The sequence below is a fragment of the Peromyscus eremicus genome, chromosome 5 (assembly GCF_949786415.1).
Source record: "Peromyscus eremicus chromosome 5, PerEre_H2_v1, whole genome shotgun sequence".
Lineage (NCBI taxonomy): Eukaryota > Metazoa > Chordata > Mammalia > Rodentia > Cricetidae > Peromyscus > Peromyscus eremicus.
This window is the reverse complement of record NC_081420.1, coordinates 9,923,628-9,995,444: the sequence shown is the minus strand read 5'-3', so window position 1 is coordinate 9,995,444 and position 71,817 is coordinate 9,923,628. Positions and strand designations below refer to the sequence as shown.

The following is a 71,817-nucleotide window of genomic DNA, read 5'->3' as shown; positions in this document are numbered from 1 at the left end:
CACATCTCCACCCTCAGTATCAACATCACCTTTAAGTAATGGTTGCTAACCTGGGGACACAGCAACACGTGTACAGCAGACGCTACAGTCTCCTAACCACCAAAGAACGGAGGTGGAGGGTGGAGAGTCAGGGGTATTTTTGTAGTAGTGATGATAAAAGACCTAGCATGGGTAGTGCACTGCTTTCAGTTATAAAGTATTTATGTCTGTAATATCAGGAAAGAACCCTAGTGGAAAGCATTGCTGTCTAATTCTACCATACCAGGCAGTACTGGGCTGGGCGGGCAGTCCCGGAAAAGCATTACCTCTAACGTCACAGTTAGGAAGGCTGTACAGCACACAGACACCAGAGACTGAAACTCAGAGTGAGGAGGCGATTTCTCAAGGTCACACTCAGATTAAGTGGATTCATGCCAGGGTCTGCTGGGTTCCAGAGCCAAGTGCTCCTAACTGCTGATACCAGAGAGAACCCGGCTGAGATCCTAAGAGTCTTGTCTTTGTGATGGAGATGAGGCTTGTTCCTAAAGAGCAAGAGAAACAGCAGACATGGACTTAATGCAGCTTCCTCACAAAAGACATACAGAGCAAATGATCGTATTCTTGGTGGCCAGTTCTCCTGAAATTGTCCCATTAATTTGTTGCAATGCCAATAAAGAACATTAGCACTTGGAAGAAGATCTTGACACAGCAATTAAAATTAAGTTGGGTGGAAAAAAAACTGTACAAAAGTAACCAGGAAAATGTCCAAGAAAGAAACATAGAAAGGGAGCTCACATTACCCATTCATCCTTTCAATGGCTATTTAAGCTCCCCTCTTCTGCAATGTGCTGCAGATGGGAAGGCTTAAATGGTGTGCTTCCAGGGTGAAGAAGACAGGGAAAAATGCTTCTCTGGAGACAGCAGCCCAAAGCATTGAAGTGGTTTGCATGTGTAACACCTTGCACTCCCCAGCACTCCAGACTCCAAACCCTGACAGCTCCATTCTACAGATTAGACATGAACCCACAAACATGATGTGGCCAGAAAGTGGAGGGGAAGGAGCCAAGTGTGTCCAACTTCAGTGTCACCATAAAGGTAATAGGGGGAAATAAAAAGTTAAAGTTTTTTTTAAGATTTTATTTATTTTATGTGCATATTTGTCTGCATGAATATATGTGCTCCATGTGTACAGTGCTTATAGAGGCCAGAAGAGGGCATCACATCTTCTGGAACTGGTGACTGAACCTGGGTCTTCCTCAAGAGTGGTGAATACTACCAGCCACTGAGCCATCTCCAGTAAAAAGTTTTATAATTTGGATTGAGAACAACTTTTCTCTGCATATTCAGAGGCTCAGTCATGATAAACAAAAAGTCCTTTCCTAACCAAGATTCTAAGTAGTATGAAAACGTGCTATACTATTAAAACACTGCAGCAGTTCGGCACATGCTCATTATGTGGATGCCACCATCACGGACACCGTTACTACCGTCAGCTGAAGCACTGTCCTCCTTATCATCACTGTCTTCTTTCATCTCATCATCATCACAACACGTACGGAAAAGGTTTTTTAAAAACTTAGAAGATACATATCAAAAGTTTAATTGTCAGTTATCTGAAAGAAGGGGCTGAGGGAAGAGATTGCATCATGACATTTGACTTCATACACACCTGTTTTTGTGATAGATACATTCTATATTAGAGTCCACATGGAAGTTCTGAGGATCCTAACTCTGAGTAAGGACAGTCAATAAGGACAGGAAACAGAGCAGAAGAGCTGATTGGAAGAAGTGAGGTCTCCTGGGTCCCCAGAGTGTTGACAATGAATGGGGTGACTTCCAGATGCTGAGATAGACACAAGGGAAAGCAACTCCTGGTTCAGGGAGTTGCTCCATCTTCTCCGGAAAAGCAATGGTTTTCATTTTAATACTTAGGCTGGTTCAAATGGATTCTTATGCTTGCGTCCTAACATAGATAAGCAGCTGATAATGCAAAACAATGTATTCAACCTTACTGAAACACAGTTGCAGACTAAAGCACAGAGACACCAGCTATCACCTATCACACTGAAAAAATATTGGTCAGATGATTAAACGCTCAGTATTAGTGTGTAGTGGGGAGTCCATATTCACGGTGCTGTTGAGCTCATACATCTGTTATACCTTTGACATAATGCTTGGTACTGAATCAGTTTGCCTTAGAATGAGAAATTCAACTTTCAGGTATTTTCCCAAGAAAATCTTGAGCCCATTCCCGAAGGTACAATTGCCAGGATGATGACATTTACACTGATGTGAAAACTATCAACAGCCTGAGTGTTCACCTGCAAAAGAATGAACAAGTGGGACACCATGACAGACACTACGGCAGACGGTGGTCCCTTTGTTGCAGAATATTATTCTAAGATGTGTTACATTTGTTTATGCTGTGGAACATTTGTTTAATGATGCAAAGATGTGTTGCATTCTTTTATGTTGCATTTGTTTAACTCTGTGAAGCTGTGATAATTTGCCTGTCTAAAACACCTGATGGTCTAACAAAGAGCTGAACGGCTAATACTGAGGCAGGAAAGGCTAGGCGGGGCTGGCAGGCAGAGAGAATAAATGGAAGGAGAAATCTGGGAGGAGAGATCAAGGATAGAGAAAAGAAGGGGTCAGACACTCAGCCAGACATGGAATAAGAAGGAAAGAAAAGAAATAGAGAAATAGAGAAAGGTAAAAGCCCAGAGAAAAAAGGTAGATGGGATAATTGAAGAAAAGCTGGCTAGCAACAAGCCAAGCTAAGGCCAGGCATTCATAAGAAAGAATAAGCCTTCATGTGTGATTTATTTGGGAGCTGGGTGGTTGGCTCCCAAAAGACCAAAGAGTAAAAGAATAAAGAGTTAAAAAAAAAAAAGCAACAACACCCCATGGTCCCTAGTTCCTAGTGATTAGACTTCCTGTCAAACAATTACTTTGAATGTGGGCAGGACCCATAACTTGCTTCTAACCAATAGGATGTCTCAACATAAGTGAATATCACTTGTGTGAGTTGACGACAAACAACTGTAACTTCTATCTTGCTAACAGATTCTCTGCTTTGCTGGCTTTGGTGAAGCAAGCTGCCATATTGAGAAAGGCTACATGGAAAAGATCTGAGGCCAGTTCCTCTGCCCGTCTGTGGTGATATTGTGTTCCCCCAAATCTTGTGCACCCTAATAAACTTATCTGGGGTCAGAGAACAGAACAGCCACTAGATACAGAGGCCAGAAAATGGTGGCAATACACCTTTAATCCTAGCATTCCAGAGGCAGAGATCCATCTGGATCTCTGTGAGTTCAAAGCCACACAGGAAATAGCCAGGCGTGGTAACAAGATTCTTTAATCCTAGGAAGTGATGGCAGGAAGCAGAAAGGTATTTAAGGCATGAGGACAAGGAACTAGAGCCTGGTTAAGCTTTTAGGCTTTTAGCAGCAGTTCAGCTGAGACCCATTTAGATGAGGACCCAGAGGCTTCCAGTCTGAGGAAACAGGATCAGCTGAGGAATTGCCAAGGTGAGGTGGCTGTGGCTTATTCTGCTCCTCTGATCCAGCACTCACCCCAATACCTGGCTCTGAGTTTGTTTTTATTAATAAGACCTTTTAAGATTCATGCTACACCTGTCTCAGCGCAGTATTCCAAACATAACTGAATTTTATCAATAGCTATGTAAGTAAGCCAGGAAGATCTGGCCCTGTGAAGCTCTCAGAAGAGGATCCAATCCTGCCAGACATTTTCATTACAGCTGAATAAGAGGACCAGAAATGGAGACCCCCAACTAAGTCATGAGCAGATTCCTGACCCACAGAAATTGTGAGGTAATAAAAGGCCACTAACTGTGGCAATTTGTTACACAGCAATAGTTAACTGATACAAAAACCATTCTATTACTTTAAAAAGCAAAGTTGTATCTATTTGTATAAAATACCAGAAAATGTCATTCTTACCTTAAAGCAGAATGTAGAATATATAATATGACTCCATTTTTATAAATAAATGACTAAAATGTTTAATGTATAAGATGAAATTCTGGAATTTGTTCAACAGTTCATAAGACCTCTGAAGAGTTCAAGAGATTCATTTTGTAGTACCTATGTTTTAATTGTTTACAAGCTTATTGCCTTTAAAAAGTAAGTACTTCTACTTAAAAAGTAATACTATAGCTTTAAGAAATGAAATGTCAAAAGGTTGGGGGCGGGAAAGATGGCTCAGTGGTTAAAACGGCTTTCTGGGCAGCCATGTGGACTAGTTCAGATCCCAGCACACATGTAAGAAGCCAGACATCCACGCACATCTATGAGCCCAGCTCTAGGAGAGCAGAGATAAGTGCATTGCCGGGCTCTCTGACTTCCAGTCTGAGAAGATAGGAGCCCCAGGTTCAGGGAGAGACCCTGCCTCAAAGGAGTATGAGTGACAGAAGAGAGCACTTGACCCTTTCTTCGGTCCCCCGAGCACAGGTACAGTTTGTACATCATGTGCATACGCTCACACTGACATATGTGCACTCTCACACAGACACACGATGGGAAAGTGAATAACTATTTTTTTAATCTAAGAATTCAGGATCAGGAAATAAAGGCATTTGTCACTAAGCCTATGACCTAGTCCAGTCCCTGGGACCCACATGGTAGAAGAAGAGAATTGATTTCTGAAAGTTGTCCTCTGACCTCCACCTATGTGTATACACACACACACACACACACACACACACACACACACATATACAGAGAGAGAGAGAGAGAGAGAGAGAGAGAGAGAGAGAGAGAGAGAGAGAGAACTTTTTAATCAAATAACTCAATAAAATATTCCAACCTTTGTGTCAAAAGGAACACTTCCATCCCTGGCTTTCTTCTCTATTCTCCTTACAAAGGCTGGCAAGGTGACTTGTCCCTTTGTGAGCCTTCCTTCAAGCTAGGCATAGCCTTGTGTTAGGCCTGGGCCCTGACACACAAGTGGAAGTATACTGAGAGAGACTGACTTGCTGCCTCCTCCTTTCTTCTTGACCTCTCAGAACATACATCATGTGGGCAAGTTGCCCTGACAAAACCATGGGACATGTGCTTTAAAAGCAAATGTCCACAGCTAGGGGAGCTCAGAGGAGGGCATGTGATCTGGCCTGCAACCCTGACCTTGACATTCAAGCAAGGCACTATTTAAGCCTGGTAGGAGATCAGGCAGAAGATGGAACCGAAGAAAATCTTAACAGGAGAACCGAGTCACCATACTTTAGACTAGGCGTTGACTTGAGGGTGGAGCCACACTTTCCACATAGTCATGTATTCTGGAGTTGGGATATGTTCACTTGTAAGTAACAGAAGCAGACTCACAATGCCTTAACCAGGAGTCATTTCATCAGCCCGCAGGCAAAATGTTGCAAAGTAGCTACTCCCAAGTGGTGCTGACTTTTCTTGGGAAGATACAAAAAAAACCCAGATTGGGAAGCAGACCAATTAAATAAATAAAAAAGAGCCAACGTTCAGGTCCAGTTTGGTAACCAGTGAGTTTACTGAGTTACTTACGGGAACATGGCTGGTTAAGAAGCAGCTAATCCACCAGGAAGTTCCCGGCTTAGCTTACCTTGATGTTGAACCACTGAAGAGTCCCGCTCTCCACCCCTCTATATACTAGACTTGCTCATCTAAGGCTGAGGGGCATCGGGACTGCTGTGTCCTGGGGCAATCTGTCCCCACTTCTGCTATGAAGGAAAGTTAACAACATCATTACAGTCACATAGACCCACCCTACATTCTGCTTGCTTTATTGCTATGACCACTGACTAAGGTATCCTGCAGAGAACCACACAACCGCCTGATGGCAGATGATTGTGTTGCACAGGAGGAAAGACTCCAGTAAAACACCAAGGCTTGTTTTTGAGCCCTATGACATCTGGGTTCTGCGTCCATTTCTCCTCAGTTCTTAGGGTCTTTCCCTCTGAGTCAAACCCGGCTGCCTCCATGGTGGTTTCGAAGGAGATGATGGGACAGGCAGCCAAGGTGACGGAAGAAGGTATTCCTTCTGTCTGACTTTCCTACGCTGAGAAGGAGTCCCCCACCCTTTACCTCATTAACCAGAGTGGGTCACATGACAATTGACAGCTGCAGTGTAGACTGGGGAAGCTATTACCAGATTTTTCAGGAATTAAGATGAATGGAGGACAAAGTAAGGAGGGTTGGAAGTCCGTGTGGTACACGCCGTTGCCCTCAGTACCTGGACCAGACATAAGCTCCAAGTGTCCTCTGGCTGGGCCTTGTTCCCATCTCCTGACCTCATCCCAGACTCTTTGCCTCACTGGACTTAATTAATAACCCAGTCAGGCTCCCAGAGGCTCAGCCCAGGATAATTCCCACACCTGCTCTGCCGTATTCTGAGCTCATGAGTCTGCAGGCCTGGGCAGACAGTGGGAGTTGCCCCTCCTCTGCCCAACACTAAATGTTCTCGGCCCGTGCTCGGCTTAGGAGATGGTGAATAGCTCCCTTCTGCTGTGAGTCTGTGCTCTCCAGAGAAATGGAGCCAAGAGGGGATGTAGGTGTGTGGGTGTGTCTCTGTAAGTGTGTCTCTGCGTGTGTGTCTGTGTGTGTGTCTATGTATATATGTGTGTCTATGTGTGTGTATCTGTGCAAATATGTGTGTCTATGTGTGTGTAGTAGAGACAGATTTCTCATCGTTATCATTTAACTTTTATTTGTGTGTATGTGAGTATGTGCATGTGTGTGTCTTACTATGTGTGTCTGTACGTGTGTGTATGTCTGCGTTGTATGTCTCTGTGTGTGTATCTGTATTTGTATGTGTATGTTTGTATAGTAGGAAGAGACAGAGATTTCTGATATCATCATTATTATTATCATTTAACATTTATTTATGTGTTTGTGTTTGTCTGTGTAGGTGTATGCCATGTGTACAGGGGTACCTACAGTGACCAGAAGAAGGCATCAGATCCCTGGGACTGGACTGGAATTACAGATAGTTGTGAGCAACCTGATGTGGAGTGCTGGGAATCAAACTCAAGTCCTCTGGAAAATCAGCAAGTGCTCCTAACCACTGAGCCATCTCTTCAGCCCCCAGAGGTTGATTTGAAGAAATCAGTGCACAGAAGTCTGGAGGCTGATAACTCTGACACCCAGGGCCCTGGGCTGAGGCCCCAGGTAGGCTTAGGCTGCAGTTTGACTCCATCTTTGGTTAGTAGAATTCCTTCTTGCTTAGAGATCAGCCCTTCTCAACTCACTCAGGTTTTCAACTGATCAGCTAGACGCACCCACAATGTGGAAGGCAACCTGCTTTCCTCAAATGATTTAACTCAGATCTCACCCCAAAAACCCTCACAGAAACATCCAGAAGAATATCCACACAAACACCTTGGTCTGCGGCCAGTCTGCACATTCTGCCAATTCCGTATTCTGAACCTGGGCTGGTCACGCCCTCCCCATGGCAGCCCTTGCTTCGTGTGGCTACGACACATTGCAGGTGCCTCCCTGGCAGCTGTCACAGTGCCACTTCCTTCCCTTGGTCTTGGGGCTTCAAAGCCACTTTCCTCAGATAGTTTTGTCCTTGGGTTTGAATAGTTAAGAGACTAGAATTAACGTCATGTAGCATCAAAGCCCAAGCAGAGACGCCATGAAAGTGAAAATTCTGGAGGACCAGGAACCAGAGGAACGTGTCTTCTGAAGGAGGAAAAGATGGCAGCTGGGAGATGCAGAAATGAGATGCAGAAGTTGCCCAAAGATCATAACTCTGTGGTTCCTGTAGCACCAGGCCCAGGCAATTTCTTCTCATCTCCTCACTTCCCATGCTCAGCCTGCATTCTTGAACCAGTTCAGAGCATTTTTGTTCCTTATGATCAGAAGATGCCTTAGTCTCTTTCTTCTCCCACTTGCCGTCTCTCAGGGATGTCTTCTCTTTGGCCACCAGGACAAAGCGCAAACTCTCGGCATAATTTTCAAGCACTTTTTGGGTCTTAGACCAATGCACCTTCTCAGCCCCCCTCAGCAATCCCACTGTCCCTGCATTCTACATCCGTGTTCTAGCCAAACTCCTCCCTCCCTCCCTCTCTCTCCATCCCTCCCTCTCTCTCCCTCCCTCCCTCTCTCTCCCTCCCTCTTCCCTCCCTCTCTCTCCCTCCCTTCCTCTCTCTCCCTCCCTCCCCCTCTCTCCCTCCCTCTTCCCCTTCTCTCTCTCCTTCCCTCCTCCCTCCCTCTCTCTCCTTCCCTCTTCCCTCTCCCTGTACATATATGTAGCATGTGCTCTCTTTCTAACACACACACACACACATACATACACACACACACGTGCTTGCATGCTAGGGTTTGAACTCACGGCTCTCTGCTTCAACATAGGGCTGTTAGAGACAAGAGACTTGGTTGCCAGTTCTCTCTGTGCCTGGCTTTGGGAAAGACCTCAAGGCAGACTAGGCAGGGGCATGGGCCAGAGACAGAGATCACCATTACCAACAGGAAGTAGGATGAGACTCAGATCCCAGAATCCCTTCAGAGGGCCACTCCCAACTAGTCTAAGGACTTCTCACTAGGTCTTAGCTCTTAAAGATCCCACCACCTCCCACATCACACAATGGGATCAAGTCTTAGAAGAAAAACAACATAGCACTTTGAGCTATTTTTTGGAATAGCCCTCCCACCCAATCCATGAGCTGACCTGCTCTAAAAAGTCACCTCCTGGCTCCCTCTCCACTCCAAACTGAATCACTCTCTACCCTGACTTTTCACAGAACAGTCTGATTCACCAAGAGAGACAGTGAGCTAGGACAGCCTCTGACCTAACAGTAGGGATATGTCTGGATGCATCTCTAGTTAAAGAAATGAGACGTGGGGAGACCTTTGTAGCTTCCATTTTCTCATCTGCCGCCTGGAGGGAATAATAATACTTACCTTACAGGGCTCCGACGAGAATTAATCAAGATGATATGTGCAAAGAACCCAGCATAGTATGCAAACCCTTTACACATGGCGCTCCCTCCTGTCTTGTGAGCCAGAACTGAGCACTGTGAAAATGTAGAGATGCTAGGAAACGGCCAGGTCTGGACCCCACAGCAGCTTGCAGGGTTAGGAATTGGCTCTACTCCTCCAGGACACCCAGAGCTGAGATCCTCACCATATCTCAAGACTCTCAGGGCATAATGACCAGCAAATCCTGCCCACTCCCAACCACACTCTTAGTCCTGCACAAACCCCAAACCACCCCAGGAAATAACCAGTGGCAAAACCCAGCTGGTTCTCAGTGGAATTTTCCACAGGCTACTCCATTAAGTGTTATCAACCATACTGTGTTATTCAATATTTTAATTGTTGTGTTTGTTTGTTTGTTTTTCTCCCTCCCCTTCTCTCTCTCTCTCTCTCTCTCTCTCTCTCTCTCTCTCTCTCTCTCTCTCTCTCTGTCTCTCTCTCAATTTCTAGCAGTCAGACTCAGCAGAGATTATGTATTCCAAAGAAAAAAACTTTTTTTTCCTTTCTATTTTTGTCAACAGTGGTTTGGGTTTCCTTAGAATGAAAGGCTTCTTCCGGTGCCCTTTGCCGGAAGAAGATGGTGTTTACACACTCAGATGAAGGGGGACTTGGGGACGGCAGCCTCCACAGCCCCTGTAAAGTGGGAACGTGGTTCTTGTTAGCGAGGAGGCCTATACTGACAGGCTTAGCCACTTCCAAAGGTCTCCCCACACGGGATGGAGCTGAGGAGCTTCAGAACTGGAAGAAAATGCAGTTGGGTGGCTAGTTGAAGGTTGTAACCAGCTTCCCAGCGCAGGCAGCTTCACCCTCCTACCACCCTCCAGTGATCCTGCTCCCGTGCAGGATAACTCTATTCACCCAACTTACTAACCCCATTTCTGACCAGCACCCCTGTCCCGCACACCACGGTCAGCCATGCCAGTCTTTTTCCCATCCCCTCAACAAGGCCACGCTTCCTACCTCAGGGTACTTGCTGCTCTTCCCATGTAGACGCTGTTCTACTCTCTCTTACTGTGCTCAGCTAAGTTCCAATGCCAAACACGCCAGGCATGGTAAACACAGTTGTCCCAGATATTCTCAGTCCTGTTTCCTGTTTAAATTCCCTTTAGTGGAACTACCTGGTATGTCCGTCTCTGTGTGGTGTAGTAGACCCTTGTCTGTCTCTTGCAACGCTGTATCCTGGCACAGAATTACTGCCCAACAGGCATCAGTAGACATGTGTTGAGTAAATAAATGAATTTAATACTCCATTTACTTATTTATTTATTCATTTATTTATTTATTTTTGATACAGGATTTCATGTCATTCGGGCTGGCCTTGAACTCTCTCTGGAGCCAAGGACAACCTTGAACTCCTGCTCTCCCAGCCTCCCAAGTGCTGGGATCGCAGGTCTGAACACCACACCTGATTTTCTCTTCCCTTTCTTCTCTTTTTTTTTTTCCTTTTTTTTCCTTTCTTCTCTTTTTTTTTTTTTTTGTTTGTTTGTTTGTTTTTGTTTTTCGAGACAGGGTTTCTCTGTGTAGCTTTGCGCCTTTCCTGGAACTCACTTGGTAGTCCAGGCTGGCCTCGAACTCACAGAGATCCGCCTGGCTCTGCCTCCCGAGTGCTGGGATTAAAGGCATGCGCCACCACCGCCCGGCTCCTTTCTTCTCTTAATCTGAGCCTCACCCAAGCTCTTTGCAGCCGACGATGGTGCCGCTTTTACAGGCTCACAAAGGGCCACAGAGACAGGAACTGATCCCCTCCGGCTGCCGGTCATTCCTTGCTGTATAACAAAGCACAGCACTGCACACTTGCCCAAAACAAGGAACTGTTCTTTCTGTGGGTTGGTGTGGTTCTTATGACACTCTTGCGTGAGTTTGCTCTGCCTTCACCTGACAGTTCTAGGCCAGCTGAGCACCACTCTCCCCTCACTCTGTCATCCACACATCTGCACAGTGCTGTGGCTGGAACACCGCTCTCCCCTCACTCTGTCATCCACACATCTGCACAGTGCCGTGGCTGGAACACCGCTCTCCCCTCACTCTGTCATCCACACATCTGCACAGTGCCGTGGCTGGAGCACCGCTCTCCCCTCACTCTGTCATCCACACATCTGCACAGTGCCGTGGCTGGAGCACCGCTCTCCCCTCACTCTGTCATCCACACATCTGCACAGTGCCGAGGCTGGAGCACCGCTCTCCCCTCAGTCTGTCATCCACACATCTGCACAGTGCCGTGGCTGGAGCACTGCTCTTCCCTCACTCTGTCTGGCACACATCTGCACAGTGCCGTGGCTGGAGCACCGCTCTCCCCTCACTGTGTCTGGCACACGTCTGCACAGTGCCGTGGCTGGAGCACCACAGGGGTTGTGGAGGAAGAACTCAAACTGCAAAGCTCCTTGATCCAGATTCCTAGAGCAGGGTAGATGCTCCACCCCCCCACCCTCCTACCCCAACCCCCACCCTACCCCCCATTGCCCAGGAGCCTGGCCCAAACTGTCATGGTCATTTTGAAACATCCATCCTTCCTAGCCACCAGGTGCTAGAGCCAGCCTGACTGTGCCTATGGCTCTGTAAGTACTGAAGGGACTATGACCATCCAACAAGATCAGATGTCCTGGGTCTAAAGAATTGACTCAGCGGTTAAGAGCACTGGCTGTTCTTCCTGGAGACCTGAGTTTGAGTCCTACCACCCACACGGTGGCTCACAACCATCTGTAACTCCGGTTCCAGGCTATCTAATACCCTCTTCTGGTCTCCATGGACATCAGGGACACACATGATATAAAGACATACATCCAGGTAGAACATTCATACATATAAAAATAAAAATTAACAACTTTAAAAAAAAAAAAAGAAGTCAGATGACCTCAGAAATTATAAGGGCTTTCAACAGGCTGAGCTCTTGTTAATAGTGCTTGTTCCCTGGGCACTCAGATAAGGAAACAGCCTCTTTAGAACACTCCTCTAATGGCATCCTACAGAAGACAGAAAAGAGACAGGGCAGGTTCTAGCCAAAGCCATTTCCACCAACACATTAGTGCCCATACAAGTTACAGGCCATCACGGTATTGCTGAGTGGGAGTCTAAATGTGTGTGGACAGTGGCCTCACTCATCATGGAGAGGCAAGTCTGAAGATCACTGGGAACAGGAGAAGCCTGGATTTGAATGTGACTACAGAGGGAAGTGTGGGCAGGTTGGAAGCCCGGCAGTAGAGACACGTGATCCAACTTGCACTTTTTACAGATGAAGTGGACAAGCCAACAAGAGAAGCATCCAGAACACCACTTTGGAGATAGGTTGTTTGGCACAAGAGGACTTGGAAATATACCCCTAGTGAGCAGAAGATCTACAAAACTTACCCTACTTACCTTTCACTGCCCTGGCCAAGACTTTCTCCTTTGTTGCCCACGCCTCTCTGAGGTGAGTGGGACCCCTTAGGGTCACAGAGAAGGAAGTGGCCTTACAAATGGAGACACTTGCCCAATGCTTACCACGGGACCTCAGTAGAGGGATGCAGGCTGGCAGGATGGCTGTACTAGGCCCCGGGGCAGCAGCCTAGCAGAGGAAGGCAGGGGTCAGCTGAGCCGCCCCTGGATGTTTTGGGATCTGCGGTGTAAGGGAGTTTTCTACAGAAGTTTTGCAAAGGGAAGTAAGAGGTTCGGGTCTGCATGATTTCAGACGCGTTCTACTGCCAGATGTCCACCTTAGGCTGCACTGGCTCCACATCTGGGAGATGGGACTTCCGGTCTGGACAGGCTTTATTTGCCCACCCTGAAAGCTCCACTCCCTCCCTACTCATTCCACCAGAACCCTGGGCTGACTGAGCTCTACCCATTTCAGTTCTCAGACCTCTGCCTTTCCAGGTCCCAGGATCCTCCAGGATTTTCTCCCGAAATTGCTTCTTCTCTCACACTTTGCAAGCTTGGAGTGGGCAGGTCCTGGGAACTCAGGTGAAGGATTAGTCTGATTTCTGCCTTAGAGTTCTCAAGCCAGAGTGGGCCATAGCTGGCCATCCCCTCTCACACCATCAGGGTGCACAGAGATGGGCTGGAGGAAGCCAGTGTGTGTGTGTGTGTGTGTGTGTGTGTGTGTGTGTGTGTGTGTGTGTGTGTGTTGCTGAAGGGGGGAGGGGCTGATAGGTGACACTGTGAAAAGAAGGACAGAGAGAAGGGAGAAAGTGTCCAGAGACGGAAAGGGGGCAGAGAGAGAGAAAGGGAAGGAGGGAGAGAGGGGGAGGGGGAGAGAGAGCAAAAGAGGGAGAGAGGGAGAAGGGAGAGGGGAGGAAAAAGAGGGGAGAGGAGGGGGATGAATGTGGGAGAAAACGCTGAGGGAAGGAGCGGCTTTCAGAACAAGGAGGAGCGAGCTGGGGGCGGGGACGAGGAAGTGGGTGTTAGGCGCACGCCACCAGCTCCATCCTGCCCTAGCCAGTGCAGGCGCGCGGACCTGAGCCACCCGGTGCTGGCAGCGCACGGCAGCAGCACCAGGTAAGGTAAGGTTTCCGCCGCCTCCCGGGAGACGTCTCCTCGGGATGGGGACGCGGGTGGGTGGTGCGATGACCAGGCTGTGGCGTGGCCGCTTTGGCTGCCTGCTCCAGAATTCTCGGGGTGCATTGTGACCCCGTGCCCAGTTCGACTTCAGGCTGCGCTGCAAACAGCACCTGACCTTGAGCTGGCGCCTCTACCTCAGTTTTCTCCCGGTAACCCTCAAGGGTCATACCCACCACAAAGGGGCATTAAGAGCTCCATTTGCCGTCCTATCCTGCCGAGCAAAGGGTGTCGGGGCAACCTCACACACCCCCTACCCTCTAGGGTGGATTTGAAAGTCTACTAGCACCTAAAGGCTTGCTTTGTCCCTCGGTCTGGGCGGTTGCGTTGCTCCCCTGATGTATGTGTGGGAGCTTGGAGAGACTTTCGGATCACCGAGCACCAATGGAGAGTCTGGAGCCAACAGGAAGGAGGCTCTTTAGTTTCCCAAGAACAGGCCGCCTTACCTACATCCTCCTGGATGCTGCCCTATAAAGGGTACCGAGGTGCCTCCCCTGCTCTAGACTGGGAGGAACTCCTCCATCCAGGACATCTGGTAGCTGTTGTCTGGTAGGGGAAGTGACCTCGACTCTGGCCTTGGCCCCCTGAGCAACACTCGTTCTGCCTACAGGGTGATGCTGCTGGTACTATGCTGGCCTTGACTGTAAAATATGACCATGAAATGCATGGCACGGGGCCTGGCATCCAGCATGTGCCCACCTGATCAGCTATGGTTCCCTGCTTGTTCCGTGTGTAGTGGGAAGAGTAGCTCCACACACACTTGCGGGAGGTGACTGATGACTGTGAGAGTCCCTTACCAAGCATTGCCTTTAGGGGCCAGGAAGGAAGAAAGGTCAGTACTCAGAGTCCCACAGAAAGCTGAAACCAGGCTGACTGGCCTGTGCAGCTGGCTCCTTTCCACGCTGTATCACCCTGTTCCAGTCAACCTCCTCCCCTTTAGTGTCAGCCTAGATGGCTCCCCTGGGTTCTGAAGTAGACACAGTCCCTCTGTCCTGGACTAATTTGCACTAACTGAGTTAACTCAGATCTGTATTATCCAGCTGACATGAAATGAAGGATACATCAGAATTGGAGGGACAAGACAGAAGACAGAAATCTGGTGACAGATTCAATCTGGCAAACACTCCTTTTAGAGGCACTATCTCCAGAAGATCCGGAGCCCTCCCAGCTGTCATGTCCACGGGGAAAGCAAACCCAGCTGTGGTCCACCAACGCCCCAAGGAAGTAGAAGCAGGATTAAGCTGCAATTTGAAGGATTTAGCTCATCCTTTGGGGGAGGGGGGAAAATCTCTACTAATGGGGTAAGGGTCTTGGCAGGCCAAAAAGGTTCCTTGCCGGAAATGTTTTAAAACAAGAGTACATCCACATGAAGTGATGGGGATGAGAACAAAGATTCTATCAATCCTCAAGATAATCATCAAAAATCAGAGTGTCTAAATGTCTGAGAATAGGAGCTGACATGTTCTACTAAAAACAGAGAGTTTTGAGTGGATGAAAAGAGCCATTGCAGATAAGGTATGGCATGGCCCCAGATTTGGACAAAAGCTTAGGTGAAGAGGGCGAGGGAATCAAAAGACAGTTAACAATGTTTGCCCAGGGTGGCAGGGTTGGGGTGGGTTGTTCCTTGGGCTTTTCTGATTGTGTGCAAGGAGCACCCACTTCAGGAATCAGCACACAGACCTCTGTGGCTCCCTGGTCCTCTGTAGACGGTGTCCCTAAAGCAGAGTTTGCCAGATTGAGTTGTCGCCATCTTTTTGTTTCCTATCTTCTGTCTGACCCCAACCCATCCCCAGTTCTCATATACCCTCTATCTCACTGTGAGTTAGATAATACAGATCTAAGAATGTCACCTCCCTGCTCAAAAATAGGTCCAAAGTCCTTAGACTGGCGTGTGCGGTTCTTCTGTGCTCCATATTTATGGGTGTGCACCTCCCCAGGGACCCCTGAAGATGGAGACTATGGAACCTACCTACCCTGCCTTTTCTCGCCAGTCTCTGCACAAAGTTAGTAGGAATGTTTCTTGTCAGTGACAGAAGGAACTGTAATTACTAATGCCAACAGCACTTGATACTCTGTATGCTCTCCAATACCTAAGTAACCATCCCATAGCCCTGTGAGAAGCAATGCCCTGGCCCACACAGGTTATAAAATGGCTCCTGAGTGACCACAAGTAATAAGCTCTGTGCTGGATTCCAGAGACCCAACATAAGGCACCTTCTCTACAGGGAATGCACAGACAGAATGAGAACAGTATCCTGGGAGCCTAGGCTGGGAAACTTGGGAAACTGGGGACCTCAGGGTGAGATACTCAAATGATTCTGCAAGAGTCACCAGCAAGGAAGGTAGTGCTTGACTGAGGACAATTTTGCATTCCAAGGGACCTTTTCAGCAACTGCAAGTCTTTGAATATCACTATGTCAGAAGGGATGCTCTGGCATGTAGCTGTAGAGACCAGGGACACTGCTGAATAATCCACAATGCATCCCCAGCCCTTCAGCAAAGGATGACCCTGCCCCAAATGTGGATGGTGCTGGGCTTCACAAACCCCGGGGTGGAAGCAATCTCTCCTAAACAAGGATCAGCATGTTCAAGATGTCTGCAGATAGACACTAAGTGCCCCTTGCGTACTGGCCTCTCCTATCCAGTGTCTGCCTGGCTCCCACGCTTCCACTCCATGCCTCCAGAAACCAGGGTGGTCTTTTTTCTTTAACTCTAAAATTTTATACTATCAAATTTACCCATTTAAACAGTACAAGTCAAAGACAATATACCCACTGAGTTTCTAAAGCAAGTACTCTAAACCCCACCCATACCTATCATATAGATTACTAGTATTGGTATATCCACAGTTATCAAATTTTAAAAACACTTTCATCATCACTAAAATAAACCTGTACACCTCAGCAGTCACTATCCCCTCCACTCTTCACCCACTCCCCACCCAGACCCAGCCACTAATCTACTTTCTCTCTATATATAGACCTTTCTGTTCTGGACATCTCAGATAAATACTCTCACAACATGTGACCTTTTGTGACTGGCTTCTTCTACCTTGTGAAATGTTCTCGTGGTCCATCCTGTTGGAACACGCATCAGTACTGCATGCCTTTTTAGAGCTGACTAATATTCCATTGTACGGGTGCCACCTTCTGTTTACCAGTTGATGAGAAGATGGGTTGCTTCCACTGTAAGGCTGTTTTGAACAGTGTTGCTGTGAGCACTTGGGGACGGGCCTTTGGGAAAACACATACTTTCTGTGGGGTGTGTATGTGGGTGCAAAAGTGTGCATTGATTTGAGTTTCCCCGAATCCGTTTGTGCCTGTCATTCAGTATCGGTCCAAACATTCAGATAAACCTTCTCACATCACTTTTTCTTAGACCGCACTGCAAACTCCACAGATGTCTGTCCACCAGGCAGCCCGTGACCTTGCCTGTATCTCCCCTCTCTCTACCAGCCTCAAAACAAGCTCACCCTCCAATCTTTTCATGTTTCCTCTTTCTGCTTGCCCTTTGTCCATGTTCCTCTAACCATGTTGCTCCAGGGCTAGCCCCGTAGAGGCCATCCCTGGCGCCTCAACCTCCAGGCTAGCCCAGACTCCCTAGCACATCTCAAACTTTCCTCTGATCATTCTTTCCTACCTGATAAAATCTTGACGAACTGCTTCAGGTGTGAACACTCATTTCCTCCCTCTCTGTGATCCCGGGCAAGTAGATTTTCCTCTCTGGGTCTCACGTGACTAATCTGAAAAAAAAAAAAAAAAAAAAAAACCAACCCACAGGGGCCTGTCACTGCTGATCTCAGAGGGGTTTTCCAACTCAACCCTTATTTGACAGTGTAGTGAGGAAGGTGTGGGCCTGGCCACAAGGAGGGAAGGCCAGCTAGGCCCACGTTGGTCATGGATTGGAGCAAGCAGAATGGCAAATTGTTACCAGACTCATGGAAGCATTCTCCTGGAGCATATTTTGGGACCTTTGGCCTGGTTTCCAGCCTCAAAAAAAGCAGCAGGGGTGATCATACGGACTTCTAGCTCCAGAAAAAGTTGAATGCCATGGTCACTGGTAACCCTAAAATTGCCCACTCTTCCTGATAGAATGGCCTCCAAACATCCAACCCCCCTCTGAGCATCAGCGCTAGCCGTTCTTTCATTGAGGCATTCAGGAAACTCTCCAAGGTTGCCATGTGTCCAACCCTGCGCACTTCACAGAAGACAGAGACAGTGAGTGTGGCACCTGCCCAAGGATGCCTGTTTAGCAGGGAAGACGATGATGGTGATGCCAGGGGACAGTGCAGCCCGGCCATGTGCGGCACTCACCCTTGGAGACTCAAACACCCACTCTTCAGAGGAAGTCATCTCCAAAGACTTCCAAAACTGCCTTGAGGTGATGGGAGTGCAAAGAATGCTGGGTATTCCAGGTGGAAACAGAGAAGGTCCAGGGACACAGGGCTGCAGAGCTTCCGGGCATTCTTAGGGCAGTTAGAACAGCTAGGCTTCATTTGATGTCCACAGGGGGTAGAGTGGGAAGGGTTGAACAGAAGTCCACAGGGCTTAGACCCCTCACTGCCGAGGAGGCTGTGGGAGCCACATGGGGTCTAGGTTCCCACAGATGTAATCAGGTTAGCATTTTCCAAAATGCCATTCCTCCAGGCAGCAAAGAGGAAGGTGGACTGGAGGAGGGCACAGGCCTGGTACCCACTGAGGATGCCCTGGCCCTAGACCTTTACCTTGAGCAGTGATGAGGGCCAGACACCACAGCCAGAGAAGGAAATGGATTCAGAAGCTACTCAGGAGGTGAAATCACCATGGGGGGATGGGTAAAAGGAAAGGAAGGAATGGGGATAGAGAGCAACAGCAGCGGGAACAGGCCAGGCTCCCGGGGTCTCTGCTGCTGAGGAGGAGGCCTAGACTGATGGGAGCTGGCATCTGAACACAACATTCCAGAGTTTTGGAGATGGAGTGTGAAGGGAGCCAGACAGGGTAGTTCGGACCCAGGCATCTGGACGACAGAGAAACAGGAAGGAGAATGCAGAGAACAAAGGATGAAAGCCTTCTGGGAACCTGAAGAACAGACACTGTGGTGGGAAGGTGCGGGGGAAACTGAGGCCTCATCACAGCCAAGAGCAGGAGGCTCAGCTGCAGAGCTACTATGGGTTGTTTCCAGAAGCAAAAATACTCATTACCCAGGAGAAAGCCCATGGCTGGAGTCAGGCATCTCTCGCCTCAGCTCCCACGCCCAGAGAGAAACATATGCTATCTTGCTACTCTAGTAGAGGAAAACGTCAGTCTGCCCCAAACTACTGCCAATGAATCTGGTCCCAATCCAAAGCGAAACTCTCGAGCAATCATGACCTCTGAAAGGGCATTTAGAAAAGGGACGTGTCAGCCAGGGAGCCTTCCAGACTCTGCAGGACACAGGAGGACGTGCAGAGATCACATGTCCAGGGGACTTTCACACAGCCCACAGGATGTTTGTTTGTTTGAATGAGCCAAATGTTTCGTGTTTTACTAGCAGATATTAATTATGCATAACAATGGGTTTTATTATGATTTTTCCATGCATGTGCACGCTGTATTTCAATTATAGTCACACACCGGTTCCCCCCTCTCTGGTCCCTTTCCCACTCTCGCTAATCCCTTCCCTCTTTCTGATTAGGCCTTCTTCTGCTTTCACATTCGTGTTTTTGTGTGTGTGCATGCATGCCTGTGCATATATATATATATATATATATATATATATATATATATATATATATATATATATCCCAGTGGTTTTCACTGGGGTTATTTATAGGAGTATGGGTAAGGGTTTGTTTACGTGGGAAGCTTAGCAGTGGCTATACCACTGAAGAAACTGTTCCTTCCTACCGAGTGACATTAACTGTGTGTGGATTCTGGAGATGTGGAGTCCTGTGAGCCCCTTCCCTGACAGACTGTCGATGGGCGTAGTCTTGTATCGATAAGCACATCTGCTGTGAGTTCAAGAGCGCAATGACCATGCCTGGCTCAGTGCCCCACACCCCTCCCACTCTTCCCGCCCCCTTCCTTGGGCTCTTGCATCCTTTCGACCCTCTCTTCCGAGAGGTACCCTGAGCCTTGGGGTGGTATAAACATTTCCTCGACGGTTGGACATTTATCAGTTGTTTATCCTCAGTATTTTGATGTTATGAGTCCCTGCAGTCACTGTCAGTCACTGCAAAAAGAAACTTCTCTGACCAAAGCTGACAGCAGTACTTGCCATATGGGCATGAACACGGCCGTGCAGAGGCATTTGGATGGGCACATAATGTCCGTTTAGCAAGATAAAGCAATTGCTTCTTCATTGGGGCCTCTGCCTGCCCCAGACACAGGGTTTATAGTAACAGAAGTGAATTGCCTCCAGCAGGGTAGGCATCTAATCTAATCAAGAGTCTGTTAGTTACCCTCATAACACTCCTGCCTCAACTGCACCAGCAAACCCTCAGCTCGCCTGGCTGGTTATGTTGTTGTGCAAAGGGTCCACAGCTGAAAGGATGTTGATGACAACCCTCCCTCTGTGGCCTGCACAGTCCCTTCCAACACTGAGGGCTAGCACAGCGGGGAGGAAGCTTCCAGAGTAATTCCAGCTTGATTTCTCTGTGCCCTGCAGTCGAGGCGTGTGAGCCAACATTTTTAAAGGAGAATTCACTGGAAATCAAGGCATCTTGTTTTAAAGCCGAAAGATTTGAATTCACATCCAGCATTCTAGCTTCTTTTGAAAAATGTGATGAGGGCTCCGGGACCAGAGTGACCCACAGCTGTTTAGTGGCCACCCCGCTGGACATGGCGCTACCTGTTCCAGCACACACAGCAGATGTTAAGGTACACGGCCCACACACAGCCTCTGTGGACTCTACAAAAGGATTAGAATTGCTCCTGAGCAGGACTGATGAGGTTTCATCATAAAACTCAGAACATCATGTCATTTTTCTGTTGTTTGGTTTTGAGACAAACTCGCTAATCCAGCGTGGCCTCAAACTTGCAATTCTCCTGCCCATGGCCTCCAAATCCTGGGATTATAGGTGTACACCACCATCCCTGAAATGACGGCAACCCAAAACCTAAGAATTGTTTACTTCTTGGATTTCTCTTTAATATTTCCAGGCTGTGGATGATCACAGAGGAGAAAACACTACAGATAAAAGGATTCACTGTATTTTATTTAAATTTTTATTATATTTTATATATATATTTATATTTTTATCCCAAAGGGAACATGTATATGGTATCCTATATTACACGCATTTGTTTTTATTTGCTAGCATTAACTCTTAATGGAGAAAGAAGGTAATAATTGGAATCAATAACCACCCCCCAAAAAAGTTATTACAATCTTATCTTTCTAAGCATTAGTATTTGGTGGTGTTCTCTCCTGCTTCACATTGATAGGATAGAAGTTCATAGAATCATTACCCATTATTTGAATCCTGATGAGTTTTTTAAAATCTAACTACAAGCATTTCCGCCTTGTTATTTATAGTTTCCAATATGTGACAGTAGTAGGTATAGCATTGCTGATGCACCATGATTGACTCAATTGCTCTTCAAGTTCTGAGCATCAAAAGTCGATTTCAACATTCGAGCCATTGTCAAGCACACAGAACACTCTATAACTGTGTGGGCGCGTCCAGAAAGTCAGGCATCAAAGCCAGAAGCATGCTTTCTGGCCCTCTGGGGCAGGAACTGGGGAGACCAGGAGTGGGAGGGATAAGAGCTGCTAAGTGAGAGGACAGGATGAGATCCCAGAGCAGAAGCAACAACAAAACATACAGGCAGGAAGTTAGGAGAAAGGCAGGCACTCATCTGGGCCAGCAATTGGGCTTGTATGTCAGCAACCCATAGCATTGGCGCACTGGTGTGAGCTCGGAGATACTGGGGCTTGAGATACAGTTGCCCCTGACCCCTCACAAGTCAGATGATGTGGTGGTTTGAATAAGAATGGCCCGCATAGGCTCATCTATTTGAATGCTTAGTCATCAGAGAATGGTACTATTTGATAAGGATTAGGAGGTGTGGTCATGCTAGAGTAGGTGTGGCCTTGTTGGAGGAAGTGTGTCACTGGAGGCAGGTTTTGAGGTTTCTAAAGCCTAAGCCAGGCCCTGTAGTTTTCTCTTCCTGCTGCCTGCAGATCCAAATGTAGAATGTGCAGCTACTTCTCCAGCACAATGTCTGTCTACATACTGCCATGGTCTGTGCTGTGCTCCCCACCATGTTCCCACCATGCTCCCCACCATGTTCCCACCGTGATCCCCACCATGTTCCCACTGTGCTCCCCACCATGTTCCCACCATGCTCCCCACCATGTTCCCACCGTGCTCCCCACCATGATAATAATGAAGTAAACCTCTGAAACTGTAAGCAAGCCCCAGTTAAACGCTTTCTCTTATAAGAATTGACGTAGTGATGATGTCTCCTCACAGCAATAGAACACTGACTAGGACAGATGATGTTGCACACGGACAACTTATATTCTTCTGGGTGACAGGTGTGAGGTAGGGAGAGCTGAGAGGCCAGAGAGAAGGTGCAGGTGCAGGGCAGTCTTGCTCTTAACCCTTAACCAAGAAACCTAACACCTTCTGAGGTCAGGATGACCTCATCACTTTCCAGGAGGGGAAATGGAAGCGGAAACAAAGCCACTGCCCCCAAAATTGCCCACACCTGGTCTACCCAGATCCCGCCCAAGAGGCCCAGAGAGCATGATTCTGTCCTAGACACCTGACTTCCTGGGCACTCTTAGCTCTGTGACTGGAGCCTCCAGCAACTGCCAGAAAGATATTATCTGCATCTGGGGCCTGAGGCTCACTGAGAATGAGAGAGAGTGGGAAGAAGGTGTGGTCCAGCTGGTTAAAGCTGAGGCTACTGAAGCGGAGTACACATGTAGTGTGTCCCAGATGGGCTAGGAAGGAGGCAACAAGGCTGTGGGCAGAGTCTTCTACAGGGGAATGGGGAAGCAGAGGAGATGAGCTTTCTCCAGTAAGGGAAACTGAGGCTGGACTCGCCCCCGGGCTGTCTGTATAGCCTTCCCCAGGGAGGCTGCACCATGCCCGCCTTCTTATTGCACACATTTGAGAGACACACACGCAGAGAGGCACAGAGAGCCTGTCACCCCTTCTCAGATGCTGCAGTGTTCGCTGCCGTCCACGTGGCATCCAAGTCACGAGCCTCGTTTGCTCATCTGAGTATTTTAAAATAAAACAAATCAGGGGCCAGTGTAGAGAAGTTCAAAGAAGAGTTCTTGTCAAGTATTCCTGAGGGCTTATGTTCCATCCCTGGCACCACTTTATCAGAATGATTTCCTACTAATGAATTCGGGCTTTATTTCTATTCCATGAGCACGTTACCTTTCCATTGCTACAGCCAATAGAATTACAGAAGGAGCTTAATTTCTTGTTAGAATAACCAACCTACCTCCAAGTTTTCCAGACTGACTGACTCCTCTGCTTCAGAGCCATGACTGTGTTCAAACAAGACCCAAGCATCCCTAACAGAACCCTCTTAACATTTCCAAAAAGCATTAGGACTCCACCAGGGGAATCGGTCTTTTCTGTTCTTGGCCAGAGCTGCAGAACCTTGAAGAGTCATGATTATCTAATTGGGTGGAGACTTTCTAAGCAGCCTCATTTTCACAAACTAAGGGAGCTGTTACCTCAAAATGGCAAACTCCAGCCTCTCAGAGACCAGGCAGCTGACATCCCTGCCTGGTAGATCTGCTCCAAGTGACCACAGCATGAGGACAGACCCAAAGCTGGCCAGTAGGGATGTGGCCCTGGAATGTTTTCCAGAGGCACCAGCCATCCTTCCTCTCTGACAACTGGAAATGCAGTTAGTACTTCTAACCTAGGGAATATCACGGAAGAGCCCAGCCTCCCGTGGACATGCTCAGAACGCTTCCCTCATCTTCCAGCTGGGCAGATAGCATCCAGCACAAAGCCTGTCTTAACAAGTGAGGCCCACCTCATGAGATTTCTTGAGGTCTGTTCTAAAAGTCTGTGTTTTTGGTCCTTGCAAACTAAAAAAAATTACAAAGCCAAGCCACAGCAAGTCAGAAACTAACTCGAACTAGAAATCTAGATTTTCCATTATATCTCCTGATTATGAAAGTGGGCATTTAAAAAATTATAAAATTGTTTAAGCCCAATAACAGTCTTGAGTAGACTAAAATCTGTGTAGCTGCTAGCTTACTTTTTGCACACAAACATTAGTAAACTGAGAGAAATCATGTCACTGAAGGGGCTGGGGGCAGTAGTACTGTCTTTGGAGGTAATCAAGGAAAGGTAGTCTGTCTGTCCATATGGATTCCTGCACACTCAGTGATACTGGGCTATTTCCTGTCCTCTGTCTGGAATTAAATGATGCACAGATCCCATGAGCCTTGCCCTTACCTCTGGCAACTTCTTCTCCCTCACCCCATGACTTACCTGAGACCACAGGGACTCTTTGAGAGTCTATACTGTTCACAAAGGAGGTCAGTTCCCAGTGTGCCACTGGCCAAAGACCTGCCACATGAGGGCTACAAAAGTCTTGTCCAGGCTTGCTTTGCCAAACCCTGTCCAGGCACAGGCCTGTCACAATGTTTCTGATTTCATCTGTGACTGAAAGTTGGTGTGACCGGAGGCCTCCGAGAACATGGAATCATTTTCAGAAGAACCACCAAGGGCTTATCAGGCTTATGAGCCCTGTGTGGGTTTGATCTCCCCAGTAGAGTGGAATCTTACAAATCTCCCTTGGCCTGGTGTCTCGGAAACTTCCCTCCATGTATTATGCATTCAGAATTTGACTATACCTCGCCTCCAGGATGGATTTCTTGCTCTGTAATGGTCTCCCCTTCCCACTTGGCCTTACCCCTCTCCCTCACTGTTAATGCCACCATTAGGGGGCTGTCACTAAATGAACTGAGTACCAAAGTGACCCCTTCCAGCACGGGCTCCCCTTCCTCTCTGATCTCTCCCCTTCACAGCCATTCTCTACCACCCAATCCAAGTATGGGCCCATGCAGCCTGCCCTGGCCCGGTTCCCAGTCCACAGGCTGTTTTAGATGGATTTGTTTTAGTCGCGCTCTGCCTCTCTCCATCTGGTGACCTTGGCTGCCTTCACTCTCAGACAAGGTGGGACTTCAAATAAGCTTCTGTAAGAGAGAACCAGACAGTAACCATGAGGCGTGCCATCTGTGGGGGAGCCTCAGTGTTCCTTACACAGCCCTGGCTTCCATATTCTTCCCCTCAGCAGTGTGCTGTGATACACTACTTACAGATGGAAACACAGCCTCAGAGAGATCAACAATTTCCCCAGCAACACAATGGAGACATTGCTACGCCAATATCTGACACAGGTCAGGCCTTCCCACTACATAGTGTTGGCTCTCTGGTGCAGAGCCGGCAGCCCTGGGGGCTCACCCAAGATAGATTCGGGTCATCAGTGACATATGTACAGCAAATGCCCAGATGTCTTGTAAACCTTCCTCTGAACATGGAGAGAACACCTGTCACGTGCTACCATCCCCACTCTCCACCGCCTTTCAAAGGCAGACCAGTTACCCTCTGGACTGGCCTCTGAGGCTTCAACAACATTGGCTGTGCTTTGCATTTATTGTTAGGGTGACCTACATGTGGGAGAGTGAGCCTATCCATGTAGATAATAATCAGAAAATTTCTCTTGCAAAAATTCAACCCATTCAAGGGGAAATGGCAGATTAAAAAATATATACATGATATTTTGTAAATTTTGCAAAGATTATGATGGGGTGAGTGAGGCTTGGGAAATGGAGAGGAGATGGGTGAAATCTAAGGAGTTGAATTCCAAGAGGGCAGGCTCTTGATAGCTATAACCATCTGTATGGCCAACATCAAGGTACCCAGTTTCTCTGTGTCACATTGCAAATTGGGGGTGACACTGGTATCCCTGTCCACAGTCCACAGTTCTCCTACAGGTTGAAGTAATGGGTGTGGAGAGGCTGGGGGGAAGGCTAAGATAACCAGCAGGGTGAATGTTCTTGGCAAGGGTTAGCTGTTTGCTTCTGATACCTCTAAAATGACCCAGCTGACTACAAGGATTTTTCCTATACCACTAATCTGTACCCTGCTGGAAGGGCAAAACCTTCAAGGAATGAGCTTGGGGCAGAGAACAGAGCAGGAGAGACGTGGTCCCTGGGTCCATGGTGGTAGAGGCGAGCGTGGTAATGGTTAGGGTGGTGGTGATGCCTGAGATGATGGAGATGATGGAGGGGCTGAGAGTGATGCATCCATGGGGCAGACCTGAAGGCTGTTTGGAAGAGAGATGTAAAGACCAGAAAGACAGAGCTCTGTAGAGCTGCCTATAAAGGAGGGCCTACAAAAAAAAACGTTTACAAACTCACATTCATGCACACGAAGTTCCAGATCAAAAATACAAGAGAGGAAACCACAAACTGCAAGTGACAGCTTATAACCAGACATCAGCCATCTGGACACATCCACATCATCCTTTCTGTGGGATGTGCATGAAGTGCAATGCTTCCTCCCCCTGCCCCGGGAATATGGTTTTCAACAGGAAGTGTGTAAGGTCCTGACCATGTCACTAAATGACTTACTGGAAGAAGTTTTATAAGAAAGCTCTCATCAGTGGAAGTATGTAAGGAGACCAAGGTAGCTGGCTCTTGGGGGTGTTGTAAAAGGAAGGGCCTTCCTGGATGCTAGGGGATGGCTGTGTTTGCATTCTACCCGGATCTCTCCTAGTTTGTTATTTGGAAGACACATAATTCCTTCCTTCCTTCCTTCTTTCCTTCCTTCCTCTCTCCCTCCCTCTTTCCCTCCCTCCCTCTCTCCCTCCCTCCCTCCCTCCCTCCCTTCCTTCCTTCCCTCTCTTGCATATAGAGTATGGAGAAACTCAAGTTGTGCTAAGCCTGTCTACTCATTTTTCTGCCAAAAAACCTGAGGGTATGAAACTTGTTGGATATAACCCAGAAAATCAGAGTCACACCAGGACTTAGCCTGGGAATCCAAATTTGTACTAGCTTACCCTCCTCACCCCAGCTCCTGCCCCGAAGCTTTTGTCCCCAGGGTGGCAGGGGTTTGGGCTTCTCTGCCAAAGCAGGGAGTCCTCAGCTTTACTTCCTTGGGAACCAAGGCAGAAGTTTGCCTTGGCTCCATCTAGCCCCGTTGATACATTCTTTCATTGGGCCTTCCCCACACCTGCATGCCAACCTGTGCCCATGGTATACTTTGACCAAGATGCTGCAGGGCCTCGTTTATAAAATAGATATGAGCAGGAGCTATGGAGCTGCCAAGGAGATTAAATGAGACGGCGTGTGTAAAAGGAGCTAGAATGCTGCCTAGCACTTCAAAGTGCCGATAATGGAGTATTACTGTGTGATGATGGTCATTCAGATTATATTTGGCCACTCCAGAGAACAGTCCTTGATCTCCTATTGCCTGTCAGGGAGCAAGATAAAGGGGCTCTTAGATCTTACACTAGTCAGAGCTCACACTCCAACAGGGAGTGGCAACAAGTAGGGGAATAGGCAGGAGGCTGAGGCAGGAGAATCAAGAATTCAAGGTCATTCTCCCCTACACAGTGAGTTCAAGGTCAGCTTGGCCATGAGATTGTGTCTCAAAAAAATTTTTAAGGAATGAAAAATGTGCTGTGCAAAAGGCTAGGCGGGGTGGTCGTGACAGCAGTGGAGGGTCGGGTGGCCCCTCTTCAGAACTGATGCTGTGCTGAGGTAAGGCATCTGTACCTGCAGAGTAATGCGGAGTTGATGGCATTGGTAACAGCAGAGAGAGAAGAGAAGAAAGGATATGGATGTTGGGGGCAGGACATAAGGGCAGTAGTTGGGTGCTGGTGATGAAGGAAGGGTGGGGAATTAAGGGTAACATCAAAGCACTTCCCCGAGCAGTTCTCTGAACAGTGAGGTGTTTGAAGGCTGGGCAAGAGCAGAATGGAACAAACACTCAGGGACCCACTTGGCCATACACAGAGCAGACAAGTCTATCGACAGAAACTAGACCAGTGGTCACTAGGGGCCGAGGAGGGGACCACCAGGACAGGAAGCCAGTCAAGGAGAAAGTTGTACAGTATGATAAAGGTCCTGAAAGCTGCTGGGCTGGGCTCCGAAACAGTGACTTATACAAATTTCAGCCCAAGTGGGAAAAAAAAGCGAAGCAGAAATAGTAGCTTTCTCAGACAAACAAAAGCTAAGGGAACTCGTCCCCAGGTATGGCTTGGCCACCTCCATGCACTACTGTCAGATGCCAAGCAGATGTCACTGAAAAGGAGACGTGGTGGCTGAGCTGCCCACGGATGCACTTGGGAGGCCATGGAGGCTCAGACTCTGACCTAAACCTTGTTCAAAGCTCTGCCAGTCGCCTCACCAGCTGTGTGCCTTTAGACAAGTGACTTGCTCTCTCTGAGCCTCAGTGTCACTACCCATCAGGTGGCACTAACATTCATCCCAGCTGTAGATGTGTTACCACCTGTATGTGTCTGGCCTGTGGTAGCCAACTGGCACAGGGGAATGGTCACCGTCTAGACTTCGACTCCAAATCACCTTCTCTCTCTATGATCCATCCATCATACTAGAGAGGCCTCTGTGACCCCAGCACCCAGCTCTGGGTTGATGGGAACCTGGCTGAGAGGCAGCAAGGATCTTACCTACCTGGGCCAAGAACAAAACTGCAGACCTTTGCCCCAGATTCCAGGTGACATTCAGATACGCTCACCTTTCAGCCAGTTTGGGGAGGGGGCACAATGTTTGGAGCAAGGTGGCGTGAGAACAAGCAAAAGCCCGCTCTGGTTTTAGGCTCTTGTGGCCAGAAGAAACAGAAGGGGAGAGAAAGCTCCCGTAAGGCGAGGCCTTCCCACTAAGCAACAGCCCCCACCAGATGTCTTCCTGCAGCGAAGGCTATGACCAAATGTCCCACCCACTACGTATGAGGAAGCCGCGGCCGATCTCACCACCAAAGACATGAAAGACTCCTGTGGCCATTATTTTCAGGAAGGAAGAAGCCTGAGATGCAAACAGAGACAGTCAGGCCAAGCGGCCTTTGTCTGCTGAAAAGCTAAATGCAGAGTAGCTAAGAATAGGGGCTGTGGAGGCAGACAGAACTGGGCTCAAATCCTGACTTTTCCTCTTCCCGGTTTTGAGACTCTGGGCAAGTGCCACAACTCCTGAGCTCTGCTTTCTGCCTTTGTAAAGTGAGGAGAATAAAAATCCCTCACCTGACAAAATAATGCAAAGATTAAATATAACAGTGCGTAGCCCCAGGCCAGGCATGAGGTAAACACTCTGGTCTAAAATAGTTCCCAGAGGACAAGCCTCACTGACTGCTCAGGGAGACCTGGCATTCTGTGTGTTATCCGCTCCCTGGATGACCTTGAACTTATTCAGTGAACTGTCAAAGGCACCATGTTGCCGTTAGAGGTCTAAACATCTGAGCGCTCCATCCTCAGCTGCATTTTCCTCCTGATGATCAGCTGGGAAGACTGGCAGGAGCTGAATCTCGAAAGCAAGGCAGGCAGTGTTGTTTCTACTCGAACGAAAGAGGAACCTTTGGGGAGCATGGCACAATCACACACATGACCTCTGAGTCTGTGAACCTCATGGAGGGAAAGATGGCGGCCTCGGGGCTTAGGAGCTCGGAGGCAGCGGACTTCTTACAAAGTAGCCCTCTCCCTAACCTAGAGCCCTTTCCAACTCTGCCTCCCTTCCTTAATGCGACCTGGTCACCTACTTCCGTTCTGACATGCTGTCCCTTCTACCTGGCATGCCCCGCCCCTTCCCTTTTCATCATGACAAATCATGTGTCTACTGGGTTTTGAGTAGACGACATGCAGGATGAGAAGTCTGGGAAGGTCCTCAAAAGGGTGGTGAAAGGGAATCTCCCACCCCTGATGTGGCTACCCATCCCCTCCATGGAGGCATGGGTACCCTTCTCTGACCTGGAGGCTCCCCACGTTGGCCCAGGGGCTCTAAGCTAGTCTCATTGATTGATGGCTCCTCCACAGTCTCCTCATGTGAGTGTGTGTGTGTGTGTGTGTGTGTGTGTGTGTGTGTGTGTGTGTGTGTGTGTTTCGAGACAGGGTGTCTCTGTGTAACAGCCCTGGCATTCCTGGAACTCACTCTGTAGACCAGGCTGACCTCAAACCCACAGAGCTCCACCTGCCTCTGCCTCCTGAGTGCTGGGATCAAAGGCGTGCACCACCACTACACCCGGCTTCTTGTGCGCACTTTTATGCTCTTTCTAGACTCTGCTAGCACACGCAGTGTTGGGGAAACCCCAGAACCAACCTGCAGAAGCACAGCTGCTGGGCCAGCAGTGGGAGGGTTTTAATGTGGCTCTCACTGGTGATCCCAGCCACTCAGCCTCTCTAGCCAGAGCATAGCCTGTGCCATCAGTTCAGAGATAGCCTGGACAATGGAGGGAGAGTCCCATCTCAAAATAAATGAGTAAATAATTAATAATTATGATAGTGATGATGATGGGTGTTTCTAGACCCAAGAAAATGCTGCCTTTCTCAAACTGTGTCTTCTGCGTGCATGCTTGAAAATCACACAATTTTCTGTATACTTACTCATACCCTCATATACACACTCTAATATACAGACACTCACACTAATTCACATACACCCTCAACACACGTACATATACTTACACACGTACACGCTCTCACATATATAAAGTCTCACATACACATTCTCATTCTGATGCATGATCACACATACGTACACTCTCACACACATACACATACTCTGACACACACACTAACATACATGCTCTCACACACTTTCACATACACACAAACACACTCGGAGCTGCCCCCACTCCGGGGCCAGTTCCTCTGAGTCTCCTTCCCTCTCTCTTCTTACTGCCTGCCTCTCGCCTGTGCTGAGTTCCTGGAGAACTGCGACCTGCCATGTCATTTCCATTTGTGTTCCTGGCCCTTCTCTCAGTCTTCTGCACATGAAGCTAAGTCCCAAGTCCCAGCTCAAGATAGACCTCATGCCAGCATTTCCCAACAGCCCCAAGAGGGCAGAGAGCATCCCTGAGAAGGTGGCATCATTTCAGCCATGACCCTCTAAGCCCCAAGTCACCTTGCCAGTCACCATATGAGGTGGCTGCTCTGAGGCCTGGAAGGCTCTATACTTCCATATAAAATGAAAGCCATGGTGTTTCAGTAGCTACCGGGCTGCTTCTTAGGAGTGAGTTTTGGGGTGCTCCTAACCCTCTCCACCCCAGGTACATGGAACACTGAAGTAAATGGGCTGCCCTCTGGAGACCCAGTGACATCAGTGTCTGACCACCTATGCTGATAGCTAGGGACATTCCTCAGTGCCTGTTCATCCAGACCCATCAGGGTCCCCTAATGGGCAGCAGGAAAACAAGGCCCAGGAATCCTGCACCTGCCTTCACAATTGTAGCATCCCCTACTCACTGACCCTCCCCTGCTAGAAGTTTCCCATACATCCTGGGTTAAAGAACGCCGTCTCCCACCTCAAGATCTTTGGGAGGGTCTGCTCTCCATGTGAGGTCTGCTTGCTCCCTGTTACCTAATTTCCGTCTTCCGTGGCTCTCTCCACTTCCTCTGAAGGAGAACTTGGTACAACTACAATTAAATAAGCAAGTCTACCACAGCTTCTCCATTTCATCCCTAGCCCATACCCTGGACTCCATGTCTGCTGTGCTTGTTGCCATGTCCCAAGACCACAGCACAGGGGCTGCACCTGGGAGGCTCTCTGGAAATGTATGGCATAGCATGTGTGGCTGTCGGGCCCTAATCAAAATGCCATTTGGTGTGTGGGACTCAGAGGGCTTCAGTTCCTTTACGCTCATCATTCTCACAGCCACCAAGTGAAGAAGGAAGTACTGTCACTCTGGGACACCTTTGTCACTCTGCATGCCTCTGTTTCCCAGAGTGCTTTTCTAGAATGAGAGTCAGACCGCTTACATCACAGGAAGGATGCCCAGTGAACCTCATGTTCTTTTCCTACTGTAAGTTGGTGCTGCAAACATGCACACTGACCTTTAACTGACCCCCCCCCCCAAGTCTATAGCTGTCTATACACCAAGCCTGGCTCCCCACATGGTCATGTTGGCGGTGAAAACACATGTTTCACAGAAGGGAAACCTCACTTACCCCTGAAGACAAAGCGCTGAGCCCAGCTTCATCCCATGGGACTGGTCCTGCTTGTCCCCAGCCCATCAGCTTTCCTCCCATTGTCCCTGCTGGCATTTTTCCTGGGTTAGAAGCAGTGAGGTAGAAGTTGGGCATCAGACCAACCTAGATTTGCCCCCCACCCTCCCCCAGTCTCCAGACATAATGAAATGATGTTCCAGACATCACCTCAATTCAATTCCTGAGGAGACAGTTCAGACAGTGAATTACCCCAGACTGCCCCAGGAGGAAAGTTCTCACAAGGTCCTGAAAACTCAGAACTCTGAACAGAGAGCATTAGCTAGAAGCAGATAAGTAACATGAGGGGTTTGGAGGATGGAAAAACCACCTCCAAGGACCAGGAGGTGACAGGAGGCCAGGGCTTGGAAGAAGACTAAGAACATATTGGACAAGAAAGAGCTGGAGGGCATGCCGGGCAGTGGGAACAGCACATGCAGAGGCATGGGGTCAGAATGGTCCTGGCACTTTTTAGAAGCAGGAAAAAGTGAATCCTGCCACGGCTGTGTTCCTCAGAATGCTGGGAGGCACAACTGGCATTCAGCGGGCAGGAGCTGACATTGAAGGCAGGAGATGGATCAGATCACAAAGAGTCTTGAGTGCCCAGCCAAGAGCTATACTAAGACACAACCAAGACAGGTCACGGGAGCTGACCAGAGCAGAGCTCCTCACATGGAGCCCAGCAAAGCTGAGTGGGTGTAACAGATACCCAAGAGATGCACTGAGGCCCCAGTCTATGGTGCTTCTGAGTGCTGCTTATGGGGGCCACCTGGGATGAGAGGCACACAGTGAGTTTGTTAACAAGGTGGCAGTGGCTGGGGACACCTGTGTGTGTGTGTTGGGACTGAACTCTGCAAGGGTTAATTCAGGAAGCACCTCTTTCAAATGTGTTAACGAAATTGGGAGGAGCTGTTGAAAGGAAATATGTAAAAACACAACTGAAATATTTGTGGGCAACCTGTGAGATGGTAAAGGAAATGGCTGAGTGAATAGCAAATCTTTCTCACATGTACAGATAGAGTCAAACTTTTCAAATCTGTATCAAAGATAAACAAGATGTCATGCATATTCTTTTTTAACTTTACACAACTGCCTGGAAATACTCAATATAAAATAAACACATTCTCACCTGTCCATTCAGACAGTTACAGAGCCCAGTGAGCCCCAAAGATGAACATTAAGGTGGGAAACAACATGTAAACACTCCACTCTGTACACACTTCTCCCTTTATATGAGCAACTGGAAAGGATGGATGGGTGGATGGATTGATGGGTGGATGGATGGAGGGATGAATGGATGGAGGGATGGAGGGATGGAAGGATGGATGGATGGTGAGATCCAATTGGCAAGATAAGCTGAAATCTAATCAAAGAATGAGCATTAAGGGGAAGCCCAAGGAGCTTGAACTGTGTATATTAGCCAGCTTCCCACACTCTGACAACATACTCGAGGTAAACAAGGAACTAAGGTTTATCGGGGCTCATAACTCCAGAGGGTTAAGTCCATGGTCTCTTGACCCCATGGCGTTGGGCTTGTGGCAGCATTGCACATCATGGCAGGGAGTGCATGGCAGAGACATCTGCTCACCTCATGGCAGCCGGGAAGCAAAAATGGAGACAGGAAGGGATCAAAGCCCCAATAACCCCATCAAGCCTTCATTGGCTTATCCTAATGACCTGACTTCCCATGTTCTAAAGCTTCCACCACCTCTAATAACACCACAAGCTGGTAGCCAAGCCTTTGACATTCGGGCCTTTGGAGGCCACTTATCCGAACTGTAGCACTGAGTTTGAATCAAGGCCCTGCCAATTATCAGAAGAGTGACATCACTTGGTTCTTTGTCCACACACTCCTTAAAGTTAAATGGAGACAATCTCTCATTGCTAGGGCTGGTCTGAGGATTCGATGATGTTTTATCTGCTATGAGCAAATCACACAGGTCAGGCCTGTTGCACAGTGCAGGCTGACTGTAGTTCACTGACCTATCAACCTCTTCATTGTGGCAGCTCATGTTGTCCCCATATTTTTGTCACTCACAAGCCTGCCAACACAGATACCATTGTCCATGCATCTGCAGTTACGTTGTCTCGTGTGTGTGTGTGTGTGTGTGTGTGTGTGTGTGTGTGTAGCTGTGTCCTGCCTCTATGCACACAGAGGGACACGGGAACTGTGGAAGGGTCCCCTCAAACCAAATGTCACAGCATTTACTTCCTGGGTGTGGGCTAGGCTGTATGGCAGCTCAGAGAGTTGATGCCTCCTGGATGCACCTGGGATGCTGGCTTACTGCAGTTATGAGCACTTTGGCAGTTTGAAGGTTTAAGGGAGTGTCTTTTACATCAGCAGCTGGGGTGACAATGAGGATTCTATGGACAAAGGACTCACTGGGAGTTGGCCCACAAGTAGATGATATGGTCCTTTCCAGTGGATCATTCCACTCACAGGACATAGGGTGGGATGGAATTAACACCACACAAACTCCCCTGCCTTTAAAATGCTCACTGAAAACTCTAGGAAGCCTCACACTGACCAGGAAGACAGCAAAGTGAATCCTGGGAAAACTCACAAAGGAAGAATCATAGCTGGTCACCTGTGCATTCCTGGCACCTGGAACATTCCAGCACACCCAAAGTCCCCAGAGGAGTGACTGTTGAAGAAAACAGGAGGAGAGGGAGGGAGGGAGGGAGGGAGGGAGGGAGGGAGGGAGGGGGATTTCTAATTATATTAAGAGCTGATTCACTCGGATTTGAAGACTCTCCCAAACATTAACTTGAATACCAGCCCAATGCCAAAATGCCTACAGCCAGCTGTCAAGGAAATGCAGAGAAAATTATTATCAGAAATAGGGAGTCTCAAAAAAAATGTCTGTCCTTATTGCTACCCCTCCAAAGTTAATTAAGTGTGGTGGTAAGACCCGTGCTGTTTGGGCTCTTCATGTAATAAAAAGCTCTTCCAGAAATAATACCCAGAGGCTCAGCTCACAGGGCTGAGAGGTTGAGGCAGCTGGAGCAGCAGAGGGTGCTGGGAACCCTGATCCCTGCTCCAGCACAGTCATTATAATCAGAGGGTGCATCTGTATTCAGATTGCAGAGCACCTCCAGGCAAGAGCACAGAAGAGGCAGAATTTATGTCCCTCGGCAATCTGCTTGCTTCCAAGAGGGTTCCGCTGTCATTTAGATTTCCACAGTCTCCATCCTCAGGAGAGCATGCTGGCTGCTCTCAGAAAAACCAGGAGGGGCTTGTGTAAAAGGGGCCAGCCATGAAACAAGGACTGACCTTGTTTCTCATCAACTGGAAACGTAGGCTGTCACCACTGGAAGGCACTTGTGAAGGTGATCTGGTATCCGAGCATTGTGTGTACAGCTATTGATTGAGTAGTATTAGGAAAGCAATATGAAATCCACAGCTCCTTGTCCATCACAAAGCTTGACTGGAGCACAGCCCATGTGTTCTTCTGTACACGGTCCTATGTGACTGCTTTTATGCTACAATGGCAGAGTTGTTAGTTCAGCAGACACCCTGCAGGCTGCAAAGAAAAGAATACAGGCTGCCTGGTTCTTTCTCTTAAAAAGTTTCCGGTCCCCAGTTTAGGTGTTCCCATACTTAATAAGAGTAAATTGAATGCATTTCTTTATCCACTCATTCAATGTATCATTTAACCAACAGATAATAAATGCCTACTGGTGGGGTCAGGCACCAGCAGCCAGCTGGGGGCAGTGAAAGCAATCTTCTCCTAGACCCACCCTTTCATTTATTTTTTTTTCATCATAGTATTCTAGCCCTTACATCATGGTACCCTTCACCATCCCATCATGTGCCCTGACCATCTTGATCTTTCCTAAGGAAGGGTACCTAGAAGAGTCCCTAGGCCCCCTAGTTTCTTGCCAGGTGATGGAAGTCTAGAAAGACTCACCTTGGAACAGGGCATGCTGTTGGTCTAATTATGAAGTGCTAAACACTCAGTCTTTGCATTTTCAGCTCCTGTGACTCCAGAGAGGGCAGCTAACAGTCCTCTATTCTTTGCCATGGATGGAAGCAGGCACCAGCCATGGAGAAGGACATGACAGCCTATGTGTATGATCTCTGGCACATAAAACCAAAACCACCTCAAGACACAGCCACCAGTGCCTCAGTCTCCATGAGGAGCCCAGAGGGTAGATACATACATACTACAGACCTGGAAGGAATGTGACTTGGAAGACCAGCTGAGGACTGGGGTTTGAGCCTTGAAGGCCCTGTCTTACGTTATTCTTGTTTACGTCCTGCGCTTCACAAGGAACAGCTTGCTCTATCCTACAACAGCGCTAGGCCAGTCACTAGACCCTCCCCAGCCCTCCTTTGGCCTGGTTGGGAACCTGAAGCCCAGTGATTGAAGCTGGAAGACAAGTGGCCAAGGCCAAGGGTGAGTGTGGAAGCTACAGGGCCCCAGAATGGAGGCCAATGGCACCGTTCATTCCTGTTGCTTAGACTCCACTGTATTGAAAGTCACCATCAGTTTGGTCCTCACCACCCTCATCCTCATCACCGTTGCTGGCAATGTGGTCGTCTGCCTGGCTGTCAGCTTGAACCGTCAGCTCCGCAGTCTCACCAACTGCTTCATTGTGTCCTTGGCAGTTACTGACCTGCTTCTCGGCCTCCTGGTGCTGCCCTTCTCTGCCATTTACCAGCTCTCTTTCAAGTGGAGCTTTGGCCAGGTCTTCTGCAACATCTACACCAGCCTGGATGTGATGCTGTGCACAGCCTCCATCCTCAACCTCTTCATGATCAGCTTGGACCGCTACTGCGCTGTCACGGACCCATTGAGGTACCCTGTGCTGGTCACCCCAGTTCGCGTTGCCATTTCTTTGATCTTCATTTGGGTCATTTCCATCACCCTGTCCTTCCTGTCCATTCACCTGGGGTGGAACAGCAGAAACGAGACCAGAGGGGGCAACGACACCTTCAAGTGCAAAGTGCAGGTCAATGAGGTGTACGGGCTGGTGGATGGGCTGGTCACCTTCTACCTGCCTCTTCTCATCATGTGTGTCACCTACTACAGAATCTTTAAGATCGCCAGGGAGCAGGCCAAAAGGATCAATCACATCAGCTCCTGGAAGGCAGCCACCATCAGAGAGCACAAGGCCACGGTGACACTGGCGGCAGTCATGGGGGCTTTCATCATCTGCTGGTTTCCCTACTTCACCACGTTTGTTTATCGTGGGCTGAGAGGGGATGATGCCATCAATGAGGTGGTTGAAGGCATCGTTCTGTGGCTAGGCTACGCCAACTCCGCCCTGAACCCTATCCTGTACGCTGCCTTCAACAGAGACTTCCGCATGGCTTACCAACAGCTCTTCCGCGGCACGCTTGGCAGCCACGACTCCCACAACACTTCCCTGAGGCTGAACAACTCTCTGCTGTCCAGGAGCCAAAGCCGAGAAGGCAGGTGGCAGGAGGAGAAGCCCCTGAAGCTCCAAGTGTGGAGTGGGACAGAAGTCACACCCCCCCGAGGAACCCCAGACAGGTAAACATTTGTGTGGGTTGGAGGTGCTGGGAGACATCCCACTCTCTGTGTGGGTGGTGCTGAGACCATTTCACGAGCATTTCACAGAAATCATCTCTCATCTTCAAATGGCTCTCTTAGGTAGGACGTTGACCTTCATTTTTAAAAGGCCACATTAAAGGTAACAGAGATCTTATCCAGGGCCACTGAGCTGGGACCTGGACAAAATGCTGCTCACTCAAGAGCGCAGATGCCCTTCTTTCTAACTAAACTGCCTTTCCACTCGGGTGGCCTAAGTATAAGGCCCAACTCTGCCACTTAGGAGTGGTGAGTGGTCAGTTACACCCGCAGAGGAGCACTCAAAAGCCATGTGCAAATCGGCTCTTTTTTAGGGGAGTGTTCGAGTTAGTAGGGATGAAAATGGCAGAGGCCAGATGCTGGGGCCTCAGTGGAAACAAAAGTAGGGGCCTTGTGTGTGGAGCTTGGGAAAGACAGACACAGGGGCTAGGGGCAGGCTTTGGAAAGAAGGGCGTGGTTAGCAGATCTGGGCCTTGGACAGAAGGCTGCCATGGCCCCTTCGATGTGGGCCAGGAGAGTGAGTCTGTGGATGTGTAAGAAGGAAGTTGCATTAACCCATGGGTGTGGGGAGAAAGAACAGCAAAATCTTGTAGGCTACTTAAAAAAACAAAAAGCCTGTAGAACACTGGGTACACCAAGTGCAAGTAACAGTGGGGACGGGCACAGGGACAAGATTCCACCTTGAAGAGGTGTCCAAGCCGGGAAGAGAAACAGAATCAAAATGAGATTTCAATAAACTCACTGAGGACAAAGTCACTGCAGGGTGTTCAGGGAGCCCATGGCACTGTCCTGGGAGGCGCTGAGGAAGCCCCCTGTGCAAGAGCCCCGTGGCACTGTCCTGGGACATAATGAGCAAGCTCTCTGTGTGCAGAGCCCCGTGGCACTGTCCCCTGGGATGCACTGAGGATGCTCACTGTACGCAAAGCCAGCTCCTGCTTGAGTCATGAGCAGAGGCTTGAAAAACACCTAACAGACGAGTTGCTCACTTAATGTGGCTTTTCTTTCTCTTCCCACAGACCATGCCTTTGCCTCTGCAGGGCTGGTTTGTGGGACGGACCCATTCATTCATTATTTGTTCATTCATTCATTTGTTCATTCATTCGTTCATTTGTTCATTCATTCATTCACAAGCCCTTGTGATAGGCTCTGAGTTCTGAGGGGACAGCTGTGAGGGCAGAACTGCCTTATTAGATGTCCTGGCCTTCATCCCTTCTGTCCTCCCAGATACCACTCTCTCCTAGGTGTGGAGAGTCCTCCTGTAAATGTCACACCTGTCCCTTTCCCCTCTCTCCCCCCCCCCATTGAAAACCTCATTGCTCCTGCTCCTGAACTCTTGCTACAGTGTCAACCCTACCATCTGAGCCTCTGGGCTCCCCCTCTCAAGTCCATCCTCCAAGCCAGCCCAGGGCATCTCTGCACCTGGAGACTTCCCTGTCCCAGCCTGATAGGTCAAATGCTCCGCTCAATCACATCATTCCACCTTTCACTCAGGAGGCCACAAAGCTGATTTAGTTCATAGTGGAGGAAAAACAAAGACATCCAGTTATAGACTAGACAGAACGAAGTAGGCACTGCTTGGTTAGTGTATCACTGTGTCAATCATCCCTGCTCATAAGCACCTATTGACTCCAGTCCTTAAACATTCACTCAGTACATGCTTGGTGGAAACGGCTAGGTTACACCAGGCTCCCTCCATTTGCCACCTGCAGAGGCCAAAAGAGAGCATCGGATCCCCTGGAACTAGTTATAGGCAGTTGTGAGCCATCTGACTCGGATGCTGGGAATCAAACTAGGTTTTTGTACACTAAGTGGCTCTCTAGCTCCTAATCTCCACTTCGTAGACAGGCAACCAAGGCTCAGAGTTCAGTAGACTCCACCAGGTAACACAAGCTGGGGAGTTCCAAGCAGCTCCACTTCTGCGTACTCTCTGGGTGCTAGGCACCTGGCACGGTCTGGAGGTCCACATTTTCTTCTGTCCCCAGAGTCACTCTGGATACCAGCTGGGGCAAGCCAAGGCCGGCTAAGAGGCGGTGCTTGCCTGGCTCACTCATAGCGGTGGCAGATTGGGGCCATAGCTCAGATCCTAAAGAGCTCAACTGTGGTCTGTCTTCAGCCTCTGGGAACAGTGGGCAGATGGGCTTGGTGGAGCAGGCGGAGGGTCAGAGGAACCCGCACACTTTAGAACTGCAGGAGACTAAGAATAGTCAGTGGTTAGTTTTCCCCGAGTGGCCTGGGCAGTTGTGACCTTTGCATGTCTTTCCTGCTGACTGACAGTTTGTCCTTCCTGCTCTGTATCTGAGGGCAAGAAGAGAACTTACCCAGAGCCTTTAACTCTGCCAAGAATCCTGAAGGGGACTGACCCAGACTCTCCTGAGTGGAGAGGGTGGAGACCCCAGGAGAGAGGTTAGCCAACCCGGCTGTTCCTACCTTCTCTGTGCCCAGGCAGCCAGCTCCTGGCTTGAGGCTCTTGCCTGCCCCTTCCTCAGCCCTATTGTGGGAGCACCTCACCTGCCTGACTCCATCACTAGAAGTGAGCCTTTACCAAGTGTTTACCAAAGCCTTTGTTGGATGCCTGTCAGTACACAGCCCTGAGCAGAGCACCATTCCCCACCCCCCACCCCCGCTCAGATAAGCTGTGCTTCTCACAGGGCAGCCCTGAATCACCAGCAGCTGCCTAGAGACGAACCGGCTGGCGTCCGGCCACCACTATTTCAGATGTGGTAGAACTAAGATTCCCATCCACGCCTGTCTGTCCTCCAAGCCTGTCCTCTGACCACCAACAAACACATGGACTTGAACTTGGCTCTGCTTTTGCCTCAGATGCAGTCCTGTAGATACCAGAAGGGAAAACAGAGGCATCGGAAGGCTTTGACCCATCTTAGTGCAGAGCAGGCAGAGAGGCTAGACCCTTTGGGTCTTATTCTCTGACTCACTTGCTCCCACAATCTCTGGGGAGATAAGATTCATGGGCACCCAGCCTATCACACCTCTGAGCGTGCACTTCCTCATTCCAGCAGAGCCCCTGTGTTTCTATCCCTGGCTTGACAATGACCAGGCGCCTCAAGGGCTGGAGTTCCAGCCAGGTACCTTCTCCTTCACCTTCCAACCCTCGTCTTGCCAAGGAGCCTCCAGTCCCTGAGTCTGCCTTCCTTCCCTCTAAGGCCACACAAGACCTTTCTAAAAGTGACTTGATTATGGTCCAACCCTTCTGTTGCTTTTGGAATGAAAGCCAAACCCAGCCACCAAGGCTCTGTACTACTTGGCGCCTAGAGTCACACTCATCTTCTCTCGTGCACGCAGTTGGCACTCCCAGACTATAAGACGCTGTCCCAGCCTCAACTGGTGACACATTTGCTCCCCTACACCATAAGCTCCCGGAGGCCAGGCCCTGCCCATGTCATTCACTACTGGATCCCTGACAGCCAGCCCTGTGCCTGGCTTGCTGGCAAATGTCCAGATAAATTCTTGTCCTGGGTCTATGCAAACTCTGAGAAATAATTAACGTCACTCCACTGCAGACATCAGGAAACCAAACCTCAAAGAGGGAAGTTTGGGAGCCTAGAAAAGCTCAGAGAGAGCTTGTTCCCTTTTCTTTACATCAAGCCACAGCGGGCCCTCTTCCAAGCCTTGATACCAGGAGCGGATCTCACAGAAGCATACAGGGCTGTCTCTGAGTCACAAAGCCTCAGATGGGAAGCCTTTACAGCCCCACCCACCTCCACCAGTTACCATAGATGGGCCTGGAAGAGTGAAGGCACATGGCAATGGCTGAAAAAGTGTCTCTAGGCAGGATAGTCCACAGACCCTTCACCACAGCATGACCTTACTATGTAGGGGGACAGGGGTGGGAGCAGGGGGCAGAGGACGTGATTTGCTTCCTGTAAGTTCATTCTCTGGAGACAAGGCCGCAAAGTCCATGGACATGCCAGAGCTTCATGTCTGACAGACACACTTCCCCAGAGGAGCCATTACTAAGAAGGGAAGTTTTGTGCATGGCCCTAAACTTGGCTGGTTCAAGAGTGTTGAACCAGTTCAAGGTTCAATGTGTTTATTTTCATCATCTGATTCTCTGACATGGGCTAGATTTCTGGTACACCGATTTCATCATTTTTTAATTAAATTTTTTAATTTATCATATATACCAACCACAATTTCCCCTCCCTCCTATCCTCCTATTTCCTCTCCCCACCTCCCTTCTACCCCCTTCCCCCATCTACTCCTCCTCCTTCTCCAATTAGAAAGGATAAGGCCTCCCATGGGAATCAACAAAGCATGGCATATCAAGTTGAAGCACCATCAAGCTCTTCCTCCCTGTATCAAGACTAAGCAAGGCATCCCACCATAGGGAATAGGTTCCAAAAAGCTAGCTCATGTGCTAGGGATAGTGTAGGTACACTGCACATTTTGCAACTCTGTGAGTTTGGTGTCCCGGGTTTCAGCACCAAAAATGTAGGTAAATTGGTTGCAAAAGGTGAGTTTTGCAAGTCTGGGGAAAGGTGTCCTGACTACCTGGGGAGTCAGGCAACACCTTGAGCTTCTTAGAACAGCTCTGATGGCTGAACTGCAAGGAGACAGTTCAACCCTGGAGGGTGAGGTATCCCAGACACCTCGAGCTGCTCAGAACAACAGCTGTGCCCTGAAGGTGTCCCGGACACCTGGAGCTGTGTAGCACAGCTCTGATGGTTGAAATGCAAGGAGACAGTTCAACCCTGGAGGGTGAGGTATCCCAGACACCTCGAGCTGCTCAGAACAACAGCTCTGCCCTGAAGGTGTCCTGGACACCGAGAGCTGTTAAGCACAGCCCTGACAGCTGGAACTGCAAAGAAGCAGCTCAACCCTGGAAGGGAAATTTTTCTGACTTCTCGGGAGAGTCAGGCCTGGAACTGCTTCAGCAGGAAAGGGTATCCTGACTCTTCAGGAAAGTCAGGGTATACCTGGTATGATGGGGGTGGTCTCCCTGCAGGATATAGCAGTCCTACTCCTCTCCTAGAGAGCCTCTACAGCTGAGCTTTGCTCAGCCCCCACTTAAGGGGGCTTCCTAGCAGAGCTTTGCTTCTCCGGCCTAAGATGTTGCTTCTTTTGCTTCACTCTGCGAAAGGGGAAACCCCTGCAGAAATACAGCAATCTCCTCCAGCTCTGGAGAAAAGTGTTATTTATAGTTCTCTCTGTTCACTGAGAGATGTCTCAGCAAAGATCTTCTATTCAGCTCCTCCGTGTCCTGCTCTTTCAGCTTTCTCTTGTTTTGTCCACTGGGGGATGTCTCAGCAAGGATCTTCTCTATGCCAGTGAATGAAGATCTTCTTCACACCCAAAAAACTCTTTTGAGAAAGAGATTTATTTGGGAAGGAGGAGTCCAGGAGAGTAGCTGCCTCTACCAGGTTGGAGAGAACAGCCTTTTTTTTTTTTTTTTTTTTTTTTTTTAACTGACTAGGCAGGGTGGTTTACACAGGAAGTCTTGGGGGTGGAATCAACCCCAGGCCCAGGGTTCTACTATCCTGCTCTGTGATTGGTTGGTTTCACAAGTCAGTTGGTCAGGGGCAGAGATAGCTCTGATCTGACTGAGCCAAACTGTGTTTCTTTCTGCCCTGATCTGAGCCATCTTTCCCTAGTTCTGGGCTCCAGGGTCAGGGTGGGTTTCTTTAGCCAGCCCCTTGTTCCTGCAGATAGGCCCTGGTCCCACTGCTAGGGGCCCCACAAACAGACCAATTTACACAACTGTCACCCACATGCAGAGGGCCTAGGTCGGTCCCATGCAGGCTCCCTGGAGACTGTGAGCTCGCATTATCTCAGGTTAGCTGTCTTTGTGGGTTTCCCCATCATGATCTTGACTACCCCTCTTGCTCATATAATCCCTCCTCCCTCTCTTCAGCTGGACTCCTGGAACTTGGCCCAGTGCTTGGCTGTGGATCTCTGCATCTGCTTCCATCAGTTACTAGATGAAGGTTCTATGATGACAAATAGGGTAGTCATCAATATGATTACAGGAGAAGGCCATTCAGACATCCTCTCCACTATTGCTAGGAGTCTTAGCTGGGGTCATCCTTGTGGATTCCTGGGAATTTCCCTGGCACCAGGTTTGTCCCTAACCCCATAATAGCCTCCTATATCAAGACATCTCATTCATTGCTCAACCTCTCCATCCCTCCCCCAACTCGACCATACTGATCCCTCATGTTCCCATCCCTCATCCCCTTCCCTCTACCTGCCCCCGCCCCTAGTTTACCCAGGAGATCTCATCTATTTCCCCTTCCCAGGATGATCCATGTGTCCCTCTTAGGGTCCTCTTTGTTACCTAGCTTCTCTGGGGCTGTGGATTATAGCCTGGTTATCCTTTGCTTTACATCTACTATCCACTTATGAGTGAATACATAACGTGTTTTTCTTCCTGAGTCTGGGTTACCTCACTCAGGATGATTTTTTTTTCTAGTTCGTCTATTTAACTGAAAATTTCATGATGTCATTGTTTTTCACTACTGAGTTATACTCCATTGTGTAAATGGACCACATTTTCTTTATCCATTCTTTGGTTGAGGGGCATCTATGTTGTTTCCAGGTTCTGGCTATTATGAATAATGCTGCTATGAACAGAACTGAGCAAGTGTCCTTATGGTATGATTGAGCATCCTTTGGGTATATGCCCAGGAGTGGTATCACCAGGTCTTGAAGTAGATTGATTCCCAATTTTCTAAGAAACCACCACCGATTTTCAAAGTGGCTGTACAAATTTGCACTCCCACCAACAGTGAAGGAGTGTTCCCCTTATTCCACATCCTCTCCAACATAGGCTATCATTAGTGTTTTTGATCTTGGCCATTCTGACAGGTGTAAGATGGTATCTCAGAGTCATTTTGATTTGCACTTCCCTGATAGCTAAGAATGTTGAACAGTTCTTTAAGTGTATCTCGGCCATTTGAGATTATTCTGTTAGAATTCTCTCTTTAAGTTTGTACCTCATTTTTAAATTGGATTACTTGGTATTTTGATGTGTAGCTCCTTGAGTTTGTTATATATTTTAGAAATCAGCCCTCTGTCAGATGTGGGGTTGGTAAAGATCTTTTCCCATTCTGCAGGCTGTCATTTTGTCTTACTGACCATGTTCTTTGCTTTACAGAAGCTTTTCAGTTTCAGAAGGTTCCCATTTATTAATTGTCAATCTCAGTGTCTGTGCTACTGGTGTTATATTCCTGTGCCAATGCTTTCTAGGCTACTTCCCACTTTCTCTTCTATCAGGTTCAGTGTAACTGGATTTATGTTGAGGTTTTCGATCCACTTGGACTTGAGTTTTGTGCAGGGTGATAGATATGGATCTATTTGTATTCTTCTATGTGCTGCCATCCAGTTATGCCAGCACCATTTGTTGAAGATGTTTTCTTTTTTCCATTGTATATTTTTGGCTTCTTTGTCAAAAATGAGGTGTTCATAGGTATGTGGATTTATGTCAGGGTCTTCAATTCGATTTCATTGGTCCACATGTTGGTTTCTATGTCAATACCAAACTGTTTTTTATTGTTATAGCTCTATAGTAGAGCTTGAAGTCAGGGATGGTGATACCTCCATAAGTTCTTTAACTGTACAGGATTGTTTTTGCTATCCTGGGTTTTTTGTTTTTCCATATGAAGATGAGTATTATTTTTTTGAGGTCTCTGAAGAATTATGTTGGGATTTTGATGGGGATTGCATGGAATCGGTTGATTGCTTTTATTAAGATTGCCATTTTTACTATGTTAATCCTACCTATCCAAGAACATGGGAGATCTTTCAATCTTCTGATATCTTCTTCAATTTCTTTCTTCAAAGACTTAAAGTCTTTGCCATACAGGTCTTTCACTTGTTTGGTTAGAGTTACCTCAAGATATTTTATATTATTTGTGGCTATTGTAAAGGGTATTGTTTCTCTGATTTCTTTCTCAGCCCATTTATTATTTGTATATAGGAGGGCTACTGATTTTTTTTAGTTAATCTTATATCTCACCACATTACTGGAGGTGTTTGTCATCTGTAGGAGTTCCCTGGTAGAATTTTTGGTGTCACTTATGTATACTATCATATCTGCAAATAGCAAAAGTTTGAATTCTTCCTTTCCAATTTGTATCCCCTTGACCTCCTTCTGTTGTCTTACTATTTTATCTAGAACTTCAAGTACTATATTGAATAGATATGGAGAGAATGGATAGCCTTGTCTTGTTCCTGATTTTAGTGGAATCGCTGAATTTCTCCCCATTTAATTTGATGTTGGCTGTTGGCTTACTATATATTGCTTTTATTATATTTAAGTATGTTCCTTGTATTCCTGAGCTCTCCAAGACCTTTATCATGAAGGAGTATTGGATTTTGTCAAAGGCTTTTTCAGCATCTAATGAGATGACCATGTGGGTTTTTTTTCTTTCAGTTTGTTTATATGGTGGATTACACTGACAGATTTTTGTTTGTTGAACCATTCCTGCATCTCTGGGATAAAGTCTACTTGATCATGGTGGATGATTTTTTTTTTTTTGCTGTGTTCTTGGATTTGGTTTGCCAGTATTTTATTGAGTATTTTTGCATCAATGTTCTCTTTCTTTGTTGCATCTTTGTGTGGTCTGGGTATCAGGGTAACTGTAGCCTCAAAAAGAGTGTGGCAATGTTCCTTCTGTTTCTATTGTGTGGAACAATTTGAGGAGTATTGGTATTGGCTCTTCTTTGAAATTCTGGTAGAATTCTGCATTGAAACCATCTGGCCCTGGGCTTTTTTTTTTTTTTTTTTTTTTTTGGTTGAGAGACTTTTAATGACTGCTTCTATTTCCTTAGGGGTCATTGGTCATGATTTAACTTTAGTACATGTTACCTGTCCAGAAAATATCCATTTCTTTTAGATTTTCCAATTTTTTAGAGTACAAGTTTTTGAAGTATGACCTAATGATTCTTTGGATTTCCTTACTGTCTGTTGTTATGTCCCCCTTTTCATTTCTGATGTTGTTAATTTGGATATTCTCTCTCTGCCTTTTGGTTAGTTTGGATAAGGGTTTGTCTATCTCGTTGATTTTCTCAAAGAACCAACTCTTTGTTTCATTGATTCTTTGTATTGTTCTCTTTGTTTCTATTTTATTGATTTCAGCCCTCAGTTAGATTATTTCCTGTCAATTGATGCAGGTAGTGCTTGTGCCTCTAGGGCTGCTGATGTTGCGGGGATGGTTGGACAAGCGGAGGATAATGGGTTTTGTGGGCTTGGGCGGCAGAGTGGGTCTTGTAAGTTACCAAGTCAAATGGGTGGCGGTGGTGGTGGAGCAACTGGCCTGCAGGTCTCTTACCTGCTAGTCCGCTGTTGGGAGGGGGTGGACATGAGCTAGAGATTGGGGCAGTTTAGCTGGGAGAACAGTTGCTCACCTCTCAATTTCATCATTTCTTAACTACTCTTCTCCACATATTAAAGGACAGTGGCTGCCCCTGTCTCTGGAGTCCTGTTGGCTGCCTTGTATAGGACACGTCTCCCTCTCTGCCCTGATGTCAGCTGTCTGGAGGTTGGGTAGACTCAGTATGAGTTATGGTGCCTCTAACTTGCTGGTTGGTGACACTTGACAGTCTGAGGTCCACTTTCCAGTCTATAAAGTAGTGACAACTCTGTCTTTGAGAGTAAAGATGCAGGCCCTTAGCATCCTTGGCATATGGCAGGCTTGTGAACAAAGGTGTTTCTTTACCTTGTCATCCATCCCTTCCTCTTTTCTGTCTATATTTCATCTTCTTTCCCATTTTCCCCACGTCAGTTCAGATACTATCAACCCACCCACTGAAAGTGCACACACCATTGGTTCCTTCTAGACTCTCTTCATGGAATGGGGTAGCCACTGTCCTAGCCAATTTTGGAGCACTTATCTTCCCCACAAGGGAACCCTGTTCCCTTTTGTTATCACCTCCCAATTCCTGCAGCTCATTTCTGAATCCTCTAACTCAAGGGAAGTCCTCTGTCTCTGTAGATTTTCTGATCCTGGACATTTTATGCCTTGCTTCTTTCATTTACCATGATCCCTTCAAAAATCCATTTTCCCTGTGTCTGGTCTTCCTCTATCCATTCTTTTTGTCTTTGTTTTCCTCCTTCCTTCCTTCCTTCCTTCCTTCCTTCCTTCTTTCCTTCCTTCCTTCCTTCCTTCCTTCCTTCCTTCCTTCCTTCCTTCTAAGCCCTGTTCCCTTTCACCAGGAAAGGTGAGGATATGGTGGGCTCAGAGAGGCTCTGTGGGCCTTTGGACACAGACAGTCCTCCATGGGCTTGGCTGAAGACCCACTATAAGGCCGTGTCTGGGACCTAACTGACCCAGATCCTACCCTCTTCTTCTCACGTCCCAGGCAGCCTCAAATGCCTGGGTGCTGCAAAGTTGCTCTGTGAGCAGACAGCCACGGCTTCACCTTCTTTCTCTGCAGAGAGTGTAGAAGCCCCTCCTAACCTCCGAGGAAGTCAGAGGAAGGAGAACAGAAAGAGGAGTGGGGATCCCTGTCACAGCCTCAAAAGTCCAGAGGATCAATCATGGCCCCAGAAGGGTTACTCACTGGAAATTGTGCATCTGGGCATGGTGCCTTTGAAGCCAGATGGAGGTTGAACCTGCTTCACCTTCTTCCTGAGAAGGTTTCCTCTCCTCTGGTTTCTCTCCAAGGCAGGTCAGCAGGCACTGCCTTTCTAGGGACTGGAAGGAGAGGAAAGGACCACTACATTGTTACCTTTTCACATTTAAGACAAAAGACTTTACTCAGCTGAGCAGGCAAGGAAAAAACCCCAAAGGCCCTTTCCCTGTGGGACCCAGCTCCAGGGCAGCATGAAGCTTGGCAGCACAGAGGAAGTCCCTGATCTGGGCTAAACCAGCCATTGTGTCCTGTCTAGAAGTTGCATGCCTTCCCAGCCCCACAGAAGACATCCCAGCAGGAAGCAGATGGGAAAAGCTTTTCTTCAGAGTGTCAGGCTCCATATCTAAAATTAGAACAGAGAAGGGAAAGATCCTATTGCCTGGGTCTTTGCAGCACTGTGTCTATGTTAAGATGCACAAATACTTAGCACTATGCCGGAATTTCCTCCCCACTCAGCACAGAGTTGCCCTGCACAGCTTCTTAGCCTAGGAATGACAGGCTATGTCATACAGATGAGGCATATGCAAGGCCAGGGCAGCTCAGAGTAGAAGAGTACACAATGTGACGTCTGCACGGTGGTCTATCTCCTAACGATGAGTTTCTCGGGTTGTGTCAATTGCTAAATAACACACGGCCGTGCTCGGTCTGCCGTCATAGCTCAAAGGCAGCCATGAACAACAAATAAATGCATGAAGGAGGCAGTGTCCCAGTAAAGTGTTGTTTATGAACACTAAAATGTCAGTTGCATAACATTTTCATGGGTCATGAAGTGCTACTTTACATTTTTATAGCCTTTTTTATTAGAACAAGCAGTAGGTGAGATTGGACCCATGGACTATAATTTACCAATGCTGGTATGGGGTAAGACGTGAATACTAACTCCCAGCTACACACTCTGTGACTTTAGGCACGTGCTTTGCCCTCTCTGAGCCCCAGTTTGCCCACATGAAAAATGGGAATTAAAATCATCTTCCTAAAGTGGTTGGGATGAGAGTTGTCACCAGTTCACACACAGTGTCTGGCACACTGTGCTAGTACCTGGAGGCAGTAGACTTGATTCCCCTGGGGCCTTTTAGCACCTAAGAGAAGCTGAAAAGTTTGGGGCTTCTGTGGATTTGTCTCAGGCCACTGATGAGTTACTCAAGTGGGCTCCTGAGCCTGAGCCTCATATCTCTTCTTCACCTGAAAGCTGGGAACTTGGATTAGTCACAGGGGACTCTTCCAACAATAACTACATATAAGTGCTTAACAAGGGAGTGAAATTATGCCCACAACCCCAACTGTGATGTGTCAAGAATCTCTGGCAGCGACAATGAAGAGTACGGTTTTCATACTAATGAATCACTTAGCGTGTAGAGGGAGTGCAGCAAAATTTGTTCTCGTCATGATTAGCTACAAGTGCCAGAGCAGGGCCAGGTGAGGGCATCGGCTAGGCACGAGGTGGCTCTGCAGCAAGATCCCCAGCCTTAGGAACACGCTGCCTGGCTTCCTGGTGCCTCTGCCTTCTCTGTAGGAGTGTCTGCTGACTGTGACCCTGAGAAGGTCACATCCTTCTCTGAGACTCAATTTCCTCACCTGTGAAAGAGCTGCTTCTGCCCCTGCAGAAACAGCAGGGAGCCCCAGAGGTCGTGGCCTTGGGGTGACACTGGTATTTATGTAACACAGAAGCTGTTTATAGCAGAGCGTTGGGAGCCAGGACAGGATAACATTGCAGGGTGTCTACATCTGAGAATCCCCTCACTGGTGGGGGGGGGGGGTGTCCTCCCTGCCTAGAGATAAGGAGTGAATGGGGGCCTGTAGAGAGCGCTGGAGTAGCAAATATTGCCACATAACCACCAGTAGGTCTTCTTGTCCTAATGTGACCCACGCCAAAGCCGCAGGGCACAGAGCAAACCGCATTACAGCCCACCTAAGATGCAGTCCTGTGTTGGAGGACCATCCACTCGCCATCATCACCCACCGGCTGGCATTCCAGATAGGTGGCAGGCAAGTCCCTGACTATATTAGTTCCAATTTGTCCCAGATGAAGGGCAAAAACAAGCCAGAGACAAGTCCGCCCAGGCCCTGCCAGGCAGGCTGATGAATTTCTTGGGGTCACAGGAGCATGTGCAGTTCAGACAGCTGCATCCCTGAAAAGCGTATCCCAGCTTGAGTGAGAGCACTCAGACGCTAATCCATTGCAGCTCCTGGTACAACTCGCAAGTGGCTGCAACCCAAGGGCCTCCTTCTCCGAAGTGATTGCTCACTGTTGTATAAGCTCAGGGGAAAAGCTCCTTGCAAGTTTTATGACCTTCTGAGCCACCTTTCCCCCCTTGGAGGGAATGTTCATTTTTGTCCAAATAGAATCTACAGCTGAAAGTCAGAGAATCCTCATTCTTAGTGCCATGGACTCCGGAAGTAGCAACCCAGCACAGCCTTCCTCTCCATGTCCAGGTGTGGTCCCCAAATCACAGGGGTCACAGGGGAAAGATGAGTCTTTTTGCACTGCCCTGTGAGGATTAGCCTCAAGCAGCTCTCGCTCTCTCTCTCTCTCTCTCTCTCTCCCTCTCTCTCTCTCTCTCTCTCTCCCCCTCTCTCCCTCTCTTCCCCTATCCCCTCTCTCATGGCTGATGATGCTTGCTCTGATTCTCACTTTGGCAAGCTCACTCCCAACCCCTGTCTATGAAGCTGGCCATCTGAGACCCAACACCTCGCAGAAGCTGCCTCTCAGGGGGCGGCCAGCTGACCCGGGCATCACTTCCTTTCTCTACAACTACTTCCATCTGAAAAGTGGGCTGACCATGTCAGCACCTCCCACTGGGTGTCAGCACATGCCTGGGTAGCCCCTGGGATAAGAGTCTTCCTCTCCTTCTGCACAGGGAGCAGACAGACCACGATTTCACAGATGAAGGAAAACCTTAAGTGTCCAGTGTCAGACAACTCTGTCACGTCCATCTGTGACCCCAGTGACTCTGGACGATGAAGGCAGTCACTACAGGACTCACCCCACCTCCAGCCTCTGGGGTAAGTTCCTGCAGGCTGTCTGGGCCCTTCTAGACCTGTCCTGTGACACCTCTAAGCAGGTACAAGTGGAATGTCTAGCCTGGGTCACAGCTGGCCAGCTGCTAAGCTCCTCTGGACATGTCAAGAATCAGTCCTACCCACAGGCCCTGTTGTCTATTTGATGTTGTAAGCAACTCCATGACGAATATCCTCAGAGAACACCCAGATTCCTTTCAGACTTTTCCTAGAAACTGAGTTTCTAGAAACAGAGTTCTGGGCCAGAGGGAAGGGATATTTTAGGCACTTTGTTCCACTTTCTTTGTCTTCGGGACAGGCGATGTGGGCCTCCCTGACACTGGCCACATCTGAGGGTATCACTTCCTCAAGGCCACATCTGCAGTAGGATCCTGGAAATGTCGTGTGACTGTGTGGTCAGCTGACCAGAGCAGAGCGTAAAGACCAAACAAGAACAAAGACCACTGGCCTATAAAGATGGCCGTGGGAACAGGGGAAGGAGAAAGAATTCTCTGAGGGAGCTGAGGAGGAGCCATGTAAAGGAAAACCTCTGTCCTAACTTCAAGGCTGACGCCATTGAGACACTGAAGAGCAAATTGGGGTCTCAGAACAAAGCTGGGCCCAGGCTTCACAGCCCCAGAGCTGAGTCACACGGGGGACTTCACCAAGCTTTAGTTCTCCATTGATGGAGCAGGCATGCTGTAGCTGGAGTTTTCCTGGTCCTGCCTGGCCCACGGTCAGGACAACTCTCTCTCACCCACCAGTCCCACAGCCACTCAGACCCAACCAAGTAAACACACAGAGACTTATATTGCTTACAAACTGTATGGCCATAGCAGGCTTCTTGTTATCTAGTTCTTATATCTTAAATTAACCCATTTCTATTAATCTATAAGTTGCCACGTGGCTCGTGGCTTATGGGTACCTTATATCTTGCTTTCCATGGCGGCGGCTGGCAGCGTCTCTCTGACTCAGCCTTCCACTTCCCAGAATTCTCCTCTCTCCTTGTCCCACCTATACTTCCTGCCTGGCTACTGGCCAATCAGTGTTTTATTTATTAACCAATCAGAACAACACATTTGACATACAGAACATCCCACAGCAGTATGCCGCTTTCCTGCCTCCTCAGGGTAAGATGATCCAAGCATGTGAACTTCCAGAACTGCATCAGATACTCTGGGGTCTTTTTTATAAGTGCAGGGGGGTAGGGGAGGCGTTCCAGATCTCCTTTATCTTAGATAAGCAATCCTGGGGCTGGGGGCATGGCTCTGTGAGTAAAGCCATGTCCCACCAAGGCAGATGACCTGATTTAATCCCCAGGATCCACATGGTACAGAAAGCTGACTCTTGCAAGTTGTCCTCTGGTTTCCACATGTGCACCATGGCATACACATGTGCCTGCTTTCTCATACACACACACACACACACACACACACACAAGCACAAGCACACATGCACTAATTTTTTAAAATCCAATTTCAGGAGAGGATGAGTTTGAACAACTAGACAAGGTGAACAAAAGGCTAGAACTAGGGAATGAGACCCACATTCCAGAGAGAATGGAACCATGTAGCTCCTGGCCCCAGCTCTGCTTCATGCATCCTGAGCAGAGCCTGGCATGGAGTGTGGTTCCCGTCTGCTCAGTGTCCAGAGTTTGGATCTAGTGGTGTGTTGCACCTCCGTCTCTGTACTCAACAGCTCCATGTCCTTGGCTAGACCTCCATCTCTAGATACCCGAGCAGGTACTCACCCAACAGGCTGCTGAGAAAGCCCCGGCCCAGACACCCAGCACAGACTCAATGTGAGTGTGGGATCATACACTTCACCTTTAGAGAGGACAGTTGTGAAAGCTGCCTAGACCCTCTTCCCTGCACTCTTCCAGTGGTGGGGGACTATCTCTTGACAGGGGGAATATTAGTCAGCCTTCTCTCACTGACAGAATAGCTGAGATAGCAACTTCAGAAGAGAGGTTCTTCTTGGGTTCACATGTCTCAGTGTGAGGTAAGCTGCCTGAGGCCGCCAGTCTACCAGAGAAGGGTGGAGAGCAAACAGCTCACCTCATCGTGGCTGGGAGGCAGAGGGAGGGAGGAGGCAGCTGGGCTAAATTTCCTCTTCAAGAGTTTGCCACCAATGGCCAATCTTCCCTCCACTGAGCCCCTCCTTTCAAAGGCTCACGCCCCACCCCACCCCACCCCACCCTGATACATATACCCCACTAGTATACCTGGCTGACCATCGAGCCATGGACATTTGGGGGACAGTCAAAATGCAGACAACAGAAGGGCAAGTTCCCTTCCCCCATCCTCTGAGACGCTCACAGCCTCCACACGGAGTCCTGGGGAAGGGCCAGACTAGGCCACAGGGAATTTGCCTGGGGTAATATGGCCAGTGAGCACCCCAGGAATGTTAAACAATTAACTAACCCCTCTGCTCCAGTGCCTTAGCAGCTCCCAGTGCCTGTAGATCATACCTCAGTCAGGACCATCCCACTGTGGCAAAGGATGCCATTGTATCCTCTGCATCTTCCTGGTTCTTTGTCTCCTCTGAATCTTCCCGCTTCTTCTCCAGCAGATTTTCCCCCTCTCTAGTCCTCAAAGCACAAGCCCCAGCTCATGCTGTTCCCTCAGCCCCACACCCCCAAACATTTGGAGGTGCTGCTGCATTCCCATCTATTGTACCAGGCAAAACCCAATGCCACTCTCTTCTCACACTTCAGAGAAAGAAATGGCTATGACAGACCTGCTTCTCACTCACAGGCACACACCCCCAGGCTCTGGACATGCACGTGTGTGTGTGTGCATACCCAACCACACAGGAATGCACACGCCTAAGCTCATGCCCTCTTGCTTTCTGCTCACTCAAAGGTCTGCATGTTGTTCTCGCTCTCTACACAGCCGTCAATCTGTGTATGCTGTCACTAATGAGTTACTGGAGGTTGGTTACCCAGCCCAAACCATCTTGTTGTCTCTGGGGCTGTCTCTGGGTACCATTCTATCACATGTGTGTAGTCTGCCTCACAGGAAAGAGGTATGTTTGGAGTCAGACGGCATGGGCTCAAACTGACCTCTGATGAGAATACTTGGGGCATCTCCACCTACCCGGAGCCTCAGTTTCATGGTCTGTGAAAACTCGACCCTTGCCTTGTAGTGCCTGCCACTGTGGTAGTGACGTAGAAAAGGGTGCAGCAGCCAGCGACAGACTCAGACAGCGCTGTTTCTTGTCAATCATTTTCTGTGGGTTTTTTAAATCACATTAACTTTGTGTATGTTTGTGTGTGTGTGTGTGTATGTGTGTCTGTGTGTGTGTCTGTGTATGTGTGTCTGTGTGTGTGCATGTCTGTGTCTGTGTGTGCCTGTGTGTGTCTGTGTGTGTCTGTATCTGTGTGTGTCTGTGTGTGTCTCTGTGTGTGTGTGTCTGTGTGTATCTGTCTATGTGTCTGCGTGTGTGTGTCTGTGTGTATCTGTCTATGTGTCTGCGTGTGTGTGTCTGTGTGTATCTGTCTATGTGTCTGCGTGTGTGTGTCTGTGTGTATCTGTCTATGTGTCTGTGTGTGTGTGTGTCTGTGTGTCTCTGTGTGTGTGTGTCTGTGTGTATCTGTCTATGTGTCTGCGTGTGTGTGTCTGTGTGTATCTGTCTATGTGTCTGCGTGTGTGTGTCTGTGTGTATCTGTCTATGTGTCTGTGTGTGTGTGTGTCTGTGTGTGTGTGTCTGTGTGTGTCTGTGTCTGTGTGTGTGTTGGTGTGTGTGTGTGTCTGTGTGTGTGTCAGTGTGTGTGCGTCTGTGTGTGTGTGTCTGTGTATGTGTGTCTGTGTGTGTGTCTGTGTGTGTCTGTCTATGTGTCTGTGTGCGTGTGTCTGTGTGTGTGTGTCTGTCTATGTGTCTGTGTGTGTCTGTCTGTGTGTGTGTCTGTGTGTGCCTGTGTATGTGTGTCTGTCTATGTGTCTGTGTGTGTGTGTGTACCATGGCACACATGTGGAGGTCAGAGGACAGCCTGTGGGAGTCAGTTCTCTCCTTCTATCATGTGAGTCCCAGGGATCAAACTCAAGCACTGATCCAACAGAACACAGGAACCCTACTTCCGGTTCTTCCATTTCCACCCAAGGACAGAGCTATTGCTCAAATATCTGCTGAAATGGCGGCAGCAGCAGCAGCACCCCTCCACACCCCACAAACACATATACCCACCCGTGCACACGAACACACACACACACACACACACACACACACATACACACACACACAAGCACACTCGTGCATACATAAGCCTCGCCTGCCACTGTCAGCTGGGGTTCCTGCTCACGAGGCTCCTGTAGACAAGCTGTGAGAGGTGACGTAGGCAGCGAGCAGGTGAGGACTCCAGAGTCAACCAGATGGGGCGTTCCAACACCTGCCTGTCTGAACTGGGCAAGTCCGAAGACAGGTGGGTCACTGTCTGTGTGAGGTTGCCTGAAACATTCATTCGTCGGTTCACACACATGAGCACCCACTCTGATGACAGACAAGGAGTAGAAGATGAAATAACAGGCCAGGGGAGATGACTCGGAGAAACAAAGTGCTTGCTGCCAAGCTGACAATCTGAGTTTGATCCCTGGGTCCCACATCGTAGAAGGAGCAAACCAACTGATACCGCTGTCCCCTGACTTCCACACAGGCAGTGTGGCACACGCAACACACACACACACACACATATACATAAATACATGTCATTTTTCAAATTGAAAAAGAAAGGAAAATCCGGCATGGGTTATTATGCCATTCTTAGCTTAGTCTGGGAGATAGAGAAGCAATCCAGCGGCTAGCTCAGGGAAACAAATGCAGAAACACGAGGGAGTTGATAACTCCAGAACTCAGAGACAGCAAGGAGGTGACGGCTGGACAGCCTTGAAACAGGAGTAGAAACTGTCATCGAAGAGGAAATGATGGGCCAGGGACAGTGCTCAGCGGCCCTGCTTCCAGCCCCATCACCACGGAGGTGGAAAAGATAGAAGGGCATGTCAAGTGTTAGGGAAAACACATGCAGAGTTACAGACACAGGATGAGTGGTCAGTGGGTCTGCCTGGCCATCTGTCCTGCAGGCAGCAGAGGGCCATCTGTCCTGCAGGCAGCAGAAGGTGGTGGAAGAGGGCCCTGTGCTGGTGTCCTGGGATGTTGCTATTAGTATTATCACAGAGGGAAATCTGGGGCCTGGAGAGGAAGTGAGGGAGGCATCTCACAAGGGAGGTTGATGCTGGGTTCTGACCGCTGGTGCTGAATATATTCTAACGCCTTCAGTTGAAAGATGCTGGTTCAAATAACATTTATTTGGGAATATTCTTAGTCTGGACACTGGTAAGCACTGGTAGCAGAAATTCAGTGAAAAGGGGTGGGTTTTGGGTGGTAACTGACTCACAGAACTGTGAGGTCAAGGGTAGCTTGAGCATGGCTCAAACCAATGTTGAAGGTCATCAGGAACTGGTCTTTCATCAGTTCTCAGCTCAGCTTCCCGCTGTCAACAGGCTTCATTCTCCCCCACGTGACCTGCAGCACGCCCGAGCTCCTGTCTTACTGTCCTTTCGGGCCCAATAGAAAAGGGGCTCCCCCCCCACCCCCGACAGCTCCAGCGAAAAGTTCAGGATTACGTTTCACTGACTGAACTGGGTCTTAGTTCTGCTGCCTTGAGACCAATTGTCATGAATGCAGGGAAGAAGCCAAAGCAAAGGGAGGAGGTCAGCTCCACCTCTTCCACACGGGCAGGCATGGGGACCTCCAGAAAGAGCTAAAGTGCCGTTTCCTGGAGGAGACAAGGAGAAGGTGGAAGGCAGGTATCACGATGACACCTGCCCCTCGCTGTTCTCTCTTGGAGCCCATTAACATCCTTTTGCTCCAAGTGTTGGGGCTCAAAGCAGAAATGGGCCATGGGGCTGTGAAAGGGGTTGAGAATGCAAAGCCTGCTAGTGTCTGCAAACAGAGGATCTAGTCTGCACAGTGTGGGAATCCCAGCATGGCTTGGTGTGGATGATGACCTAGGCCGCTGGACTTCTCAGTTACATATGCTTGTCAGAATGCTTGGAAAGCTTTATTTTAAAATAGAAGGTAGAAATCCACATGACATGTGGTAAGGGAATGAAGAAAAAGGGCAATTTAAAACAAAGCAGGAAAAGATGGGGGACATATAAACAGGGCAGAACAAATGTAAAATATGAAGCAAGATGAGAGAAACAGAAAATGTTTCTCGTTGGCCAATAGGGTAAATGAACCATTAAAAAATATGAAGAGCTAGGCATGGCCTCACACACCTACAGCCCCAGCCCTGGGGAGCTTGAGACAGAGGAGTGTGGATTCGAGGCCTGCCTGGGCTACGTGGTAAGGCACTGTCTCAGCAGAAGTCATGTGACACGGCTCAACTGAGCCTGCTGTACAATCAATCCCCAGAAGCCACGTGTGGGGTGTGAAGGAAAATGCCCCCAAAGGGAGAGCACTACTAGGAGGTGTGGCCTTGTTGGAGGAAGTGTGTCACTGTGAGAGTGAGCTTTGAGGTCCCCTATGCTCAAGCCACACCCAGTGAGACAGTCCATTTCTTCATGCCTTCTGATGAAGATGTAGGCAGCACCATGTCTGCCTGCACACCATCATGCTCCCAACTGTGATGATAATGGACTAAAGCTCTGAAACTGTAAGCCACCCAATTAAATGTTTTCCTTTATAAGAGTTGCCGTGGTCATGGTGTCTCTTCACAGCAACGGAAACCCTAACTAAGACACCATGTAAAGGTGGAAGGAGGGAACTGACTTCATGAAGTTGTCCTCTGACTGCTACAAGCATGCCATGGCATTTGTACACCCCACACATCACACACACATACAACAACAACAACAACAACAACAACAATAATAATAATAATAATTACTTTTTAAAAGAAGGAAGGAAGCCAGGCGGTGATGGCACACACCTTTAATCCCAGCAATCGGGAGACAAAGCCAGGTAAATCTCTATGAGTTCAAGACCAGCCTAGTCTACAGAGCAAGATCCAGGACAGGCTCCAAAGCTACACAGAGAAACCCTGTCTTGAAAAACCAAAAAAAAAAAAAAAAGGTAAAAAGATCGTCAAATTTGATTTTTAAAACAAATATTTTTATAATAAACAGATTTAACATATATGAAACAAAAATATTGATAGTATAAGGAAGAACATATATCTCAGATACCATATACTAATACTAACAAAAAGAAATTTAGCTAGCTTTATTAATATCATAAATAAACTGAGTGGAAGATATTATTAAAGATAAATATGACCATCATATTTTGATGAGAGTTAATCTCCCAGAAAGATAATTTTAAACTTAGATGTACCAAAGGGCCTCTCTTTAAAAACATGTAAGGTTATGAAAAATACAAAGAAATGAACAAATAATTATAATAGAATATAAAATGTATAATGTATTATCCACATTTGAAAATCAGCATGTAATATTTTATAAACACAATAGAAAGTGTAATAAACTAATAAATGCTTCTTCCCAACAAAGACAGAACATATTCCTCTCAAACATATGAGGAACACTAATCTTTGACTAGAGCTGGGTGTGGTGGCACACACCCTTAGTCCCAGAGGCAGAGGCAGGTAGATCTCTGTGAGTTCAAGGCCAGCCAGCGCTGTATAGCAAGATCCAGGCTAGCCAGGGCTAGCGCTCATAGAGCATTCCTCTAACTATGACAAAATTAAATAACAGCAAAAGAAACCTTTACCAGCCTGCAAACACATTCCTTAGTAGATTGTGGGATGAAGAGAAAAACCCTTTAAGCTGTCCAACAGTGAAAACATGACAAAGCATACGGTGTTCCTGAGGGCAGCCCTCAAAGGGAGATGCAGATGTAAACGCTTAGAGCCTAAAACATGGGCTTGAGTTTAGGAACTAAATGTCCAATTTAGAAAGTTAAGAAGATCAACACAATAAAACAAAGAACAACAGAATAGACATGGGTAAAACAAAAGACAAAGCCTTAATCAAAAGAAGAACAGCAAACCCAAAAGTAGTTCTTTGGAGAATTCAGGCAAAACTTATCAAAACAAGTCAATGGCTGAAAAATGGAGAAGGACATTTTCACAGATTTTGCTGAAATTAAGAACGATAGTAACACTGGAATTAATTCCATGTCCACCAGAAGGGAAACAAGGACCAAGTGAAGACACTCACACAGATAGGTAAGAAATTTATTTGCTTTAAAAATGGGAATGGGAGGGGTCAGGAAGGAAAATAGGAAAATAATATTGGATGTCATGTGACACACAAAAGCCAATTCCAGATATGGAATACTTTGATGACCTTGAGATGTCAAGGATTTCATAAACAAACCCAGAAGGGGAAATAGATAAATGTGGCTATTAAAATTAAGGAAAACAGGGGCTAAGAGATTTGCTCAGTGGGTAAGACCTCTTGCTGTACCTCAGTTTGAATCCTCAGAACCCTCATTAAAAAGCCAGGCATGGTCACATGTGCTTATAACCCCAGCATGGAGGGGTGGAGACAAGTGGGCCTCCAGAGCTTGCGAGCCAGCCAGCCTACCCAAAAGGTTGCACTTCAAGTTCTGTGAGAGACCTGTCTCAGGGTAACGAGGCAAGAGCATAAATGTCAGCCGCAAGAGAAAAACAACCATAAAACATAATACATCTACATAAAAAAACATAGGCAGAGGAAAACAGAAATATTTGCTGAAGTGAATCAGGTGCTGGTGAAGTTAGAGTTCTTAATTTAAACGTTCTTTAAATCAGGTATAGGCACTTTAAATAGAATCTGTTTGGATGATTGATGTATTTCATTCAAAAATATCTAACTGAACTGTGTAACAGAAAGACTTGCTGGAGGAGGGGTTTATTTGAGTTGTTTATTTGTGTCTTTTTGTCCTCTAGTTTTGGCATTTTACTGTGAACATGTAATGTTTCCCAAGCAGCATTTCTTGGGTAATTAATTACAAGGCTCCATAGAGGACAAAAGCTAGTTACCCTCAGCTCGAGGTAGCTTCTCTAGTAATTTCAGCAAGAAGTGCTTTCTCAGAACCCCTGGAATGTTCTTCCAAGGGCAGATACCTCCCTGCTAGCTTGGCCAAATATGTACATTGCTCACGTGGTAACAATAACCTCCAAAATGCCACAGGCATGACCTTGCTGTCCAGTTAGAGGTGCAGTGTGCTAGGAGAGAGAGACAGGGCCACCTGGGGGTTCCCAGCAGGAGCTCAGCCAGAGTGCCACACTTAGGAGGAGGCTGGGAACCAGCTGTGTTCACAGGGCCTTGCAAAGTCAGGCATCCACAGCCCCAGCCACCCTGTGACAGGCGGAAGTGTGCAGGAAGTACAGTGTTCTTCCCTCCCCTCTGTTTGGAAGGAGGAGCAGTGAGTCTGATTACCCCACTGGATGGCAGCAAAACTTTGGTGTTTTCCCAGACTTCCCCAGCTCATGCAAGACAGGCATGGGACATCTCTGGGCTCCATCCCCAGCACTGCAAGACTTTTAAAAAGATACAAACATAGCACACCTTACCTGGGCCCCTCCTGCATAAGGCATTTGTTCAGGTGTGTTTTATAACAACGAGTTCTTACCAGAGTTGGAGAATGTAGCAATGAGTAGCTCCATATAAGGTTCAGAGGATCAGAACTGACCATGTCAATGCAGCATGCAGAAGCAGAGCTGGGATTTGAAGGCAAGGCTCCTGAATGATCCTCCTTGCTGCTGCCTGTGAACTGCTCTAGGCAGGGAAGAGAATCTCTGCCATCCCACACCCCTTATTCCAGGTCCAAGCTTAGTGGAAGTACAGCAGAGAGGCTCATCCTTGGCCCCATGGGCTTGTCTCATTGACTACCTGCTCTACTAGCCTGCTTTCTGTTGCTGGGGGGCGAGTATCTATAACCAAAAGCAACTTGGAGAGAAAATGGTTCATTTTATCTTACAGGGGACAGTCCATCATGGTGGAAGCCAAGGCAGGAACTCAAGACAGGAGCTTGAAGCAGAAACCAACTGAAGACAGCTGCTAAGTGGCTTGCTTACTCTGGCTTGCTCAGCTAGCTTTCTAACAAGGCCCATGCCCTCCTGCCTAGGGATGGTACCACCCACGGTGGGCTGCATCCTCTTACAGCAAACAGCAATCAAGGAAAATCCCCACCGACATGCTCACAGGCCAATCTGATGAAGGCATTTCCTCAACTGAGGGTTCCCCTTCCCATGTGTGTCAAGTTGACAACCAAGATTAGCCATGACACCACCCCAGCCAGCTCTAAACTGTTGTGCTTGTGTCTCTGCAGGAAACCAGCGCTGTCCTACACCACATGCTCCAGTAACCTTCTAAGCTGCTGTAAGAGCCTCTGGGGGCTTCATTTTCTCCAGCAACACCCAGAAGGCCCCTCGGAGGAACAGTCAGGAGAGCCACTGTCTGAGAAGACAGAAAGGACACCATCACAGGAAGGAATGAGGGCATTGCCCTGTGAGGCTGTCTAGATCCTGCCCAGAACACTAAGATCCTGCCCATATTACCTGGAACTCCTTTCTGGAGCCACTGTGGACCAAGCCCCCAGACCACTGAGGACAAAGTTCAGCATGAGCCTGGGGGCTCACAGAACACACAACCAGCTTCCCTGTGAGCAGACTCCAGACAGGTGCTTTGGCTTATTTATGCTGAATTCCTTGGTTTCAAAGCTCACATTGGTGCTGGCCCTAGGAGTCATGAGCAGAGGCAGCGGACATAGATGTACACACATGCATGTATGGGTGTACTTCTGTAGAAAACATGTATATCTGCTGAGCAGGGCAAAGGATGTTACTATAAAACACTGGTATCACTCCCTTATGGGATCTCATTATGAGCAGAAAAAAAAGAGAAGGGAATGGGGGGAAGGAAGAGGAAAGAAATTGCCCTCCATTAACACCTAACTAGGTGCTAAGTACTTTGCCTACATGGGCTCTCATAATTTATACATATGTGCTTAGGATAAGCATTACTGTCCAGATGTTACAGAGATAGAAACTGAGAGTCAAAGAAGTGTGAAGTGTACCTAAGGCCACTCAGCTAGAAAACGTGCCTGGGATAGAGGTACTCAGAAAGTACTTGGTGAGTGGGTGGATGTGTGAAAAAATGGATGGATGGATGGATGGATGGATGGATGGATGGATGGATGGATGGATGAATGGATGGATGGATGGATGGATGAATAGATGGATGAATGATGGATGATGGGTAGATGGATGGATGATATATGAGTGATGGATGGATGATGGATGGATGGATGGATGGATGGATGGATGGATAGATGGATGAAAATCCAGGCTTATGTTCATGTTCTTAAAAACTATACTACACTGCCACACAGAAGAAAAGTCAAGATAGTTTCTCAACTCAGCTAACCCTCCTCTAGAAAATCATAGCCCTCCAGGAAGCCCTCCATGCTGAGATACAGCCATTGATGGTGCTTGTTATAAACAAGAAGTGGTGTGCAGTGGATTTGCAGGACAAGTGTGTCTATTGGGCCCCAGGGAAGGGCAGGTGAAAGTTGGGAAAATGCAAAGGGTGCCAATGTGTAGGCTGACCCAGCGCCGCCTTCTGCTGGCTACACGGCCTGGGCATCCGGGCTGCTCTTTACTCCTCTGCAAATAGACAAGCTCCCTTTCTGTAGTTAGAGAACGACTGAAGAGACTCAAGGAGGTGGAGTTGGTGAGAGCTCCGGAGAGATGAGGATGTCTATGGGCTTCTCTCCCCCTAGGGCTTCTCGGTGGTGTTGCCCTTCCTTAACCTCAACCTCTCCTGATACCCATGCTTCCTTGGTTTCCAAGACCCTCTCCTATACCTCATCAAATCCACCCTTAACTTTTTATTCCTCTTTGTGACTCATTATCCTCCACACAAACATCAGATGTGGCTGCTCTCTAGGGCTCAGTGCTGAGACTTCTCACTCTGGCCCTCCCTTTGGGACCTCATCTACATTTAGTCACCAGACATAAGGATTTACTGATTTACAGCTGTAGGTAAGGCATCGGGCCATGCTTCACCTCCACCTGGATACTTCAAAGGTACCTTACTTTTAACACGTCCACAACCATACTCTCCAACGTCTCCCTCACCTGCTTCTCTAAAGTCCTGCTTCTCAGGCAAAGGACACATCCTGAGCTTCAAAAGCTAAGGTCAGCCTCGGCCCCTCCTTTCGCCTTGCTTCTCATGGTAGACATTCTAGAGTCTTCGCCCCAACACATATCCACCATTCAACTGGTAATCTTCCTCTTCCCTGGTTCACCTGCCCCAGCTGCTGGTCTCCAACAAGACAGCTGGACAAGCTGCTTAGATCTCTTTCCTGCACTCTCTGCCACCATTCCACCCTTCCCCCAGTCAGCTCTCCACACAATAGCCTTGGCAGGCTGTGAAAATGCATGCCCTACTGTGTCTCCTACAGGATAGAGCCTTCTTGAGGATGGCCCACTGGCCCGGCTTTGTCAGCTTCCACGTCCCTCCAGCTCCCCCTGCACCGTCCTCCACCTCTCTTAATTCCTCCCCTATTTGCTTTATCGTTTTATTTAGATCTACTATTTCTAGCAACCAAGGCACACAGAGTGCTAGTTCCATGACCCGAAATGCTCTTTTGCCTTCTGGACAAGTCAACATCATGAGATCTCATCTGGAATACTGTTTCCTTGAGGGATTCTTCCTTGTCCCTTCTGACCCATCCTACACCAGGCCCTTGCCGCACACTGTGGTGCTTTTTTTAGAGGCTGTAGAGGTTATAATGCAACAGTTGGCTGTGGTTTCTTAGATATCATCTTACTCCCTACACATAAGTTCCTTCTGTTGATGTTTTCCTGCCGGGACCCTGGAAGAGTGTTCATACACAGAAGCTTAATGAAAAGCTTGTCAGACGAATGTGCAAAGAATGGTCCACACTACCCTTTTAAGAGCTAGCCTGACAATAAACTTCAAGCCATCATTTGGCCCGATGACCCCCAGAGATGACCATTGAGTCTCTGTCAAATTCCCTCTGAAAATCCAAGAAACCCATCCAGATGTCTTCTCAGGAGTCTATGGCAGGTGAGTCTCTTAAGTCACAGCCTGAGTAACTGAAGACGTGAGACCTCCGGTGCAAATGGATCTGCCCAATCACAGAGGCAATCAATCAGGGCTCAAGACCACAGTGCCCAGGGACAGCCTAGAGAGGAACAGCTGTGGTGGGACTTCGAATCCATGCTCTGTGTTACCATGTTCCAATAAAGCTGTCAAAGCAATAGCTGCTTTGATATCTCCCTCCATCCATCCTCTCTCCCTCTTCCCCTCTCCCTTCTCCCCCCTCTATTTGTTCCACCTATGGCCTTGGGGTACCAGCCCCTAGGGCATGGGTGGACTGAATACCCACTACACCCTCCCTCCCTCCCTAACAAGGAAATACTCCCAAACTTTATCGTGTGGTATCTTGATTTAGAAGGGGGAAAGTCATGATAAAATACTGGGGGAAAAGATAAAATGGAAATTGCCTTTAAAAGTTGAGTTGGGGCCGAGGAGATGGGAGAACACTTACCCTCCACATATGAGGGTCTGAGTTCAAGTCTTCGGCACCAATCTTAAAGGGATAGGCACAGCTGAATATGCCTATAGTTCCAGCATTATGGGGAAGAGACAGAAAGATCCTGAAGGCTCATTGACCACCTTCAACGAGCTTCAGGTTCAGTGAAAAAGCCTGACTCAGGGCTGGAGAGATGACTCAGCAATTAAGAGCACTGATTGCTCTTCCAGAGGACCCAGGTTCAGTTCCCAGCACCCACAGAGCAGTCCATAACTGCCTGTAACTCCAAATTCCAAGGAATCCGACACCCTCACACAGACATACAAGCTGGTAAAATGCCAATGCACATAAAATAAACAATTTCACAAAAAGAAAGAAAGAAAAGAAAAACCCTGACTTAAGATAGTAAGTCGAAAACAATAAAGGAAGATACCTGATAGCCTGCTCTGGCTGCATGAGTATGCACACATGCACACTCACACACATGCACACACACACACACACACACATACCTGCACACTCACACACACACACAAAGACACAGACCCACACACATGCACATGCACGCACCACACACACACACACACACACACACACACACACACACACACACACACACACTAAATGAGTAAAAACAAAACGAAAACAAGGACATTTCTCCAAATAGCTGTACTTCCTCTACCTGTCAGAAGCCATGGAAAGCCAAACCATGGATGAGGGAACTGCTTTAAGGCTACATGCTAAGATTCTGGTAAAAGCCTGGGGAGACACCATCCAATCACTCCATGATCTGACATCTCCATTTGTTGCTGACTTGTGGAAGGTCACCATTTCCTTCCCACCTGGTGGTCCAAGTGTGCAGCAGGCGCTTGGCAAGTGTGTTTGTGAAGGAGATTTTCAAACTTGTCAGAGGCTGAGATTCATTATGCAGGAGAAGAAGACATCTTCAGAGTGGAAATATGTATCAGTTAAGGGGAGAGGCCCACAGAGAGTGTAAATGCAGGCAAGGGATGAGGGCAAGAGAAAATTTATAAATATTGTGCAAAGCTCAATACCAGAGTACCCGATGGAAGGCTTCAGAGAAGGAAGGGAGGGAGGGAAGAAGGAAGGGGAGGGGGTTGGAGTGGAGGACATGATTGGGTAGTTGAGCATCAGCTGGGGAAGGGGCCAAGGGATAGGAGGCAGGAAGCTAGAGGTCGTAGAATTCTAAACTTTGGGCCCCCCAGAAAAAACCACGAAGACACACCTTGATGAACTTTCAAAAGAACCAGAGAAAAGCTGGTAATTCAAAGCTTACAGAAACAGCCTTTGGTATGTCAGGAGAGAAGGTCAAAGCCGTGCTAAAGGCTTGGAAAGGTGAATGCAGGAAGGTGAGTCTGTAGCTGGTGTTGGTCAGTTCTTGAGGGAGTTGTTCTCTCCTCCATTAAAGCCATGAGTGTGGTAAATACCGGGGCACTGGATAGACAACCAGCCACAGCCAGAGCCCCGGAGCCCCTGTTTCGGGGTCATGGTCTGTAGGCTTGGGCTTGGATTTCACCAGCAGGAACTGGATGATAAGCAAAGACTGGCAAGTAAGCCAAGGTGGGAGACAGGAAAGCAGCAAATCCCCCAGGCTTGCTGAAGCAATGTGGGGATCGGCTCTTGAGCTGCCCTCATGGGCAGCTGGGGCTGAGCCTCTGCCTCGCTGCCTTAGGGCTCTACCTCACCCTATACCTAATGAGAAGCCTTTGAAAACTATTAAGCAAGAAAAGGCTGAAATAGTTAAGGCCTGACTTAGGAACGGAGCATTGATATTTCAGTTGGGAAACCAGATCAGGGGCCTCGGCACAGAGGCAGGGAACCGGGGGATCCCAAGTCCATCAAGATGAAGAGTAACATGTTTTTGTTTTAAATTGAAATGAGGTATTGCTATATAACCCAGGCTGGTCTAGAACTCACTTTGTAGCCCAAGCTGACCCTCAACTCCAGCTCTCCCTGACTCACCCTTAGCTGACTGTAACACTTTACGATGCCCAGTCTCTTTTGACCTCCAGCTATGTGCTGGGACGCAAAGATGAGAATGCATTTGAGTGTGCGCTTCCCACCCTCCAGGGAAACAGAGGAATTAGGGAAGGAGTAAGGCGTGCAGGAGTAGGAACTAGCAGGCACACTGCAGGAGGCAGGTGCTAGGCGTACAGCAGGTGGGAGGATGTGGACCCAGCCACTGACGTTCTTAAGGGTAATGCTCCTGGCCCAACAGAACCAGGTACTATCAAAGCCCAGTCTGGATTTCAAGTACACGATGGATGTTAGGGAACCACTGAGGAGCCCAGACCCAGGGAATCAGTTTAGAATCCTACCTCAACTGAGCTGGCAGACAATGCAAACCTTTCAGAGTACCCAGAAGTCCATTTTCACTCACTCAGCTGGCTGTGGTCCTCAGGACCAGTACTGGAGATGGCTAATCAGCACACAGATGAAGAACGGGAGCTTAATGTGCTTGGGTGGTTTGCGTAGGTCATTCAAGCAGGAAATGACCGCCATAGACACACATCTCCTACCAGCATTTCAAGGGTTCCAGTAAGAATTCATCAGCCCCACTGGTCGCTTGCTGGGTGGCTGGAAAGAGCTCCCTTCTCCCCATTGCCAGCCCTAAGGGACTTGTAATTCAATTTTAGAGGCCATTGCAGATGTCAACACCATGTCCCCAATCTCCCTGTTTAGGGTCACAGGACACAGTGGGCTTCTCACATCCGGCCATGCTACTGTCCTCAGAAGCTGGTCTGGCTACACCAGGGCCTCGCTCCCTGGGGCTTTGCTGAAACTCTCATGTGCACCATACAGCTGGCATGACTCCCAAAGAAACAGTGTCCCCAAAGTACTTGCCTTCTGGGTTCTGTGGCTTCCAGATGAACCTATCCATCATTTTCAACTGACATCCTCAAGCCCTTTCCCACACCCAGGCTTATTCTTCCAGTGGCAATCTCTATGAGACAGCAGTCAGTTAGTGCCCACAAAATGGGGCCAGAAGAGGGAAACATGACCCAGTGAACAACCCCAGTGAACGGCACAGCTAAGGTCACAGCTCAGGCCTGCTTGTCAACAGTCTATGTCTTTTCTGATTTATAATTTGAATTTATTTTCAAGTCATAAGTAATTACAGAGATAGTCTTTTAAAAACAGAAATGGCTATATAAACAAGATGGGGAAATGGCAATATCAATGGACATATCAACATGGGATGGGAAACATCTCAAAGTCCCACCCATAGCAAACTTTCATAGTGTCCTACTCCTAGAGAAAGAATTATAGGAAATTAATGGCTTCTGGAAAAAAAGAATTAGCCTCTTCCAAGGATGAACCCTCTTATTGGTTAAAACTATAGACACACCACCAACAAAAACAGACTCAGCAGGTTGTAGTTATGTCTACATGTGCATACACACACATACATATATTTATATATTAGGTAATAATAGTAATCAAAGTAAAAGACGCTGTTAACTTGAGAGTTGGGAGAGATTTGGGGTTCGAAGGAAGAAAGGGAGGTGGAAGTAAAGTTATTCTATTTCAATTACAAACATTAAAAAATAAAAAGGACATGTAAATTAAAACATTATAGTGTTATAAAGAAAAATGGAGTTCATTTGGCACACCCCACCCTCACCTTTTTCCCCGATAATTTTGGATGAAGCAATAGCCCCAGATGGCTGCACAGAGTTTAATTAAATTTGATTTTTTTTCTTTTTTAGCACTAAAGGTGCAGTATCTGTAAGGACATGAATTCAACACTACATCTTCAAGTTTCAATCATAACAGTGTCACAAAGGTCTCCCTCATTATTTTTAGCCACAGGAGCTTATCCCCTGGTTTAAGAGTCTGTCTCCCTAGTCATGGACATTGAGTCGCTGCTAATGCTTTTTATGTTTCAGCAATGGGATGCTGATAATCTGTCGGTGTTTCCTTGTTGGAGCTGCAATGCACCTTCGCCAGAAGACACAGACAGCCCCTGGCTTACGATGGCTCCACATATGATTCTTTCTTTGTGCTGATGTGAGGGTGACACACATGGCATAATGGAACTGCCATCTTTCCCCAGGTTAGACAGATGCAATGGGATCCCTTCTGGTGATACTGGGTGGCAGCAGCAGGCTGCAATTCCTACTCAGCCATCAGATCACCAGGGCGGGCAGACAGCACTCTGCAGCCGCTGGATCACCAGGGCGGGCGGGCAGACAGCACTCTGCAGCCGCTGGATCACCAGGGTGGACAGACAGCACTCTGCAGCCGCTGGATCACCAGGGCGGGCAGCCAGTACTCTGCAGCCACTGGATCACCAGGGCGGGCAGACAGCACTCTGCAGCCACTGGATCACCAGGGCGGGCAGACAGGACTCTGCAGCACACTGGCTGGTCAGGTGAGGAGGGTATTTCTGAGTGAGATGGACTCAGTGCAGCAGGCCTCAGTTGTTTTCAAACTCTGGAGTATCTGTATGTACACGTGGATTCTGGGTAGGCAGTCACATGTTGTCACGGTGCCGCCAAAGAGGTGTGGTTCGTTCTCAGTTGTGCCAGCACCAGCAGAGAGGCCCTGAGCTGCCCCAGCTGCCCAGAGCACCTGTGTTTAAGGGAAGGCCCTCCGGCTTCCTTATTCCCTAGAAGGTAGAACAAGTCAATTACCAGAACAGTAGAGGAAATTTAGAGAAAAGAAATTCTCACAGACCTCCTTGGACTTACCTTGGGCTTCTCATGACCTCTAAGTCCTGCCTTCCTCCCAGATCTCTTGAAAGGAAGTTGGCCCCACCAGAGGCACACAGCCATGACAGGATATAGCAGCTAGTGGTGCCCCAGCAATGCTGTGTAACAAGCATCCTCAAATTTGCAGCATATGACAGTAAACACTGAATTAGCCCCTGAGTCTGAAGGCTTGACTAACTGAAAAGGCATAGTCTGACTTCCCTTCATGTGTCTCTCAGTCTCTTCTAGGATCTATGGGTCCATCCAAACACATTGATATGAAAATGGCAGGACACAAAAAACAACCCCAGAAGCAGGTGCACATCTCAAGGTTCTGAGCAAATACATTAATAACAAAAGCAAGTCCACAGGCAGTCCACAGACTGAGCAAACAAATCCATTCTACATGTGGCACTGAGATGGAGTGATGAACAATCAAAGCAAAATAGCTCATCACTTCCCATCCTTCTGCATCGCTCCTTCACAAGGACATATCAGACACACCCCTGGCAGACTCAGAAGCCTATGGGGACCACCCACGTTCACTGGCATAAGACTGAGAAAAAGGATGACATCAACAATTTATGATCAATATCCCTGTTATCCATCTGTGCCCCTGCCCTGCCCCCACAAATACATTAGCAATACTGTCACTGCTGCCGGAGATACTGCAGAAACTGCCGAACAGTGGAGCAAGACAGCTATGTGGAATGGTGGATCTAGATTTTTTTCAGGAGGATATACAAATATGGGTTTTTATTAACAGCACTAAAAGAGTTAATATTTGTAAAGCTATCAGCATGATATCAGCTGTAGAGTAAATGATGTACAAATGGGTGGAGGAAGAAGGGAAGGGAGAGTGAGTGGAGGAGGAGGATATGAAGGCTGGCTAAGAGAGACAGATGGCAAGTGAGAGATCTCAGAAACTGGCAATTTGGAAATAAAACTATACAACAACACCAAGCCCTTTCCCAAGCCACATCTGGCCAGATTTTTCCTGACTCTTGGCTTGAGATTCTCTACTGTCCTGCTGTCTACTACTGGGAGTACCTCTAGGAGGAAATGGGGGTGAGTGTTCAAAGAGGAGCCCCCATGCTTCTCTGCACTGTGTGTGTGCCTGCTGCCTGGTACGCTCTCGGTGCGCTGGAGAAAGTGTGAGCACACAGAGAATGTGAATGCTTCCGTCCTGAGAATGCTTTCTCTGGAGTTCAAGTGCAAGCCACAGGGCCTCCAGACCCTCCAACCTCTACGGCCAGGGCCCTAGGTTAGACTTGGTCGTGTGTCTTAGCCACTTTTCTACTCCTGTGATAAAACACCATGACCAAGGCAACTTATAGAAGAAGCATTTGTTTGGGCCCATAGTTTCAGAGGGTGGGTCCATAAGGTGGAGACAACATGGCCGCAGGTGCAGACCTGTGGCTAAGGCTAGAAGCTGAGAGCTGAGAGCTCACATCTTGAACTGCAAACGTAAATCAGAGAGAACCAACTGGAAAAGACACAAGACTTTGAAACTTCAAAGCCGACCCCAGTAGCATACTTCCTCCAACAAAGCCACACCTCTTAAACTTACCCAAACAGTACCACCAACTGGATCCAAGTATTCAAATGTCTGATTGGGGGGGGGGGGGCAATCCCATTCAGACCACCTCACCAAGGCGTCCATAGACTCCTAACTAACTAGCTCCCAATCCCCATTTTCTCCTCACTGTGTCTCCCAAAACATCTCAAAATCGATGCCATAAGTGCCTGGCTGGCCTCAAACTCCAGATCCTCAACCACTTGGCACATCAGGTTCCTCCAGTGTAAGATAAGGATAGTTACAGTCTGTCAAAAAATCCTCAGAATTCAAATGAGACTGTGCCTGCTTAGAACAACAACCCAACAGAAGGGCTTACATGGTATTTGTTAGGGTTTGAATCTAAAAATGTCCCCTAAGGGCTCATATAGAAACATTTGGCCACCAGCTAATGGGGTTTTGAGAAGTTATTTGATCATGAGAATGCTAACTCCATCAGGGAATGAATATACTGTACAGTAAACATCTCTGCCACTACACCCTTCCCATCCAGATGCTCTGCCCCACCTCATGCCCCAAACAACAGAACCATGGTTATTGTGGACAAGAACTATGAGCCTAAATAAACATTTTCTCTCTTAGATTCACTAAGTGCTTTTCTGTCTAAGTACCTGTGGACTCAAGGCAGGCTCCTTAGATTGGCATTCACACCCCTTTCTGATGGCCCCTTGTCATCCTCCAGGCTCCCACATGTGCTAAGAACCAGGCACAGGAGACACATTCCACACTGAGTGGGACATTCCTGCTTCCCCAGTTCCAAGTCTTACAAATAACACAATCCTGCATTTGGGACTAGCCCTCTCCACTACCGTCTCCAGAGCTCAGGCCAGGACATGAGAACAGGATGCCATCTAAGCAGCTGAAGATTGAAGACATCTGCTCCTGCACCCAGGACACTCAAGGAACAGGAGTGCTCATCACAATGTGATACGAACTCTTCCTTTGGCTACATCCTGCAAGGACTCCCTGCCAACATGAGAAACAACCAACAGAAGTTACCAATGTGAAGAAATCAAGTCTCCTGTAACATAAAGTACAAAAGTCCCAGGTGGATCATGGCAAGCATGTAGGATGAGTTGTGACGCATTAGATTCACACTATGTATTAGAAGGAAAATGAAACAGATTCCCTCCATTCTTAAAGCCTGTCACTTCCAAAACATGACACTAAAGACAGGCTGAGCATAAGCTGAATAGTGGCTGAAGCCAGCCAGGCAGAGGAAGGAGCCTGAAAGAG

At 48.1% G+C, this 71,817-nt stretch overlaps 1 protein-coding gene across 2 annotated transcripts; it reads left to right on the top strand.

The window, feature by feature from the left end:
* The first annotated feature begins 35,637 nt into the window (after nucleotides 1-35,637).
* Hrh2 (histamine receptor H2) lies at nucleotides 35,638-64,015 on the top strand. Of its 2 annotated transcripts, XR_009379250.1 has the most exons (3): nucleotides 42,748-42,984; nucleotides 50,643-50,787; nucleotides 61,057-64,015. XR_009379250.1 is itself a non-coding variant. In XM_059262925.1 (2 exons), exons 1-2 carry the CDS (start codon nucleotides 36,065-36,067, stop codon nucleotides 61,247-61,249), a joined length of 1,266 nt encoding a protein of 421 aa, XP_059118908.1. In that variant the 5' UTR covers nucleotides 35,638-36,064; the 3' UTR covers nucleotides 61,250-64,015. The 2 variants fall into 2 exon arrangements, 1 of the variants encoding a protein (XP_059118908.1); XM_059262925.1 differs by lacking the exons at nucleotides 42,748-42,984; nucleotides 50,643-50,787 and adding an exon at nucleotides 35,638-37,137.
* The last annotated feature ends 7,802 nt before the right edge of the window (nucleotides 64,016-71,817 follow it).

What these genes read in the sequence shown, in the direction of transcription:
- Hrh2 (XM_059262925.1), top strand. Translation starts at nt 36,065, where the DNA reads ATGGAGGCCAATGGCACCGTTCATTCCTGTTGCTTAGACTCCACTGTA. An exon ending in CCCCGAGGAACCCCAGACAG is followed by an intron (nt 37,138 to 61,056) that starts GTAAACATTTGT and finishes GTGTCTCTGCAG; the next exon opens with GAAACCAGCGCTGTCCTACA.